Below are 72089 nucleotides of genomic sequence, written 5' to 3' on the forward strand. Positions count from 1 at the left end.
GAAAAAGATGATCATAATTATTAGTAGTTCAGAAAATACAAATCAAAACCATTTCATACACACTAGGATGGCCATACCAATAAAGCAAGTACCAGTGTTGTGAGGATTTGAAAATTGGAAGTTTCTTACATACTTGGGGGGAATTAAAATGATGCAAGATATTTTGAAGAATAGTCTGGCGTAAACATAGAGTTATGAAATAATCTAGCAATTCTACCTAGTGCTTAACCAAGAGAAATAAAAACATATAGGCACACAAAACCTATATACAAATATTCTTAGTAATATTATTCATAACAGCTAAGCTAAAAGTAGAAACAACTCAAATGTCCATCAACTGAGGAATGCATAAACAAAATATGTATATATATAGAATGGAATATTATTAGGCATAAAAAGGAGTGAAATTCTGATTTGCACATCTAAAATGAATTGTCCACTTACCAATGGTTAAAATGGTAAATCTTGTTCTGATAAATGCTACAACATGGGTGAATCTTGAAGCAAGCATTATGCTAAGAGAAAGAAGCCAGACAGAAAGCTAGAAGCCAGGCACAGATTGTACTGATTCCACTTTTATGAAATGTCTGGAATATTCAACCCATAGTGACAGAAAGTGTATTAGTGGTTATTCAGAGGTGGGAAGTGACTGCTAATGAGTATGGGGTTTCTTGCTGAGGTGATGAAATGTTCAGCAATTTCATAGTGGTGAGAGTTACACAACTTAATAAATATACTAAAATCCACTCAACTGTATACTTTAAAATGGAAAATTTGGGGTCCAGCATATGGTGGCATAGTGGTTAAATTCAGCATGCTCTGCTCTGCCAACCCAGGTTCTCGGGTTCAGATCCCGGGCACAGACCTACACCACGTGTCAGCCATGTTGTGGCAGCAACGCACATACAAAATAGAGGAACACTGGCAACAGACATTAGCTCAGGGTGAATCTTCCTCACAAAAAAGGAAAATTTTATATTATGTGAATTATATATCAGTAAAGCTGTTTTATAAAAAGCTATTGTAGAATTATGGGGAAAAAATAGACCTGATCATTTGAAAGATTAATATGGCTAATCTGGCAAATCTGATTTTATGAAAGGGAGAGATGTTGATAAAACTCTTCCAAGAGAAAACAGAAAATCAAAAAATGTAAAAGTGACATTTAAACAAAATATCTTTAACTTAGCATAATAAGCTAATGATGTTGAAAACCCAGATCAAGTGGATAAACTTCTGGAAAAAAGGAACTGTATACTTTAAATGGAAAAATAGTGTTAATGAGACAATATCCAGATAAGACCAACAAATCTTTAAGGATTATTTCCCAGTTCCCAGTTCCTCTCAAAAGGGGGCCTAACAGTTAATTTTTAACAGTAATTTTAAAAGGAACAAATTGATACTTCCTAAATTTTGCAAACTGTTCAGAAAGAGAGGAAGAAGACACCACAAAATGAATTTTACAAGAGCAAAATTGATTCTAACACAATTGGAGAACAGCAAATTATGGTAAATTTCACTTATTTACATGGATATAAAATATTGCAAATAAAATTAAAGACAGTTAAGTGTAACCGCTGGTTTTAAAATAAAACCTCAAGGGGCCGGCCTGGTGGCCCAAGCGATTAAGTGCACGCGCTCCGCTGTGGAGGCCTACGGTTCACTTCTTCAGATCCCGGGTGCACACCTAGGCACTGCTAGTCAAGCCATGCTGTGGTGGCCTCCCATATAAAAGTAGAGGAAGATGGGCACAGATGTTAACCCAGGGCCAGTCTTCCTCAGCAAAAAGAGGAGGATTGGCAGATGTTAGCTCAGGGCCAATCTTCATCACAGACACACACACACACACACACACACACACACACACACACACACTCACACAAAACCCACCTCATAATGAATTAGAGAAACAGCAAGGAGAGTTCTATATCAGAAACTTGACCATTGTGATTCCATTCATTGAAAGAATAATGTGAAAGTAACAAGGGACAAGTTGCAGTCTGAGTAGCCCCTCCAAACTAGGCTTTCCTAAGGGTTATGATCAGACCAGTTTACTCTGACTTCCTTACAAATATAATATTCCTCTGAGAAATGGGACAGGATATTTTATTTTATTTGATACTTTAGTATTTGTTAATAGTAAATTATGTATTCTAGTAATTCTAAAGTACTTAATAAGGTATTTTGATACTTTAATATTTTATCTGGTACTTGGCCAGTTTCTATGATTGTTCAAAAAGTCTGTCTGGTCTTAGAGAATGACCAGACTTTTTGTTTCTTACGTTAACATCAGACTGAATTTTTTGGCAATATGTTTCTTTTAGTTAGTTATATAGATTCTTAAAAGTGTTTCATTGACAGGGTAATGTCATTACAGGGCAATGTTATTTATCACCTGTCTAGGTCTTTGTAATTGTTTTTTACTTGTGTGTTTCTCAGTAATTTTTAGGGGATGGATATATTTTGCAATAGTTTTTATGAAAGATTTTACGCTTTTTTTTGGTGAAGAAATCCAATCGAATTTGTAAAAATGCAATATAAGAAATATGTGCATGGCGGGTGCTTTATAAGTGCAGTATTGTACATGAACATAAATAATGTATACTTTATCATGGTTCCAGGGTTGTAAAATTACTGTATAATGGGTTCCTTTCCCATAAAAGCAACTCTGAAACTGAGAACCCAGTAAGTGTGTAGAGACTGTTGCGAAGACTTTGGTATGCACACTCAGGTCGTCTCGCTTCTACTGGTGGAGAAAAGGAAAAGCATTTGGGTTGCACTTTCTGTTAACGTGGTATTTTACAAGAGCGAACAATGCCTCACCCCCACTGGTTCCTTTTAAGGTCTTCTCTAATGCGCAGGCGTAACATGCGCAGCAGACCCATTAAAAAAGATCCGGCCGTTCTATTTATAATTGTGCTCTTCCGTTTCCTTGAGCTATTTAATATCAGTCGAGCGGCTAGTTGGCTGTGTTTATTTTTTTCTGGTGAATTCGCATTCTGCATCTTCAGCCCTTATCTGGCATGCAGAACGTCGCTCAGGTTTGGAGATAGCTCGACTCTTTTAAAGAATCGATCTGCGGAGTGACACGACATGTAAAGAAGCCGGAAGAGCTCGAGCGTCAAGATGGTGGCTTTAATGCCGAAAGCCGTGAGATTAGTAAACAGCTACGGGAATTAAAATAATCCTGGAGTTTAGTAGAAAATGAAGGCTCTCTGGGATTCACTTTTTAGCTAGGAAGGATCCCATGCGCCATTGAAGAAAGACGAAGTTTTATGTTACAGATTAGCGTTTGAGCGAGACATGGAGGCGGGAGCGGATGACTTCTTACCGCCGCCGGAGTGCCCGGTATTCGAGCCTAGCTGGGCTGAGTTCAGAGATCCGCTTGGCTACATCGCGAAAATCAGGCCCATTGCGGAGAAGTCGGGTATTTGCAAGATCCGCCCACCAGCGGTAAGCCTCTGAAGCAAAATTTGGAGTGGGGATGGAATTTAGTTTGAGCGTACGGGCTCTGTACTACTGAACAAGGCCTTACATTTTTAGGGCCACAAACCCTCAGTAGTTAATTGAATCCCCAGCGTACCAGCTAATTTCTCATCTTTTAAGTCTGTCTAGAACACTCGCGTCAGCGAGCTTGTATCCGATCGCCAGACTCCGAGGAGTTAAAAAGATCTCGTTTTACGAACGAAAATAATTGATTCTAAACTGGTTTTACAGTGTGGCACTGTTACGCCCGTGTGTAATTAGGGATATTTATGTCTTTTATACTTTGAAGGAAATTTTAATGTATTTGTAAATATTTGCTATGCAACTGAAGCAACCAAAAGTTATATTAATTTCTGTTGTTATTAACCATTGGGTCTGGGATGTTTTCCTTTTCTTCTATGACCCGGGTCTCTGTAAGAAGCATAGATCGGAATGTGGACGAATGTGGAATGCTTGCCACTAGTTAAATTAGTAGTATTTCACCAGGAGCCTTCTCTTCTTGGTGTGGTATACTTTCAACTGCGAAATGAAACTGTTTGTTGTTTGCCTGAGTTAAGAATACAAACTGAAATGAGCCTAGGCCATCACTAATACGATCTCCACAGTACATGTGAACTTCTTGGACAGCATACTGTTCATTTGCAGATGCTCAACCTGACTACATCGTTTGTTTGCTTCTATTTGTATGATTACTCTGTTCTCGGTGTTGGTAAATACTTCTATTCAGCTTTTCAATACTGCAAGTAGTAGAAAGAGATAATGGTCTAGGTTTGAAAATCAAACAGTTTGTTATCCGTATTAGGTTTATCTTCGCTTCGGTAAGGACTTTCACCGTTAAATAGGCTGCTCCTAATTTAGGTGTGCTTCAGTTTTTTTTAAGTCACCTTTTAGGCCAGAGTTTGTGGAAATTTGACTTTTGTTTTGTTTTTAGACTTTTTTGGAGGAGACATGCTAAGGAGAGTTTTAGTTTAGTAGATTTTTTTATCCAGTTACTTGATGTTAAAGAGACAACCGGCACAAAAATAGCAACCAGAAGTCTGAAATGAGAGGGATATTAAGATAGGAACAAGTGATTCTAGTTCTCACCATCTTTTTGCTTTATTATGCCATAATAACCAAGATCTTTTACTTTCTTCTAGGACTGGCAGCCTCCCTTTGCAGTAGAAGTTGACAATTTCAAGTTTACTCCTCGCATCCAGAGGCTAAATGAACTAGAGGTAAAATAAGTCATCTTTTTATAGTGGAATCAGAGTTCTAATCTGGTTTTACTTATAGTTGTATAACAATGTGGTTAGGAACTTAGGTTTTGAAATCAAATATATTTTGATTCTAACCCCAACTCCATTATTTCCCAGAATATTGATTTTGGAGAAAGTCTTCTGCAAAATGCTAGGACATGAAGAAGGCTGTAAATTTCTGGAGGTGAATGACATATTCTTCTGCCATAGACTGGGCTAAAATTAAAATTCAAGAAGATAGATGCTGCCTTTCTCATTTTTTCACCCTGTACCTACTTATTGTATCATCTTGGATTTTCCCTGATTTCTTTAATAAAAACAAAGTTCAAGGCAGAAATATGGTCTCTTAAATTTCTAGCTTAAGGCTGGTATTACGTTTGCTCTTCTTGAGTAAAATGACCATACTTAGGAATCAGTCAGAGTAAATAGAAGCAGCAGAGCTTGTTTTTTTAAACCAATCAAGAGTCCCCATGTTTAGCTTAGTATTAAATATAGAGCTTAGTATTAAATATGGAGCAAATGAATGGTTTGGCATTTGCTTTTGCTATTAGAAGTTTTCACTATGATCAGTAGCTAGAAGCTCCAAAATGACTTAGAGAAGAATAATTCAGAAACTGGTTTCTTGTCCAAGTTTTTGACATTGAATGGAAAAATATTTTATTCCCTTCAGCTGTGTATTGATAAACTCTAGATGTGTATCTTAAGGCACGTAGTAGATTGAGCCCAAATAGTCTTTTTTCAGCATGCCATTAAGCCCAAGGATAATGCTTTAAATTTAGAGATGAAAGATTTTGACTCTGATGCATCACTTTCTGAGCCCCTTCTCAGTTTAAAGAATCAGCTTATTATATTCTTTAAAAATTTTTTGTTCTTTTGCTGGTGAAGATTAGCCATGAGCTAACTAACATCTGTGCCAGTCTTGTTCCACTTTATACATGGGTTGCCGCCACAGCATGGCTGATGAGTAGTGTAGGTCCATGCCTGGGAGCTAAACCCAGGAACATACAGGCTTTTTGTAGATACCAGTGGTGAGACAGGCTGTGAGGCTTAGGCTGTAGCGTAGTAGAGAACGGTAGATGATACAGAACAGTTCTTATTTGTCTCCTTCGCTCTGGACCGACGTCAGGTTAAGGAGTAAGCCAACCTCATAGGGTTCTCTCTTCGCCAGGCTCAGACCAGGGTGAAACTGAACTACTTGGACCAGATTGCAAAATTCTGGGAAATCCAAGGTTCTTCATTAAAAATTCCCAACGTGGAGCGGAGGATCTTGGACCTCTACAGCCTTAGTAAGGTAAGAGTACTTCTGTTTCAAAATGAAAACAAGCAAAACACCTCTGTGGTTGAATATTGTGTCTCTAGGTAGGAAGGAAGAGAATACAGCCTGCCAACATTTCTTGACACAGTCTTTGTGTCATGTAATGGTTGGCGTTGGTGGTGCGTGCCTAATCATCATATTTTAAGTCTCATTGTTATTTTTTTTGTGTGTGAGGAAGATCAGTCCTGAGCTAACTTCCAATGCCAGTCCTGCTCTTTTTTTGCTGAGGAAGATTGGCCCTGGGCTAACGTCCATGCCCATTTTCCTCTACTTTATATGGTACGCCGCCACAGCATGGCTTGACAGGCGGTGTATTGGTGCGCGCCCAGGATCCAAACCGGCGCACCCGGACTGCGCGCACTTAACCCCTTGCGCCACTGGGCTGGCCTCCATCATTGCTATTTTTTAGGTCTCTCCAATCTGCTCACTGTTAATCTGTGCCCTTTCTTATCCTTTCAGATTGTGATGGAGGAAGGTGGCTACGAAGCCATCTGCAAGGATCGTCGGTGGGCCCGAGTTGCCCAGCGCCTCAACTACCCACCAGGCAAAAACATTGGCTCCTTGCTAAGATCTCACTATGAACGTATCATTTACCCCTATGAGATGTTTCAGTCTGGAGCCAACCTTGTGGTGAGGGCCCTGACCTGGCTTGGGGCTTGTGTGCTTTTGCTCTTTTTGCCCTTATCTTCCCCTTTCTGGGTTGGGTTTTTTCCTCAGTATTCCATGTTTAGAGAGTCCTTAAGTTTATTGATAGAAGTTCCAGGAATTGGCCCTGGAAAAGATTTTGCAGCCTATATGAAGAAATTTAAACCTGCTAGGTTAGCTAGATGAGAACTGGAGTGTTCTTTCCCTCTATCTTAAAGGATCTTGTCTACTAGCATCTTTGTATGGACAAGATCTTAGAGTAGAAGCTAGACAAAAGCAGTTTGTATTTTAGGCCATGCTCCATGAAAAAGATGATTAATTATCTTTTATGAAATTACTAAACTTCCTGAGGGTAGTTCAGGTAAAGAGAGGTTAGGGATAAAACCTTGATGGTGCTTGGGTTAATTCAAGAAGGAGTGGGAACTGATTTAGCTGGGTATCTTAAATAATAATAACTTTTTAGGTTTTATTATATGTGAAGTGCTTTTTAAAGCTGCTTGTGTATATGTATGAGTCTAAATGCATAGTTTTTTTAATCTACATAATTCTATTAGACTTGATATTTTTATTATTCCTTTTCAGACAAGGACATTGGAACACAAGGAGAAGTCCAATGTATTTGCATATGAATACTAAGGGGAAAAGTCCAAGTTCAAACCTAGCAGTCTGGTTCCAAAGACACTGTTCTTCACTATGCTCTGCTGCTTATATGTAAGCGGAGGCATAGTGGAATATGTGTTATATCATTCCAAAGAACAAGAGGTATAGATTTGTATAATTTAGAAAGAAGTATAGCTTTTATTTCCAGAGATTTAGGACGAAGGAATTATTGGTTATTTGCTGATTGTGAATGTGACTCAATTCCTGATCCTGCCTCATTTCCTATCCCCAGCAGTGTAACACTCACCCATTTGACAGTGAGGAAAAAGACAAAGAATACAAACCCCACAGCATTCCCCTTAGACAGTCTGTGCAGCCTTCCAAGTTCAGCAGCTATAGTCGGCGGGCAAAAAGACTGCAGCCTGATGTGAGTGCCTTTTTGTTTACCATAAACTGCCAAAGTTCATCTGGGACTTGCTTTTGAGGATAATCCAATTCTGTAAGACATTCTTTTTTTACTGATAGCTGGTTCACGATTGAATTAATTGAAAATGAATGAGTTATTTTGTTTCATGTGATGATGGTTTCCAGTATTTTTGTTTTTGTATTTTGCCTTTACACATTTTAAAAGCAAACACATTCTTTCAATGTAGTTTTAGGGGTTAAATTTTGTGAATCTTGGGATGATTTTTACAAAGCTCACTGTACAGTGTTTAGTTGTTTTAACTGTTATTTTTTGTTCTGTGTTCTTTTATGAGATAGTCAGGTGCAGCCACAAAAGGTGACACAAGAGAAGAGAGGTGACATGAGATGCTTAGGAAAACAAAGTTTATTATACTTAGGAGATAAGGCTTGGCACACAGGACCACAGCAGACAGTACAGTGTGGGTCAGGAGGCACAGGGAGGAATGAGGGGAGAGCCTAGGCCACAGCCCTTATTGGGGTTTCTGAGGGAAGGGCAGAGGAACAGCGTAGGATTGGCTAGTTGGAACAGTTTTCAGGGGACTCTAACCTATAGATGATCCCTGGTTGCTTGGCACTTGGCTCTGGAGTGATTATGGCAGAGGAGTGTACAGGAGCTAGAGAGAGGAGGTATGGCTTTGGATTGGTTGGTTTGCGTATCAAAGGCGTACTCTCTACTGGGTCCTCTGCTATCTTGAAGAACTCACTAGCCCAAAAATGGCAGTCTCACCCCAGCCAGAAAGTTTTTCAAGATGTTAAACATCATAATATACAGAAAATAAAAAATATGAAACAATTCCATTCTTTTTTTTTTTTTTTTGTGAGGAAGATCGGCCCTGAGCTAACATCTGCCAATCCTCCTCTTTTTGCTGAGGAAGACTGGCCCTGGGCTAACATCCATGCCCATCTTAGAGTTTCTGATCTTACTAAGCCTGTTTTGTATGTCCATGTGCATTTTCATAGAATTTTGGATGTTTCTATTTCTGAAGTATCTTAAATTAGGATAAGATTATGCATCCTTAGGTATTTTGTGACTAATGCTAATATTAAATTTTAAAGTATTGCAATGTTAGAATGTAGAATGCAGAAATGAGAAGTAGCGATCTAGTTCATATTAATTGAATTACGTATAGATTCTGTGTTAGTGCTTTAGTTCTTTATAGCCGGAAGTGTCTGAAAATGAATTCAATAAGAAAAATGAGCATGTAATAATGTGGAAACCAGTAAAATTTGTTTGAAAGTTGTACATGCCCAGGTACATGGGCATGGATTTTTCAAAATCAGGTAATCTTTAGACACTTTTTTCCTTAAGAATGGAATTGTCGGGGCCAGCCTAGTGGCGCAAGAGGTTAAGTGCCTGGGCACCGCTGCGGCGGCCCAGGGTTTGCCGGTTGGGATCGGGCACTCACTCACGCACTACTGGGCAAGCTGTGCTGTGGTGGTGTCACATATAAAGTGGAGGAAGATGGGCATGGATGTTAGCCCAGGGCCAGTCTTCCTCAGCAAAAAGAGGAGGATTGGCAGATGTTAGCTCAGGGCCAATCTTCCTCACAAAAAAAAAAAAAAAAGAATGGAATTGTCTACCTTGCTGAAAAAGTTTTAAAAATTCTTGAAAACTGTAAGGTTACTAAAAAAAAATAAAGGGGTTGTACATCCAGTGCATTCAGAGGGAAAAAGTCTAAGTAAATTCTGCATAAAGCAATAAGGAAGAGAGATCCAGTAACAAAGAAATTATGAGCACTAACACATCATCTCTTCCATTTTATGCGTAAATGTATGTAGTGATGGGGGATGGTTACTAAAATATCTGAAAGGCTAAGAGTAGTAGTGTGTATTGCATATTTTAAAATAAGCAAGTATTAGCTTTTTAAAGTATTTGTTTTGCTAGAAACCAAGATTAATAAGATAATATATCATATAATATTTAATGTATAGGTATAATTAATATGATAATGTATAATATAAAATTATGAAATAGTATGCATGGCACCTAGGAGTCCCATGTCTACAAAGGTGATGGAGTCTTCATTCACAGCCTATTTTCAAGCATCCTCTTGCAACCAAACTGAATAATAAATCAGAAGTGTTCAACCTCACTTATAAATTGAAAACGTAAAATAACTACATATTTCTTTTTACATAAGTTACTGGCAAAAAATCAAAATGTGTCAAGAGTGTGAAGAGCTAGGTGTCTTCATGCACTGTTGGTAGTAGTCAAAGATGGTACTAAAATTGAAATTATAAATCATTAAAATTTTAAATGTGGGTACCCTCCTGTTTTAAATGTATTAATTAATCTTTCAGAATAGTGTGTAACAAATACATGGGTATTAATAATTTGTACCCAGCTCTTAATTTATAAAATGACTGAATGGCAACATGGACAGGTGTAACATTGAAACATTTGTTTCAGTGTTCTTTACAGTTCCCCTAGAAACAAGAGGCATGCTATGCTACACAGGCCCACAAGAGGAGGCATCAGTGTCTGAGAGAGCAGAGAAGAGCAAGGGGAAGGCATAGGCCACAGCCTTTATTGGAATTTCCTCAGGAAAGGAAAGGCAGAGTAGGATAAACATCTTTGGATCGGCTACCTTGAATAATTCCCACAGGCTTTGGGGCATAGAGAGTTTTCCTGGTTGTTTAGTACCTGGCTATGGGTTGCTGTAGGGCAGGGGAAATAATATATTGTTGTGTGAGAGTTAAATAAAGAAGTGGTTGGTGGTATGGACTTGGGATTGGTTGGTTTGTCTATGAAAGGCATACTCACCTACAACTCATTTATTGCCTTTAGGAATTAGCTAGCGCTGGGAGGAACAGTCTCCCTAGCTAGCAAGACCCCCCCAAAAGATGTCAAAACGTCTTAAAATACAGAAAATTAAAAAATGTGATTAGTACAGTTCATTATATCATTGTTCATAATACCCCAAAATTAAAAATAGCAACAATGTTGTATAATAAAAGAGTAGAGTAACTTATTTCTAAAACAGTGTTACAGTAAAATAACAAGCTGTGAGACAGATACATATGTTGGGGTCCAAGATATTTTATCCTTGAACAGACTTCTGTTTGAGCTGTAGACTCTTATGTTTCTCTTAATCATCTCCATGTGATCGTTGAGAGATTATCTTGACCACCATTTTGTCGCCAGTTGATCCTAGTGTTTCTCTTGGATATTATCATAACAATAAATATTATTGCCTGCATAAATTATTTTGGGAATAAAAGAGAACCACAACTTATGTTATCATGTGTGTTTGTATGTGTCTGTAGAGTAAAATGTATAAAAACAAACCTCGGGAGGCCAGCCCTGTGACCTGGTGATTAAGTTCAGCGTGCTCCGCTTTGGTGGCCCTGGATTCAGATCCCAGATGCAGAGCTACACCACTGCTCTCTGTCAGTGGCCATGCTGTGGCAGTGTCCCACATAAAAAATAGAGGAAGATGGGCACAGGTGTTAGCTCAAGGCAAATCTTCCTCAGCCAAAAGTGGAGGAGTGGCAACAGGTGTTAGCTCAGGGTGAATCTTCCTCAGCAAAACTAAAACAAACCTCAGGCTTTAAATGGAAAGGAGAATCGTAAAAGGGGTTTAATTTAAAAACTTTTGAAATGTGGAATGTATTTCATCGTGTCCACTAAAAAGAGATATGTGCTGAAAATGTCATATGGTATGTGTATTTTTTGACCCATAATTGGTTTCTCTTTTCCCAGTTCTCTGATTACATTATGAGGAGAAAGTAGTTAATTCTAATGATCTTAGTTCAAACAGAATAGGAGTCTTGTGTTCCCTTTTGCATCTTCAACTCCGGTTTGAACAGTTGCAGAAAGGGGCTTACTTACTTACATTAATTGAATTCTGTAGTATAAGTTGTATACTTTGTAATATTTAAGCTTAGCTAGCCTTCAAACACAGAGCATTCTGTCATTTCCTTTATAACATGAAAAAATTTGAGAAAAGGTGTTAAGTGCCAAGTTTCTCTATTCATTTGCTCCTGCTTTGCCACAGCTTACTCACAGGTAAAAATACATCACCAATAAACATTTAAAAATTTGTGCAAGTTGTTGATTTTAATCTTTGTGTCCTCTCGCGTTTATACGATACATGATATTTTGCAAATATGACAGTCTAGATGTTGTGTAAAATATTATATGTCTGTATTTAAAAAACTGACTTCCTTTTTTGAACCTTTTTTCAATAGCCAGAGCCCACAGAGGAGGACATTGAGAGGAATCCAGAGCTGAAGAAGCTACAGATCTATGGGGCAGGTCCCAAGATGATGGGCTTGGGCCTGGTGGCCAAGGATAAGACTTTACGGAAGAAAGGTATAGCCTAATAGGCTGAGTAACAGGCAGCGTGAAGAGTAAAGTACTAAAGTACCGTGAGAGAGGTGGTTTCTTAATCCTGATGGAGGATAGATTTGTTTTTTTTCAGATTTGTTTCTGACTCCCCTAGATAAAGAAGGGGTCATATGCACCTCCACTATGATGATGAAGGAGGAACCAAGTGGGGAGGGGAAAATGATGTCAACATCGCCGAAGGAGGACTTAAATCACAGCCTAGAGCCCTGCACCAAGATGACTATGCAGCTACGGAAGAATCACAGCAGTTCCCAGTTTGTAAGGACTCACCTATGATTTTCTAACAGTGTTTTTGAATTATCAGGACTAGAGGGAACCTAAAATTATTTTATCGCACCCTTCTCCTTCCTTCTGTTTACTTCTGAGCCCTTTATATATGAAGAGACTGATGGCCAGGAAGGGGAAGAAACATGTTCAAGGCATTATTGTCAGGAGCAAAATTCATAATCTCCTATTTTTAAGACTCAGCTTTCCACCAAATTGCTGTATCTTTTCAACTCCAGTAATAAGCATTTTCTTAATTTCTACATCTTAAATTGGTAGATAATGTGATCAAATAGAAATTAGGTGAAAGAGCTATTTGTTTCTGGCAAATGCTTCAGGACTCTCAAAGCATCACATTCATATGGTAGTGCCTCTCTTCTGTTCTCTTGTTTACTTATGTCTTTGATGTATATAAATCTTCTTTTCCCCTTTTGCTACCCCTTGTTGAAAGGTTTTTACAATCTCTTAAATATTCTAGAGTTTCTACATTTTTATAAAATGATAAATTCTCTTTTTTGGTTCTCCTCCTTCCTGTCTAGCTAATTTCACTTTTTCATAATTTTTGTTTGCCCTGCCCTACTCTGTAAGTGTTCCCATTTCCAGAAGTTTTATTCTTGAACAAACTTCTGTTTTGAGCTGCAGAGTCCTGTATTTCTGTTAATCGTCTCCACTTGATCGTTGAGAGATTATCTTTACTATCTCCATTGTGTCACCAGTTGATCCCATCTTACGGACTGTCACAAGATCTTGTCATCCAAGCTTGAAGTTTGGAAGTCATTTATTACTTTTCTCTCATGCTTACATCTAGTCACTTAGTTCTGGTGCCTTTTATTTTTATTATAGTATAGCATGCATACTCAAAAAATATATAGATTACTTTTGCTTGGTTTTGTATTTATAAGTAAGTAGTATCACAATACACGCTCTTGTATTGGCTTCTTTGTTCAATGTTAGGTTTGAGAGAGTCATTCATATTGTCTGAATTCAATGCTCAGTGACAATATTGTGTTTTATTAAGTACATTTTTATTAAATACAACTTCACTACAATTTCTTAATCTGCTTTACTGTTCATGGGTTTTTTGGTAGTTTCTGATTTGGGGCTACTGTCAGTAAATCTACTATTAAAGTATACACTTTGGGTAAGCTATGTAGGCTTTCCTATTGCGTGTATAAAAAGGATTGGAATTGCTGTGACTGAGCGTCACTGCTACACACGTGTATGTAAGTACATGCAAATGTACATATGTGTGTGCAAATACATTTATATGTGTGTATATATTTTATACGTTTACATATATTTATGTGTGTAAATACACAAATACATACATTTCCGTATGTGTGTATATCTGACAAATTAGAACATCTACAAATAAGAGGATTTACAAGTGTGTATGGCCGGGAGATAGGTGGCAGGTTTGCCTACACACACTCAGAAAATATTCTCTTCCAATCTGAGTGACCTCTTACATCTCTTTACTGATCATTTTACTTCAGGATTCTCCCAATGTAGGTTATCCTCACTGCAAGTAATTTTTCTAGTATGTCAGTATGTGAATCCATCCTGCTTAGAATCTGTTGGTGTATTTTCTGATTTAACTGGTACTTAATACTAGATAATTTAATAGTATCTAATAATCCAATTGTTGAGCCTTGTCTTAGTGTTTTTATTTTTATGACTTACGACTTGGGTGACTAATTATCTAAACTGAAGACCCTTTTTAGAATGAAACAGATACCTGTTGTTACCTGTTAAACTTTACACCAGAACAACAGGTATAACTGGATATTTGGTCACTTGACCTATTATGTTCAACTTGCGGTCTGTCCTAGTTATTATTTGGGGCTACTGTTTGGGGCTGTTATTTGCCACATGCAGTTCTTTCAGTGATCCATGGTGGTTTATACCTTCATGATTTGGATTTGTACCATTGAACCTTCTATAAGAAGTGTACTTTGTTGCTCCTAAAACACCTTAATCATGTTTTTTTTCTTAGTGTGTTACATTATTTGGTAATTATTTGTGTCTTGTCATATTTTCCATGAGTGAAGTAATGAATAGAATATTGCATAGTCGTCGACAGGTGGTAGATGTTCAGAATGAATGGTCTGGAAACCTAGGATAAAGTATTATGGAGCAAGCAGCTTTTTTTTTTTTTTTTTTTTTTGTGAGGAAGATTAGCTCTGAGCCAGTATCTGTTGCCAGTCCCCTCTTTTAGCTGAGGAGGACTGGCCCTGAGCTAACATCTGTGGCCATCTTCCTCTACTTTGTGTGGGGTACTGCCACCGCATGGCTTGATGAGTGGTGAGTAGGTCTATGCCCGGGGTCTGAACCTGCAAATTCTGGGCTGCTGAAGTGTAGTGCTTGAACTTTACCACTACACCACTGGGCCAGTCTCGTGCAGCTTATATTTTTATTTTATTTTTCATTGTAGATTGACTCATATGTTTGCCGAATGTGCTCCCGAGGGGATGAAGACGATAAACTTCTTCTTTGTGATGGCTGTGATGACAGTTACCACATCTTCTGCCTGTTGCCACCCCTTCCTGAAATCCCCAGAGGGGTCTGGAGGTGCCCAAAGTGTGTTATGGCGGTAAGGCCTGTCCAACATAGATGTTTTAAATTTAGTTCTTGGTAATTTTTTCTAATCCAGCTTCCTGCTTTTAGGGGAGTTTAGAGTAGGTGATAGTTCCTGCCCTTTTCTAAGTTAATACTTCTGTCACGTTTTGATTAGGTATCAGTGACATGATAAGCAAGAATGGATAGACATACTAGCTGTAGGGTGGTAGACGCTTAAGCAAGACAGAGGAAGGACTGCAGTCTGGATTCCAGATGACATGAACTGTAGGAACAAAGAAAGAAACATGTTTAGTAGATACTAAAGAAACTCTCATACCTGGAAACATCAGAAAAGGTGGAGGTATAGCATAAGCTATCTGTCTAGCTATTGATCCTGAGTTTTTTGCCTATTGTCTCTGTCTTGCTGAAATATTTTCTATTTCAGGAGTGTAAGAGGCCCCCTGAAGCCTTTGGCTTTGAGCAGGCTACCCAGGAGTATACTTTGCAGAGCTTTGGTGAAATGGCTGATTCCTTCAAGGCTGACTACTTCAACATGCCTGTACATGTATGTAATTGTGAAATGGGGACATAGGGATTAGTGTCTTACAGACTTAGTACTCATGGAGATATGAGGCCAAAGTACAGTGGGCTTTGATCATCTTTTGTACCTTTTATCACAGATGGTACCTACAGAAGTTGTGGAAAAGGAATTCTGGAGGCTAGTGAGCAGCATCGAGGAGGATGTGACGGTTGAGTATGGAGCAGACATTCATTCCAAAGAATTTGGCAGTGGTTTTCCTGTCAGTAACAGCAAAGGGAACCTGTCCCCTGAGGAGGAGGTAATATGGTTGGTAATTCATTTTAACAGTATGACTAGGGAAAGTCATTTTAGCATGTAAAAGCCTCTGTCCTCATGAGTCCTTCCTCATAGTGCTATTTTCACATATTAGGGTTAAAGATAAGGTTTAATGCCGTTGGATGATCTTCAGTGACCCAGAATTTGGACACCACTGTAGCTACTACTATTTCCTCCCTGCATTTCTGATGGGGATATGTACAAGGAACAGTGTAATACATTGGAATTATCAGGAGCCACGCTAGTCCTTCATCTTTCCGTAAATATAAATATTGGAAATTTACCACCTTTTGGTTATCTGTATGATGAGAAAAACAAGTGCTATGAGCAGTTTATTCGTGTTTATCCTTTGAAAAAATTAGGAGGGTGTCAAGAAATGCGCTTATTGAGCTTACCAATTTGCATACGTCGTGTACAACAGTTAAGAGTAATATAGCAATCACTAATTTCATCCTTTAATACAAGGTGATCTCTCATATGGTCAGAGACCCATTCAGTATCCTAAATTTTGACTAATCACAGAATAAATTTCTCCCTAGGTAGAGAGCCAAAAATTTGATAGATGAAGCAAGCTTATCTGGGGAGAGGAAGCTAAAACATAACCCATCTCATATTATTGAGGAATTATCCCTCTTATAGTTGTTGTTTCACTGTGATGGCCAGAAGCAAGAGAATTAGTGTTTGGCCTTCTGTAGATTGGCCTCCATGTAAGGCCTTGAGACACTTGATCCAGACAGCAAAAGTAGTGATTTAAGAAGGTAAAAATCTTCAGGAAGGCTCACTCACTTTTTATGTATATATGCTATTTTACTACATGTATGTATGTGTATGGATAATGTAAGTATGTATGGATAAAAGCACTTGAAGAGTCTGTTTTTACAATAAGTAATTTGCTTACTTTTTTTTAGTAAAAGTATTGTGTATCAATTGTGGAAAATTGAAAAATGTAAATGATGAAAAAGGGAAATCATAAGTAGCCTCCCTTATTAACATTTTGATATACTTGAAATGACTTTTTGGAAGATGGAAAAGATTTAATTATAAAATTTTGAAACCACAAAAGAGCGTACATAGTCCACTTATCAGTTATAAAGCATAGTATTAAATACCATCCTTGAACCTGCATTTGAACCTGAGGTTTTTTTCAATAATAGACCACATGTATGACAGTGGACCTGTAAGATTAGTACAATAAAACTTGTGTGTAGTGGGCTATACCATCTAGGCTTGTGTAAGAACATTTAATGTTTGCATAATGACGAAATCAACTAACGACCATCTCAGAAGGTAACTCTGTCATTAAGGGACACATGACTGTATTTTAAGTACCTGGGGGCTAGCAATAGTTTGCAGACAATATAAATTATCTTTTATATTTTAACTGGAGTCAATCAATTTTTATTTATTGTGATTACTGATGGTTTGTAGTCATTTCTACTATTTTAGAACTTGATTTTCCTTTCTTCTTTTTCTTTTTTCCTTCTCATTTCATTTTTAATCACTTCTTAGTTTCGCAATTATATGTATATAAGTATATAATGTAGTATATATGTGTACATGTATGTATGTTTATAGGTATATATGTTATTGTTAATACCTTGTTTTAAATGTAGCAACATTTAAATTTATTTGGTATTTTTCTGCCTCCTGAGCAATGTTAGTCTATTACTATTCTCTTCATCTCCCTTCTGAGGTGTAAAATTTTTGTGTGGTTTTAACTTTTCTGCTCAATAAAATGGATATTATTTTATTTTATATTTTCAGGTTTAATATAGATTTATCCATACGTATACATTTTTTTCTTCTTTTGCTTACCATTTTTCTTGAAGCTCAGATCTTTTCTCTGTGCTGTTTTTCTTTTTTCTGAAGTAAATTCTTTATAAATTTCTTAAATAGAGGTATTTATTAATTCTTTTTATTTTTTTTGAAATTTTTTTAATAAACACAAAAAATGTGTCTACTTTTATTCTTAAAAAGGTGTTTTTCTGGGATATGCAAATCTGATTTGGGAGTATTTTCTCTGAATACATTAAGAAGACTCTTTGGCTTCTGACTTTTCAGAAGTCAACTTTTAATTTATAAGTAATGTAATCTGTTTTTCCTCTCTGGCTGCTGTAAGATCTCTTTGTTTTAGCTTACTGCAATTTTTTGTGATGTGAGATGTGACTTTTTAATTTAACCTACTGGGGATTCATAGTACTTCTGAAATCTGAGAATTCCACTTTCATTAATTCTTGAAAATTCTTAGCCATTGACCCTTCTAATGTAACCTCTTCTCCAGTCTTTCTATCATAAAATCGTATAAGCAGGACCTACTTATTCTAACTTTATCTTTATGATTTCTTAACCTCTCATATTTTTTCTTTTTCTCTTGCTACTGTATTCTGGATCATTTACTTAAATAAAAATGTATTTAAGATTTTATAATTTATCAGTTTTTTAAATATTTAGTTACTATTAAACCACTCTGTGAATTTCAGATTTTTTAATATTATATTTAGTTTTGGTATTCTTCATTATTTTTCAATTTTTTCAAGTCTTTATTAAGGAAATTTTTTTATTCTTCTTTTACTGTTTTTTTTTTTTACATACTGATTTTATAGTCACTATCTGATAATTATACTATCTATAGTCATCAAATCTTGCTTCTGTAGTGTGATGTTTTCTTAACAAATTGTTACTCATTTCACTCTCACCCTTTCTATTTTGTGCCTTTTCTTAGTTGATGGTGAACTTGTGTTTCTTTGAACCATACATATGGGACTTTTTTCTGAAGCCTAAGTTAAAATATGTCCTGCTTAAGAATAGTTATACTATCTCTTTTAAATGCCTGAGGACACTGCAAATCCAAGACTCTAATACATTTTTAGGTTGGCATTTTCAAGTGTGAATTCTGGCACAAACTGCTGTGTTGATAGGCTATGGATAACAACTCTCAGGGGCATATGCTTTGTTTCCTTCTTTCATAAAGGCAGAGCTAAGGCATGGAAGTATAGTCACCATTTTTATCTTTAGGGATTTTTTTCAACATCTTTAATTTTACTGTGAAAAAGGTAATATTGGTGGGAAATGTTATAGCTTTATGTTGAAGTCTCTAATACCTCAAGATTTCTCTTCTGTTAAATTTAGCCACCAAAAGTTATAAATGACCCAAGTCAGTCATCAGTTTTAGAATTTTTATTTGTACGTGGGTTTTCTTTTTCTTAGGTTTGTCTTCTAAGAATTTCCTCTACTTTCTTAGAGAGCATCTTGAGGTGCTTTATGATTTCTCTCAGTATCCAACTAGAGTGTAGTAGAAAATTGAAGTTGTCCTATACTAAATTTTTAACCCAAAAGTATTTGAAGCTGTATTCTTCAGTCATACTTCTGATGAGTATAATTATGACTTGTCTAATTTGTAAATCAAGTAATTTTCTGACTTCTTTGGGTGATGCTTCTAAAACAACAGTAGATAATGAAAGTGTTGTAATGGGTCTATTAAGCAATGAGTATGATGAATATATTTTTATAATTTTAAAGAGTCATTCATCTAAATTATTTTAGAAATTTTTTTTTAAAAAATTAGGAATGGAGATGAAATTCGAATAGTCTTGACTATTCTTAACCTTTTATTCTCCTGTGTTGTGTTTTTGTTTATTTTGTTTGTCTGGTAATGAAGTTTAATTTATGTTTTAAAGCACATGGGATCCAATTAGTGTTGGTGCTTTTCCGTTCTGCTAATATTTTCTTTGTAGTCTTAAGTTATCATTGTTAAATTGCCATTTTCTTACATATCAAAAATAATAATTTAACAGAATAACCTAAAGAAATATATACTGGTTAAATCATGTATAAGTTTTGGTTATCTGAAATATTTACAGGTAAAGGCCATAGTCTCTCATAAAATAAAATCAGGAGTTATGAGACTGTAAAATCCTAATTCTCAAAGACAGTACAGTCATGCATTGCATAACAACAGGGATACATTCTAGAACTGCGTCAATAGGTGATTTCGTTCCTGTGTGAACATCACAGAATGTACTTACACAAACCTAGATGTTATATAGCCTGCTACACACCTAGGCTATATGGTACTAATCTTACGGGACCACCAGTGTATATGCAATCCATCGTTGACCTAAATGGTGTTATGCAGTGTGTGAATATATTGTGATATGATACAGACTAAGAATTTTCTATGTTACTACTAATCTGTAGGGGCTGTGGAAAACTAATATTAACAAGAAATAGCATGATATGTATTGATTTGTCTCTGTCTATCCAACTGTAAAATAAGTTGTCTCAAGTGGAATAATCAAGTTTTTATCTAGTGAAAATAGGATATAGTGTTTTTTGTTGTTTTTTTTAACTTTGACTGAGGAGATGGAATACATTGTCTGTCCCTAGAATTATCTCAAATGAAGGCTGAGGCTAATTGAAGTCAATTATGAAAATTTGTAAGTTCCAGGGTGCTTGAAAGGGTGTAAGAGGTAACAGGACAATCTGAATATTTTTTAAGTAAAATGCGAAATTAGAATGGGAGAGTACAATTTTTCATTTTGATTTTGCTGAGTTTGAGGAACCTGTTTGATACGTAGTGTGTATTTGAGGAAGCAGTTTAGATAAACCAGACCAGTTTTTAAAGGAAAACTCCATGCTAAAAATTGTAAATTTGGGAGTTATCAGCATATAAATGTATTGAAGCAGGGTGGCTAGATAATATCACCAAGAACTGATTGGAGCCAGAAAAATCAGGAGAATGAGTGATACTCTGCAAACCAAGAAAAGGGTTTTAAGAATGCAGGATTAGAGGTTGTTAGGTGTTAACTGGTGGGTCAAATGAGAACAAATTACCAACATGTTTATATGCTGATTTGAACCAGTAGTTGTTGGTTGTTTGATGTACCACAGTTTGTTTATCAGTTGACATACTGAATGACATTTGGGTTTCCAGTTTTTGACAGATTTCATAGGGCTAGTATATACATTCCTTTGCAGGTCTTTGTGTGATGTTTTCTTTTCCTTTGGATAAATGCCACGTCATATGCTTAAGTGTGTTTAACTTTATAAGAAATTGCCAAACCATTTTCAAGGGTGGCTTTTTTTTATGTTTTATATTATATTTTCCCATCAGCAGTGTATGGTAGTTCTAGTTGCTCTGCATTCTTTTTACCATACTTGGTATCTGTTATTTTAGTCATTCTGTTTCATTGTGGTTTTAATTTGTATTTCTCACACTACTATTGAAGTTGAACAAGTTTTCATGTGCTTGTGAATAGTGCTGCTGTGAACGTTCCTGTACACGTTTTTGTTTGAACACCATTTTTAAATTTTCTTGAACATGTATCTAGAAATGAAATTATTGGATCATATGGTTATCTATGTTTAACTTGTTAAAGAATCACCAAACTTTTCCACAACACCAATAATGAGTAATAATGAATTAGGGGTCCAATTCCCACATACTCACCAATCCTTGTTATCTTCTGTTTTTGTGGTTGTAGTCCTTATAGTAGCTGTAAAGTGCTCTCTTGTGGATTTGGTTTGCACTTCTCCAATGAGTAATGACATTGAGCATCTTGTCATGTGTTATATTGACCATTTGTGTAAGTTCTTTGGAGAAATATCTGGGTCTTTTGCATATTTTATTTGGGTTCTTTGTCTTTTGTAGTTGATTTTTTTCAAATTATGGTACGTTTTCCATGGTAATAATTTTTAAATGGTACAGTTGTCATTAAGTACATTCAGAATGTTATGTAACCATCACCACCATCCATTTACTGAATTTTTTTTTTTATCGTCTCCAAAATAAGCTTTGTCCCCATTAAATAACCCACTATTCTCCTCTCCCACCAGCCTCTAGTACTTACTATTCTACTTTCGTCTGTGAATTTGACTGCTCTAGATTGTCATATAAATTGAATCATACTCTTCTGTGTGGCTTAGTTCATTTAGTGTAATGTCTTAAGTCTTATCCACATTGTAGCGTATATCAGAATTTTATTACTTTCTAAAGCTGACTAATGTTCTGTTGTATGTATATAGCACATTTTATTAATCTGTTCCTCTGTTGATGGACATTTGGGTTGTTTCCACCTTTTTCACTATTGTGAATAATGCTGTTGTGAACATTGGTGTACATATATCTGAGTTTCTACTTTCGGTTCTTTTGGGCTTAGACTTGAATTGCTGGATTATGTGAAAATTCTTTAACTTTTTGAGAAACCAGCATAAGGTTGCCATAGCATGTCTCCCATTTTACATTCCAGCCAGCAATGCACCAGGTTTCCAGTTTCTCCACATATTGATCAAAACTTGTTATTTTCTGCTTTTGGTCTTTTAGTGGGGTTTTTTTTTTTTTTTTTTAATCCCATTACTCCTTTTTATTTTATTTTTTATTTTTTTAAATTTTTTGTTTAGGGTTTTTTGTTTTGATGACAGCAGTCCTAATGCATGAAGAGTAAAGTAGTATCTCATGTGTTTGGATTTGCATCTCCCTAAGTGACTAGGGACTTTGAACATCTAAGTACTTAGTGCCATCTTTGGAGATATGTCTTAAGAGTCTTATAGTTTTAGCTGTTAGGTGTAGGTCTTTGGTTCATTTGGAGTTAATTTTTGTATATGGTCCAGCCTCCTTCTTTTGTATGTGAATATCCTGTTTTCCCAACACCGTTTATTGAAAAGACCGTTCTTCCCCATTGAGTGATTGATTCATTGAGCATAATGTCTTAAAAGTTTATTCACGTTGTAGCATTTTTCAGAATCAATTGACTGTCTTTGTAAAAAGGCTCAGAAGCAGCCAGAAAAGAAGATGACTTCTGAGATGATAAAAAGCAGCACAATTAAAGTTAAGATGAAAGCTGGTAAAATAGTTCAAACTGTTTCTGTTTCTTGTGCATCTGTGGTACTTGTGTGGGTTAATTTAGTTGTTAATGGAGAATTTATTTCTGGGCTCTCTGTACTTTTCCATTGATCCATAATGTATTCTTATGCAAATACTGCACTGAGTACTGTAGCTTCCTATTTTTTGAAATCAGGAAGTGTGAGACTTGCAACATTGCTCTTTCTCAAGATTTATTTGGCTGCTTGGTGTCTTTGAGATTCCATATAAATTTTAGGATGGATCTTTCTATTTCTGCAGTGTTTTGGGGATTTTGATAGAGATTGCATTGAATCTGTAGAACACTTTGGTAGAATTGACGTCTTAAGTCTTCCAGTTTATGAACACTGTGTCTTTCCATTTATTTATGTTTTAATATTCTTTAGCAACATTTCATAGTTGTTAATACTTGTATACTTTCACCTTCCTGGTTAAGTTTATTCGTAAGTATTTGTTTTGATTCCGTTGTAAATAGAATTGTTTTCTTAATTTTCTTTTTGGGTTGTTCATTGTTAGTGTATAAAAATGCAACTAATTTTTGCATGTTGATTTTGTAGCCTGCAACTTTACCAAGTTTGTTTGTTCTACAGTTTTTGTAGAATATTTAGGGTTCTCTACATACAGATAATGTCATCTGCAAGCAGATGATTTTACTTCTTGCTTTCCAATTTTGATGGCTTTTATTTTTTTCTTGCCTAGTTGTTCTGACTAGAACTTCCAGTTCCGTGTTGAACAGAAATGGTGAAAGGGGGTATCTTTGTCTTGTTCTGGTCTTAGGGGCAAAGCTTTCGATCTTTCAACGTTGAGTATGATATCATCTATGGGTTTTTCATATGTAGTGTTTATCATCCTGAGGAATTTTCTTTCTATTTTCTTCTGTTTGTTTTTTGCAAGATTGGTCCTGAGCTAACATCTGTTGCCAGTCTTCCTCTTTTTGCTGAGGAAGATTGGCCCCGAGCTAACAACTGTGCCCATCTTCCTCTATTTTATATGTAGGATGCCTGCCACAGCATGGCCTGATGCGTGATGTGTTTGGATCCATGCCTGGGATCCAAACTCGAGAACCCAGGGCCACTGAAGTGGAGCACGTGAGCTTAACCACTGTGTCATTGCGCCAGCCCCCCCTGGACTTGATTTTTAAATTTCCGTTTGAGATTGTTTATTGCTAGTGTAAAGAAACACAACTGCATTTTGTGTGATTGTGTTTTCTGAAACTTTATTGAATTTTTTTGTTAGCTCCGTGTTTTTGTGTATAAATTCTTTAGGATATTTCAATGAAGTAGATCATGTGGTCAACAAATATAGTTATACTTCTACCTTTCCTATCCTTATTTATTATTTAAAAATTTTTCTGCCTAATTGCTCTGGCCAGAACTTAGAGAACAGTGTTGAATAGAAGCGTTGAAAGCAGTTACCCTACTGCTGTTCTTGATGTTAGAGAGAAAGCGTTCAGTCTTTCACTATTGAGTGTGATGTTAGCCATGGGTTTTTCAGAAGTGCCTTTATCAGATTAAGAAAGTTCTCTTGTAACCTGAGATTGTTGAGAATGTTTATCATGAAAGGGTGTTGATTATTGTTGAATGCATTTCTGTATCAATTAAGAAAATCGTGTGTTTTCCCCCCTTCTTTCTACTAACATGTGGTGCATTATATTGCTTGATTTTTGTATTTGAACCATCCTGCGTTCCTGGGACAGTTTTCACCTTTTCATGATGTATATAATCCTTTTACTAAGTGACTGGATTTGGTTTGCTAGTATTTTGCTGAAGTATTTTGCATCTATATTTATAATGCATAATGGTTTGTAGTTTTCTTGTGATATCTTTTTCTGGCTTGGGTATCAGGATAATGGTGACGTTGTGAAATAAACTAAGTAAAGGAGTAATAGGGGAACTGGGAAGAAAAAAGATGTGATGTAAGAAAAAAATACAGAATAGCAGAATTAAGTTAAAGCTTCAATTCTTTTGTAGTTTTTAGAAAATTTGAGACAGATTCAGTATAATTCTTGTATAAATGTTTGGTAGAAGTCACCAGTGAAACCATCTAATTCTGAGCATTTCTTTATTCAGAGGTTTAGATTACTGATTGAATCTCTTTACTCGTAATGAATCTTGAGATTATTTATTTCTTGGGTCATTTTTGGGAGGTTGTATATTTCTAGTAATTTGTCCATTTTATCTAGATTATAGATTTTTTCGTGTTCAGTTTTTATAGTTTTCTCTCATATAGTATTCTGTGAGGTCCAGAATGTACCCATTTTCAGTTTTTATTTTAGTCAGTCAACCTTTTCTTTTTCTCTTAGGCTAGTTCTTCTTTGACCCACAGTTTGTAAGGGTGTGTAGTTAATTTTAACATATTTGTAAATTTTCTGTTTTGGTTTTGTCATTGATATCTACTTTGATTTCATTGTGGTGGGAGATTTTATGATGTGAAATTTTGTACAATTTATTTAGACTTGTTTTATGACCTAACATATTTAATCCTGGGGAATGTTCTTTTTGTGCTTGTGAAGAATATGAATTCTCCTATTACTGAATGGAATAGTCTGTTTCCACCTGGTCTCGTTTGTTTATAGTATTCAAGTTCTGTATTTTCTTACTGATCTCTGCTCTGGTTGTTCTGTCTGTTGTAGATATTAATACTGTCAGTCTCCAATTATTATTACAGAACTGTCTGTTTCTCCCTTAAATTCTATCAGTTTTTGCTTCATTCATCTTGGGGCTAGTTTTTAGGTGTGTATGTAATTGTTTTATCTTCTTGATGGATTTACCATTTTTGTCAGTGTATAATGTAATCTTTGTCTTAAATAATTCTTTGTCTTTTCTGATATTGATATAATCCATCTCCTTTGGTTACTGTTTACATGAAATCCTTTTTTCACTTCTTTCCCATTTAACTTGGTTGTCTCTTTGGTATTAAAGTGTGTTGTGAAGAGTGGTTCATCTCTTTTTCTGTTTTCTGTCTATCTCTCTCTTTTAATTAGAGAGTTTAATCTATTTATGTTTAAGATATTTGCTGATAATGAAGAACTTAAATCTGCTATTTTATTTTTTATTCTTACATCAATTTTCTTCCTACTTCCCCCATTAATCCTTTGTTTTGTATTTAATTGACTCTTTTTTTCAGTATATTATTTCCTTTTTGTTTTTTTTTTAAGTTATTTTCTTAATAGTTACTTTGGGGATTACAACTAATATATTACACTAGGTTGAATTAATACCAGCTGTTCAATAATATACAAAAACTTTGTTCCTATGTAGGATCTTCTCGATCCTTTTGTTGTTATTGTGGCAAATTACATTTTTTAAATTGTGTGCCAATTAATATAGATTTATAATTATTTTCTACATTTATGTTTTATATCACAAGGGAAAAAAGAGTTCTAAATCAAAAATATAATAATAGTGGCTTTTACATTTACATATGTACTTATCTCTACCATATTCTTCATATAGCATTCAGTTACTGTCTAGGGATTTGTTAATTTCTGCCTAGATAACTCTCTTAACTATTTCTTGTAGTGTGGATCCACTAGTGACAAACACCCTCGGTTTTTGTCAGGAAATGGCACTTTGTCTTTTATTTTTGAAGGGTAGTTTTATCAATTATAGAATTCTTGATTTATCTTTTTTTTTCTGTTACGGCTTTCAATATATCATTTTGCTGGCTTGTGGTCTCTGTAGTTTCTGATGAGAAATACACTGTTAATCATATTGAGGATACCTTGTAGGAGAGATGTCACTTTTCTCTTGCTCCTTGTAAGATTCTGTGGCTTCCAGCAGTTTGGTTATGATATGTCTCAGTGTGGATCTCTTTATCATTTTTTGGAGCGCATTGGGCTTGTTTGATGTGTAGCTTGATGTCTTTTGTCTGATTTGGGAAGTTTTCAGCCATCATTTTTTTAAATGTTCTTTCTGCTCCTTTCTGTTCTCTCCTTAATAGGACTCCCATTATGTGTATTTGGTTTGCATAATTGTATCCCGTAGCTGTCTTTGGTTCTTTTTTCTTTTTCTTTCTCACTGTGAATAATCTCAGTTGACCTTCCTTCAAGTTTGCTCATATTTAGTTCTGCCTTTTCAAACCTGTTGAACCCCCATAGTGAATTTTTTGCTTCAGTTACGGCACTTTTCAGCTCCGGAATTTCTGTGTGACCTTTTTATACTTTCTTTCTCTTTATTTACACTCTTCTCCTGGTTTCCTGTAGTTTTTTGTCCATGGTTTCCTTTAGCTTTTTGAGCATATTTAAAATAATTAAAATCTTTTTCTAGAAAGTTCAGTGTCTCTCTGCTCTTTCAGTGAGTTTCTCTTTCTCTCTCTCTTTTTTTTAATTGAATGGACCATATTTTCTGGTTTCTTTGCATGCCTCATAATTTTTTGTTGATAACTGGACATTTTGAATATTTTAGTATAGTAACTCTGTAAATCACATTCTCCTCCCTTCGGGGTTTATTGTTGCTGCTTCTTGGGCTTATCTTTGTTTTAAGTGACTTTTCTAAACTATTTTTGAAAGGACTGTATTTTTTATCACTTGGTCTTTGAATACTCTTCCATTCTTTGCAGATTGAGTCTGTGAATGACCTTTCAATACTTAGGTAGGCTATTTATAACTCTTTCTACAATTCTTCACTTCCTACTTGCACAGAGTTGAAGGTCAGCGGGAGGTGAAACTCTAGGGACTCTTTTTCTCAGCTTGTTCCCTCATCTGGGTACCTCTGCCCTTCTATATTCCTTGGAATATATGGAAGCTTTTCAAAACCCTTAATATCCAAAGCATCTCAGTCCCAGCTTTTCCTCCCACGTTTTCTATCATCTCTATTGTTTGGCCCAATTGCTAGTCTTTCCTCTAGGAAGGATTAGTTGGTTCATTTGCCTTTCAGTATTTTTGAGAAATGTCCTTCATAGCTGCTTGCTAACTCAGAGATAGTTCTGAGGTAGGCTAAATAAAAATAAGTCTTTTTTAGTGTGTTCTGAGACAGGTCAAAACACACACTGTTCTTTCAGAGCAAAGTCTCTTTTGTTTCTCTTGGAACCAGGAACCCACATGAACAGTGCAGGCTGCTGTCTTCAGTTTTACCACTGAGATAATGGGGTAGGAGTAGCCCATAGGTGGGCAAGGGTAAGTTAAAATATCATGAAGCTTTTCTACTGTTAGTTGTTTTTTCGTGATTGACTTGTCTTTTGATTGTAGTAAACCTTTTAGTATTATCCAGAGTTCTGAGTTGAGTCTGATAATTTTTGCCAGTTTTTTTGGTGTTTCTATGGAGAGATGGGCTGTTAGAGGTTCCTATTGAGATTTCACTGATGTCCTCCTCTAGTCAACAACATTATTATTTTTTTTTGGCAAGTAAGATTGGCACTGAGCTAATATCTCTGCCGGTCTTTTTCTATTTTGTATATGGGATGCCACCATAGTGTTGCTAGATGAGAGGTCTGTAAGTCTGCACCTGGGATCTGAACCTGCAAAGCCCGGGCAGCTGAAGCGGAGCGTCTAGAGCCAACCACTGTGCCACTGGGTCAGCCCCTGACCAACTATTTTTTGATACTCACAAAAACTGCAGTAATAACTTATTAAAATTAAAAATGCAACAATGAAAAAAAATGAATGAGGGCTGGCCTGGTGGCACAGCGGTTTGGTGTGCACGCTGCGCTGTGGCGGTCTGGGGTTCGCAGGTTCAGATCCTGGGTCCGCGCCAACGCACTGCTTGTTGGGCCCTGCTGTGGCAGCATCCCATATAGGGTGGAAGAAGATGGGCACGGGTGTTAGCCCAGGGCTAATCTTCCTCAGCAAAAAGAGGCAGATTGGCATTGGATGTTAGCTCAGGGCTGGTCTTCCTCACAAAAAAAAAAAAAGATGATGAATGAGATGGTATAAATAGTATAATTAATAATTCAGTAGTTTGGGATTAAGGGAAAACCTGAAATAGTCTATGGAAAATAGTACAATAGTAAGATTTGGGCAAAATTTAGAGCATAACATATTGTTTTGTTTTGTTTGGATCAGAAATACAGAAGCATATAAAAGAAAAATACGATTATGATATTTAGATGATATAAGTTACTTGAGAAATAATATTATGTTGTCTATAAATTTTAATTAAATGCCTAGCAGAATGTCTGGAGCGTAGTAGGTAGCTAATAAATGGGATAAAGTGACTTTAAAAAACATTTACAAAGAATGCTTGTTAGTTTTAGGGGCAGATGAATCTTAATCTGGACTATATATAATTAATATTTTGAGTTACAGTGTTCTCTCTTAACCTAGGAAAAAGGTGTACATTCAGAAATCACACAGGGACCTCCTGAGAGACCATGAATACTAGGTCTTCATTCCCAAAGTAGAGCAAGCAACATGCCCTGAGGACACAGTTGTCTTCTTAGGTGATCCTGGTTCAGTTTGCCTTTCTTCACCCAAGCCTCCTTCATACCCACTGTGGCAAATCTCTGACCTGACAGGAGTATGCAACCAGTGGTTGGAACTTGAACGTGATGCCGGTGCTGGATCAGTCTGTTCTCTGCCACATCAATGCAGACATCTCAGGCATGAAGGTTCCCTGGCTCTATGTGGGCATGGTATTCTCAGCATTTTGTTGGCATATTGAGGATCACTGGAGTTATTCCATTAACTACCTGCACTGGTGAGCAGGGCCGAAATGGCTGGGATGGATATCAAGACTCCCTACGTATGCATGAGTATGTCCAGACTTTACATGTTTCCTCTTTAACTTGAGCAGGGGTGAGCCGAAGACCTGGTATGGGGTACCCTCACTGGCAGCAGAGCATTTGGAGGAGGTGATGAAGAGGCTGACACCCGAGTTGTTTGATAGCCAGCCTGACCTCTTACACCAACTTGTCACCCTCATGAATCCCAACACCCTGATGTCCCATGGTGTCCCAGTGAGTACCTGGAAATAAGATTTAATGCCTACACTAGGGTGGGGAGGGGATGAGGGAGGACTTAATTTTGGAGGAAATAAAGTTATATGCATTTTAATGTGGAAACTAGGTTTAGCATCACATCTCTCTTTCTCTTTCTGTGTTTCTATCAAGCTGTGAACCTATACAGACCACTAGGATATCCTTAAGAGCAAGAAAAAGGAGAGAGCAGATAATTACTTAACAACATAGAAGTAAAAACCAGGATTCTGGCCTTTTACTCTGCCTTCTGGTCTGGGATTGGTTTTTTGTTAACATTACTAAGAATAAATTCTAATTTTATAAATCCTAAATGGGGGAGTGGTTTCGTATTTGGGTATTTCCAGAATTGATTTATATCAGCCAGTTTTGCAGAAGAGAGTAAGCCAGTAATTTGTAGGAGATAAAGTAGTGCACTGTCTTTTGCAGCGCAGTACACCTTTTCTCATATGATTTTCTATAATATCTGGGTTAACCTCTACACAACTTTTTCATAACGTTTATGTCGATCTCCCTCAGTTTTTCCATCTGCAAAAGTGAACTTGGCATCCTCAAGGCTCCTTTCCAGTTCTGATATTTTATAAGTTGTTACTTGCACTTTTTTCTGTGTTTTCCTAATATCACTGTTGTTTCATAGGAAAAGATAAGCCTCAATATTGATGATAATGAAATCATACAGCTATGTAGTTATACCATTTGTCTTGACTCATGAGTCTTCTTACTGTTGTTTTTTTGCTGCCACATGTACTCAGCACGCACTCCCACCCATATTCAGGACTGCGCATTTCCTCTAGATTATCTAATTTTCTGTTTACAGTTATTGCTAGTATTCTCTTATCCTCCTTTTTATTTCTGTAAGATGAGTAATTGTCCTACTTTCATTCCTAATTTTAATAATTTGATTCTTCTCCCTTTTTGTCATAGTTCAGCTACAGATTTGTCAATTTTGTTATTCATTTCAAGGAACTAGCTTTTAGTTTTGTTGATGCTCTATTGTTTTTCTCTTCTCTATTTCATAAATCTTCTTGGTAAATCAACCCTTTCCTCAGTGTGTAATGTCCTTTATCTCATAATAATTTTTTACTTAAAGTCTATATTGTCTGATAGTATAGCCACTCCAGCTCTCTTTTGATCATTGTTTGCATGGAATATATTTTGCCATTCTTTTACTTTCAGACTATTTGTGTCTTTATAGCTAAATTAATTTTTTATAGACAAGATACAGTTGAATTAAATTATTTATTTGTTCTGCCAATCTTTGCTTTTTTGAGAGTTTAATTTTAAAGTTAATATAGTTACCAATAAGGAAAGATTCCTTCTGCCATTTTATTTGTTTTCTGCGTGTCATATCTTTTTTGTCCCTTAGTTCTTCTATTACTTTCTTTTTGTGATCAGTTGGTTTATTGTAGGGTATGGTTTAATGCCCTTTCCTTCTTTATTGTTTATTTTTAGTTATTTTCTTAATAGTTACTTTGGTGATTACAATTACTATTTTAATTTATAACAGTTTGTTTGGATTAATACCAACTTAGCTTCAATAGTAAGGTTCAAAAAACTTTCTTCCTGGGCCGGCCGTGTGGCGTACTGGTTAAGTGCACGCGCTCTGCTGCTGGCAGCCTGGGTTCGGATCTCAGGCGTGCATCGACGCACCGCTTGTCAGGCTGTGCTGTGGCGGCGTCCCATATAAAGTAGAGGAAGATGGGCATGGATGTTAGCCCAGGGCCAGTCTTCCTCAGCAAAAAGAGAGGAGGATAGGCATGGATGTTAGCTCAGGGCTGATCTTCCTCACAAAAAAAACAAAAAACTTTGTTCCTGTGTAGCTCTCTCTCTCTTTTCCTTTATATTATTATTATCGCAGATTATCTTTATGCATTGTTTGCTGATTAACATACTTTTATAATTGTTGTTTCATGCACTTTTCAGTTATAAAGAACAGAAGAGGCATAAGCAAAAAATACAATACTGATTCTTATATTTGCCTATACGGGTACCTTTACCAGTGTTCTTACTTTCTTTGTATAGTTGCTAGTTATACTCTAGTGTCCTTTCATTTGAGTCTGAAGGATCCCTATAGCATTTCTTACAGTGCATATCTGCTACAAACTCCCTCAGTTTTTGATTCTCTAGAAATGTCTTAATTTCTCCATTTTTTTTCTTTCATCACTTAAAATATGTTATCGCATGCCTTCTGACCTTCCTGATTTCTGATGAGAAGGCTGCTGATAATCTTATTGAAATCTATCATATGATGAATTGCTTCTTTCCTGCTACTCTCAAGATTCTCTGTCTTTAGCTTTTGACAGTTTGATTATATGTGTCTTTTGAGTGTATCCTACTTGGATTGCATTGAGCTTCTTGGATTCATTCTTTCCTAAAATTTGGGAATTATTCAGCTCTTATTTCTTCAAATATGCTTTCTGTCTCTTTGTCTTTCTCCTCGTCTTTTGGGACTCCCATTATACATATATTGGTGCTACTTGATGATGTTCTACAGGTTTTTTAGGCTCTTTTCATTTTTATTCATTTTTTTCCCTCTGCTTCTCAGACTGGATAAACTCAATCAACCTGTTTTACTTTCAGTCTTCTGTTGAAACCATCCACTGAATTTTTTACTTCACTCATACTTTTCAGCTTCACAGTTTCTTTGTGTTTCGTTTTTATAATTTTTATCTTTTCATTGAGATTCTCTATTTGAGGGGGCATCATTCTCTTGTTTTTTTCAGTTCTTTGAACATTATTTCTTTCAGCCCATTTAAGAGAGCTGAATTTCAGTTGTTGTCTATTAAGTACAGCGCCTCAGCTGTCTCAGGGATATTTTCATTTATTAGGTCATACTTTGTTATTTCTTCATGTGCCTCCTAATTTTTTCTTAAAAACTGGACATTTTGAATAATATATTGTGGCAGCTCTAGAAATCAGACTGTATCCCCATGATGCCCTTCCCGTATTTGTTGTTGCTGTTTTTTGTCTTAATAGTTGTTTGTTTAGTGACTTTTCTGAACTAATTCTTTTTGAGGTTAAATTCACATAACACGTAACCGTTTTCCAGTGAACAGTTCAGTGTTTTAGTACATTTACAGTGTTACATTTAGTATCATTTTAGTACATTTACAGTGTTGTGTCAACACCACCTTTATTTAGATCTAAAACATTTTCATCACCCCGAAAAGAAATCATGGACCCATCGAGGCAGTCCCCGTTTACCTCCTCAGCCTTGTCACTTAACTATAGATTTACTTTCTGTTTCTATGGATTTGCCTATTCTGGATATTTCCTATGAATAGGATCTTACAATATGTGGCCTTTTGTGTCTGGCTTCTTTCACTTGGTATAATTTCATCATGGTTCATCACGTTGTAGCATGTGTTTGTGCTTCATTGCTTTTTACGGCTGAATAATGTTTAATTGTTTTTTTATACTGCATTTTGTTTATTCATCTCTTCATGGACATTTAGGTTGTTTCCACCTTTTGGCTATCTTGAATAATGCTGCTATGAATATTTGTGTACAAATAGCTGTTTGAGTCCTTGCTTTCGATTCTCCAGGCTGTATAACCAGAAGTGGAAATGCTGGATCGTATGGTTTTATGTGTAACTTTTTGAGAAACCTCCACACTGTTTTTTATAGTGGTTGTACCAAATTACATTGGCATCAACAGTTACGAAGCTTCCAATTTCCAATTTTTCCACATCCTTGCCGACCTTATTTTTCTTTTTTTAAAATAAATTTTATTATAGCCATTATAGTGGTGAGAAGTAGTATCTCATGTGGTTTTAATGTGCATTTCCCTAGTGACTGATGATGTTGAGCATCTTTTTATGGGCTGAATCTTGTAAACTCTGAATTTTTTTTTCTCTGTTCTGTTAGCATGGTGATCATTTAATGTTAGGAAAGTTTTCCTTAAACCAAAAAGAAAGAGAAAAAAAATACTCTCCCAGTCTTTACAGATTGGCTCTGTTTTGGGACCCTTTTTCAGTGCTTGGTGAAGCTGTTGAAAATTCTCCTTTAGCCCTTACCTCCTGCTTGGGGGGTGGAGCCTGAAAGTCAGCCAAGGTGGGAGCTTAGTGTTTTCTCAGGTCTTTTTGTAGGATGCACATAGCCTTATCAATTCCTGGGAATAAATGGGAGCTTTTCAGGGCTCTTATTCCGCTACATATCTCTTTCTCTCTTTGTCCTGCCTTTTCCTTCCCAGGCATTTTAGAATTTCTGTTGTTTGTCTGGTCTCTTTTCTCTTACCACAAGTGGCTGTTGCTGATACATTTGCGTTTATGTACTTTGAACAAACAGAGCCTGGGAAGCCACTTCTGTTTTGGGGAAAACTCTCAGGCAGGTGAAATAAAAGCAGGTTCTTGAGCCAATCTTTTTTGGAGCCATCAGACAGGTCAAAACACACTACCTCAGTCCTTTGAAAACAGGATTCACGTTATGCTTCCTGGTACCGGTAAGCTGCACCAGGATCTTGGACTAGTGTGTCCAAGGTAGCTGCTGAGATTTGGTGGTGGAGTTGTAGGCAGGGAAGTTATGACACTACAGTGTGCTTTTACCAAAGTGTAGGGAAAAAAAATTTTTTAATGTCCTCCTTATATTTGTAGTTTGTGATTTTATTTTCCCAGCTTAATCATTGTATTAATAGAGGGATAAAATTTTGGAGTTTCTCCATCATCATTTGTGAAGACATCCATTTTCTGACTTTTTAAATTTACATTATTTATTGAAGAAGTTAAAAATCTTCTTCACAAGTTAATGGATCATCCATATTTCTTTCTTGAACTGCACATTGTTTATTTTTTTACTTTTCTCTGAATATCACTTTTAACCTTTACATTCTCGTTTTCTCTTTTAAGGGACATACATGAAGATAGAGCCTATGTCTCTTTCTACTCTTTCCCCACATTTATAACAAGATTGAAAGGCATTCTTATTCTAAAGTTCACATCCCATCGTTAGTCCTGAGCCACACCCCTTTCTCTGTTTTTTTTCAGGTTGTCCGCACAAACCAGTGTGCAGGAGAATTTGTCATCACTTTTCCTCGTGCTTACCACAGTGGCTTTAACCAAGGCTACAATTTTGCTGAGGCTGTCAACTTTTGCACTGCTGACTGGGTAGGTCTGGGATGTGGTGGCCTTGCAGATAGAAAAGCATAAAGAACATGGGTAGGGTCACTGTGGAGAAGCTAAGCACTTTGATCTCCAGATGACCACACAGTCTTGAACTACTTGCAGCTACCTGCTGGACGCCAGTGCATCGAGCACTACCGCCGCCTCCGGCGCTACTGTGTCTTCTCTCATGAGGAGCTCATCTGCAAGATGGCTGCCTTCCCAGAGAAGTTGGACCTGAAGCTGGCTGTGGCTGTGCACAAGGAGATGTTCATTATGGTGCAGGAGGAGCGACGTTTACGAAAGGCCCTGTTGGAGAAGGTGGGTGGTAAGGAGCAGGGCTTAGGGATTCAGTGAAGTAGTCTATGGAAGGGAGACAAAAACAGAAATAGAGTAAGTGCTCCGTGCCTCATCTCGAGGTCATACATTTTGAAGTGGAAAGATAGAGACTGTATGTGTTTATATTTTTTTCTTCCGATTTCTCTACAGCTGTCCTTACAAGGTTGAGCCCACAGCAGGGTTCAGTGTTGGCTGAGGTGGGGTGTTCACAACCCTGCTCCTAGTCTTTACAGTATATGTGGGTTGAACACCCCCAGGGCATCACGGAGGCTGAACGAGAGGCTTTCGAGCTGCTCCCAGATGATGAGCGCCAGTGCATCAAGTGCAAGACCACATGCTTCCTATCTGCCCTGGCCTGCTATGACTGCCCAGATGGCCTTGTCTGCCTTTCCCACATCAATGACCTCTGCAAGTGCTCAAGTAGCCGGCAGTACCTGCGGTGAGCTTGGGGCCTACTTGGAAGACACAGAAAAGGTTCTGGAGCTGGGCTAGATGTGGTTTTCCTTGCACCCTTCTTCCAGGTATCGGTACACCTTGGATGAGCTCCCCGCCATGCTGCATAAGCTGAAGGTTCGGGCCGAGTCCTTTGACACCTGGGCCAACAAAGTGCGAGTGGCTCTGGAGGTGGAGGACGGTCGGAAGCGCAGTAAGTGATGAGAAATGGAAGGACCCGTGGGCAAGCTCTATTTCTTTTTCTTCAGCACTCCCAGCCTTTCTCCTCCAGCTTTTTATAATGCTGCCTACGTCCTGCATCTTTTACTCTCTGTCCAGGCTTTGAAGAGCTAAGGGCCCTGGAGTCTGAGGCCCGTGAGAGGAGGTTTCCTAACAGTGAGCTGCTTCAGCGATTGAAGAACTGCTTGAATGAAGCAGAGGCTTGTGTCTCCCAAGTCCTAGGGCTAGTCCGTGGCCAAGAGGCCAGGTATGTTAGAGAAGAAGGCAAAAAAGGATGGCAATATGTGAAAATGGATAACAAAAATGATAGACCATAAACAAAGAATCCACATAGCAGAAATTAACGTTACCTATGGCCATATTGGTGACCATGTCTTACGTAGATAATCTGTTGTTGAAGAAGCATGGATCCAGCACTGGTTAAGTTATAGTGAGAATGGAGATATAAGACACGAAAACAATGTAATATGAACTATAAATCATTGAAAATAGACAATTTCAAATATGAGGTATTCCGTACTTTCACCATGAATGACAATGGTTATGAGATGCAATAGAAAAATTGCAGTACTGTCCTACTTTTAGCAAATTTCATAAACGTGTTAAGACATCAGAATTTCCACAAAATTTATTCTTGGCTGTGTAGGTAGATAAAATTTTAGACATTGGAAAAAACCCTCAAATTGAATTTATCCATTGTTTTCCAAATGTACATATTATATAAGTCTACATTTCTGATTGAAAAATCAAGTGAATTATTATTTATATACATATGATTTGTAAATTTCAGATAAAAGAAATACAAAAGCTGTTAATCACGTCAGTCATATTTTTTTAAATTTAGAGAATTTTTAAGAAATTTAGTAGTAGTAATGAATTCTATTTTCATAGACAGACTCTTTCCCTTTTCTACTTCAAAAGAAATAAACAGTTTCCCACCTTGACCTGGTGATACTCCTATCAGGTGGCGTGGGTTTTAATACTTATGATCTTAATCTATCTAAAGTTCTCATCTCTTAAACTTTCTGGCCTCTTCAGTTCTTCTTGTAGACTGATGTACCCTAAGAGTACATCCTAGTCCTTGTTACTTGGAACTGTTCTGCTTCTCACATGACGAATGCTCATTTCTTAATCTTATTCTATAGAGTATCCGTTATTATTTTGACCCTTGTATATCATCGCAAAACACTCCTTGCTTCTGAATCATTCCATTCTGTTTTGCTTAAAAATTCTGGTACTTATTTGAATTATAATTAATAGCTTTATTATCTTTAGCCTCACTGTGAAAGTTGCTATTCTTATATCCTGTTGGCTGATTACTTTTATGTGTCCATCGCATTCTTCATTTTGAGCACTGTATATCTAAGTGAATTACTGTAGAAAATAAAAGTTATCTAGGGACCACCTCACATTTTTGTTCTCTCGAAAAGAAATGTTTGTATTTATTTTCGTTCTTCTAACTACTGATACCCACCACAGACGTCATACTATTACATTTCTTCAGAAACTTGGATTCTCTCACTTTGTTATCTTCAGTGTCTTCTTTTGTACAAACAGTTTGTATCAACTGTAAAATGTCCCTAAATCTTATTTTATCTTAACTTATTGATTCAGAGTCCCTGAAGTTAGAAGACAACTTTGGAAGTATTACTGTAACATGGGGGAGAAATAAGAGTGTTGGATTTCTGAGAATGCATTAAGTATGCCTTACCAGGTTCACTGAGTGAGCCCTTTCTGTGTGACTTCTGTAGGATTGAAACCCCACAGCTGACCCTGACTGAGCTTCGGGTCCTTCTTGAGCAGATGGGCAGCCTGCCCTGTGCCATGCATCAGATTGAGGCTGTCAAGGTGAGGAGGGGCCTGGCAAGATTCAGTCCTTTTTAGGAACAGATATAAGGAAGGTCAGATACCACAGAAGGTTGAGAACCTGATTTTTCTAAGTAGCTCCTTATAATATATCTTTCTTGGAAGTTATCGAGATGGGTGGTCCAATACTGTCTGTACTCTAATAGCTTATAGTACAAGCAGATAATCCTGCCAAACAAAAGCAATTAAAGATACTAAACAGAGGGCTACATAAAAGTATAACTCTTGGGATCAGAGGATATGAAGGAGGTGGAGAGATTTTTTTCAAATTTTAGAGTCTCAGGAAGTTTTCTAGAAGGATAAGATGGTATTAAAGTGGGCCTGGAGAAGTAAATTTCAAATAATTAAAGGAGGATCTGTAGTAAATGAAAGACTTTTATTGATCTCAGGCAGATCACGTCTTAGGACGTGGTTGAAGATAAGTATACATAAACATGCCTGTGAGAAAAGATGGAGAACAGGTCAAGGCTAGGTGGTTCAGTATCTAGATGGCTAAGGAATCTATTCTTTATGCTGTATCTCCGCAGGATGTCCTGGAACAGGTGGAGGCCTACCAAGCTGAGGCCCGGGAGGCCTTGGCCTCATTGCCCCCAAGTCTAGGGCTACTGCGGTCCCTGTTGGAGAGGGGGCAGCAGCTGGGTGTGGAGGTGCCTGAAGCCCATCAGCTCCAGCAGCAAGTGGAGCAGGCACGATGGCTAGATGAGGTGAAGCGAGCACTGGCCCCTTCAGCACAAAGAGGCTCCCTAGTCATCATGCAAGGGCTGTTGGTTACAGGCGCCAAGGTAGCTTCCAGTCCTTCTGTGGACAAGGCCCGGGCTGAGCTTCAGGAGCTGCTGACCATTGCAGAACGCTGGGAAGAAAAAGCTCTTTTCTGCCTGGAGGCCAGGTGGGACCCAGCCCTTCCCCATATGTATCCTGAGTCTAGTCCTCAGAATTTGAGGATGATTCTAAGTATCGTTTCAGTGGATGGCCTTGGCACCACACTCCCAGTTTAGGCATGTGGTAAAACCATGAAAGATTGGTTTGATGTTTTATCCAGTCCCATATATGCCCTTTCTGTTTGAAGGCAATAATTGAGGAAATGTTCTTGGGTTGAGTTAGTTCTCAGATTATAGATACCAAACCTGACTTAAAAGAGAGTCACATGTCTGCTTCAGTGTTCAGACAGTTCTTCAGACTTAGGGGATTGTTGCTCACTTATTCTGTTGAACTTTTTGTTGCTTATGCTTTTGGCAAGGAAACCTAGGACAAAAAAAATGTATATATACTTGTAACATTTAAGGATGGATTCCTCTTTTCCCAAACATTTTTAGGCAGAAGCATCCACCAGCTACATTGGAAGCCATAATTCGTGAGGCAGAACACATCCCTGTTCACCTGCCTAAAATCCAGGCACTCAAAGAGGCTCTGACTAAGGCACAGGCTTGGATTGCTGATGTGAATGAGATCCAAGTGAGGACCTTGTTTTCTGCTTTCCTACTGCAGGCTGGAAGAAAGGCAGTTCTACTTTAGACTTTTAAACTCAGTTGGCATGTGCTTGAAAGTGAAGGTGGCAGGTTGGAGAGAGGCCTGAAGGAGCTGAGGATATCAGGATAAGAACAACGAAAGGGAAAGCATTATGTATGGGCCTAGAACTGAGCAGAAATTATCAACATGGAGGGGGTGAGACAAAGCAAACCAGAACAGAATAACTGGCCTTTTAGTGGGTGTTTTTTCCTGAGCTGGTAAATGTAGGAGTTCTGGGAGAAGAGTAGTTGCTGTCCCATTTTTTCCTTCAGAATAGTTTATAGATTTTACTTATGACTATGCATCATGATACTTTGCATTGCTCAGCACAATTGTAGAGTTAATCGTTGTTGACATAATTTAACTGAGGTTTCTCTTGCCCCTGTTTCAGAATGGTGACCACTACCCCTGCTTGGATGACTTGGAGGGCCTGGTAGCTGTGGGTCGAGATCTACCTGTGGGGCTGGAGGAGCTGAGACAGCTAGAGCTGCAGGTACTGACAGCACACTCCTGGAGGGAGAAGGCTTCCAAGACTTTCCTGAAGAAGAATTCATGCTACACACTATTGGAGGTGAGACCTGGGACCCTGACCCACACCCTCTCCTGTCCCTGGCTTGGCTGTTGTGAGATAACGCATAGGGATATGGGTGCTCTGGAGGGGAGGAGAGCAGTTAGGAGGTAGGGGAATCCTGGCCATTCCTTCTCTGTCTGCCTGTCTCAGGTGCTCTGCCCATGTGCAGACGCTGGCTCAAACAGCACCAAGCGCAGCCGGTGGAGGGAGAAGGAGCTGGGATTATACAAATCTGACACAGAGCTGCTGGGACTATCTGCACAAGACCTCAGGGACCCAGGCTCTGTGGTAAGGGGCTTGGGCACGGATGGAAGAACCTGGAGATAATAGTGTCTGAGCTGGGAGACCATGGGGAGACCACTTTCTCCCTGAGCCTCAGTTCTCCTGGTTTGGCAGTGGGATGTTAATGGCACCAGAGAAAGAGAGGGGATAGCCTGGTGACGTACTCTCCCCCTGTCCTGGGCACGGCAGATCGTGGCCTTCAAGGAGGGGGAACAGAAGGAGAAAGAGGGTATCCAGCAGCTACGTCGCACCAACTCTGTCAAGCCCAGTCCACTGGCATCATCGACCCCAGTCTCCTCTGCAACTTCCATCTGTGTGTGTGGTCAGGTGCCGGCCGGGGTGGGAGCTCTGCGGTGTGACCTGTGTCAGGACTGGTTCCACGGGCGATGTGTGTCGGTACCCCGCCTCCTTAGCTCTCCAAGACCTAGTTCTGCCTCATCCCCACTGCTGGCCTGGTGGGAGTGGGACACCAAATTCTTGTGTCCACTGTGCATGCGCTCCCGGCGCCCACGCCTGGAGACCATCCTAGCACTGCTGGTTGCCCTACAGAGACTGCCTGTGCGGCTGCCTGAGGGTGAGGCCCTACAGTGCCTCACCGAGAGGGCCATTGGCTGGCAAGGCCGTGCCAGACAGGCTCTGGCCTCTGAGGATGTGACTGCTCTGTTGGGACAGCTGGCCGAGCTTCGCCAGCGGCTGCAGGCTGAACCCAGGCCCCAGGATCCCCCTACCTACCCTTCAGCTCCTGTCTCTGACCCTCTCAGAGAATGCAGTGGCAAGGATATGCATCAGGTTAGCTGCCCAGCCCGGCTCTTGTCCTTAAATTTCTGTTTCCTAGCTCTAGCCCTATTTAGGCTCCAGCCCTATCCCTGTTCTGTAATAATTAGATTCCTTTGGTCCAGCCTGCCTTTCCTGTTCTGCATCCTCCCCAGATCCCTAGATTGTTCCCTGCTGTCAGCTTGTATCTGCCTTTCTCCTCCAGGAGTTGGAGGGTCCCAAGTTTGGAGCTGAGGGAGGAAGAGTAGGGGCTGGTTCTTCTGTATTCCTTCTTATTCTTAACTCTCCTTGGCAGGTTCAAGGGTTGCTGAAGAATGGAGACAATATGACCAGTCCTGAGAAGGTAGTTCTGGGGCAGGGCTCAGGTAAGAGAGGTAGGTCTAAGTGTGGGTAACCTGTTGATAACCACCAGAATGACCCATGTGGTCCTCAGGTCTGTTGAGGTATTGGGGATAAGACCAGGGACAGCCTGTAACTCTGCCTCCCCCCAACTCCCCAGACCAGGAGCTGCTGTCCTCGTTGTTACCACAGTTGACTGGTCCTGTGTTAGAGCTGCCTGAGGCAACCCGGGCCCCTCTGGAGGAGCTCATGTTGGAGGGAGACCTGCTTGAGGTGACTTTGGATGAGAACCATAGCATTTGGAAGCTGCTGCAGGCTGGGCAGCCTCCAGACCTGGAGCGGATCCGTACACTTCTGGAGGTGAGGAGAGGAGCTTGGGTGGGGCTAGGAAGGGCCAAGCAGGCAGGGAATCCAGGCCTGACCACTGCCCCACAACTCTTTTCTGCTTGTCTATGTGTAATTATAGCTGGAGAAGCCCGAGCATCAAAGAAGTCGGACAAGGGGCCGGGTACTGCAGAAGCGACAGCGGCAGCAGCGCAAAGTACATCAGGATGGAAAGAATGAGGATCTTGTTCAAGAAGAGGTGGAGTCAAAAAAGGCCCGGAGCTCAGGGATTAAGCCTGAGGAGGGCCAAGAAGATGAAGACTTTGAGGAGACAGATCGTGAAAATATATTCCTGATACCCCCTACAGACCATAGCCCCATCCTGAAAGGGAACCCAAACAGCTTACAACAGGATTCAGGTCCTACAACCTCTTTTCCTTCTTTAACCCCTTTGCTACACCTGTCCTATCCTCAGCAGCAAGAGTTGTGACAGCAGCTCAAAAGGTTTTTTTTAATCCCACTGACCTGGGTCCTGGTGGACCTTGTTTCCTGTCTAGTATTTGTCACTTCAGAGTTTTGATATCCTAACTCCTAAAGGAAATGTTTTAAGCTCGAGTCCTAAGGACAAGGACCTGTATGCCATTTCCCAGAAGTCTCTTGTCAGCAACATTACTGGCACTAGTATACAATGAAAGATTTCCTAAGCCAGTTTCATGCTAGACTGGGGCAAATAAAACTTGATAAAGGCAAATGAATGACTTCCTTTTTTTTTCCTCCCATTTGTTCTTCTATTGCATTTTCTTCTTTCCTTATATCTTTAAAGTATTTTGGTGCTTCACGGCTTCTTCCACCTTCATTCTGCCTCCTTTTCATTTCTCACTTTGCCTTACCTTTTAAGAAAAGACATTGTATGAGGTAATTACTTGTTAAGGCCACAAAGAATAGAGCAAAGCAAGAAGTTCTTGGTTCAAGCTGTCATCTATTTTTAATTTGATTCTTTTTGTTAAAAATAAAAGAATAATGGGTGTGTTTTAAAACTATAGATCTGATTTGCACTTCTTGGAATATAGAAGTCAAGGACTAAAGTTGGGAAAGTTAAAAACATAGTTTTAAAATCCATCCTTTTTTTGGTGGAGTTCAGCGAGTGTTCATTTTCATATGAGGTACCATACTTAGCTCAGGGTTCATTCTTTCCTGTATGGATTCCAGTTGTTCCAGCACCATTTACTGAAAAGTTAATTCTCTCTGCCTTGAATCCCTTTATTATTCCTTTGTCAAAAATGTGTTGGTTCTACTTGTGTGTATCTATATCTTGTTCTGTTCCATCGTTGATCTGTATGTCTCTCCCTTCGGCAATACTCCATTGTCTTTGTTACTGTAGCTTTTAGTAAGTGTTAGAATAGAGTAGAGTGATCCCTCCTACTTTCTTCTTTTTCAAATAGTTTTAGCTAGCCTAGTACCAAACTCTCTTTCTATAAGCAGTTGGCTTTGAGTCCTAAATCTGATAAAATTGAGCAAGTTATTATACTTCTCAAATTATACTTCTCATCATTTCTTCTTTCAGATGGTAAATACAATATCTGATATAATACATTTGTTGTAAAAAGTCAGTGAGATCAAGATGTATTTCAAGCAGAACCAGTACAAAATCATTAATCAGTTTAGATTTCCTTTGTCTCTGGGTTATCCTATTACGCAAACAGTATTGTACTTCTCTCAGTCTCTTTCAGTAATCTCTGTCAAATGATGACTCTTTTTCGGTCAGTGCTTTCCCCTCTATTCCTGTTGACCCCAGTCAGTGTTGACCTCACTACTTTTCTGTATAAAATTCTATGCCTGTAATTATTGCCAGACTTTTTGATGTCGTCCGTTTCTCCTCCTCGCTTTTCCACTCTGGCAGGTCATTCTAAAACATGTTACTGAGAATCCTAATCTTAGTCCTTTACCCTAGTTTTAGCTTCTTTTTCTCAAAACAACCATGATGTCTTACTGCAACATAGGAATCAGGTAAAATAAATAGAAAATCATGATGATATGTTATGCTAACTATAAGAAGTATTTCTTAGACATTTTTGTCTTTTTTCCTTCTCTCCTACAGATGTGGCAAAAGGGCCTGTGATTCTCATTGGGCCCTCTGAGAATTTGTGTTAATTGTCCAAGGGAGTATTTTTTAAATACAGCATTTATTCCCTGTATTTTTGTTCCTCAGAGTTTATATGTGCTCTTCACCATTTGAGAATCACTTTGTGACTGAAAGTACTGATGATGTATTGAAAGAATTGAGAGCTTTTGCCTACAGTAATCTCACTAAGTGGTCAGCCACAAGTTAATGACCTCGTCCCCAGGAAGGAGGCAACCCAAAGTCACACAGTTCTGTATCTTTTCGTAGGTTGCCTTTGCTAGTTGTGCTATATTCGTTTTACTTGATGAGCAAGTTTTAACACAATTGAGATCAAACAAAGATGCAGCATTAACTTTTGCATGTAATTGCTGATTTGCCTTGTGATTATAGGTTGAATTAATTAAGAAACATATATCTGCAGCAAACAAATTCTTCAAGCTATTTAATGTTCTGTAACAGTGACTGAGGGTTAATTATTCTGTTTTAGGAAATTTTTAATTTTGGTATCTTGGACTCAAAAAATTGCAATAAAACTTTACCACTGCTAAGCCATCAAATTACTATGTAGAGGACAAGTAGGCTGTTGCGCTTCTGTTTGTGACAAAGATGCGTGAAACTGATGATGTTTAAATTCATGAGAATGTGTAAAGTTCACTATTGACATTGTTGGTACAGCAACATATGATACATGCAAATATTTTCTGCAGAGTGCCTGCAGATGAGAAATACAATGAATAACCATAGCCTTTAAAGACCTATGTTTTCAAGGGCTTTGTAAATTTGTCTATCTTATCCACAGATTTTTATCACCTTTAGTTCTAGAATATCTTGGCAGGTTCTACTTTAGGTTTCCCTGTATTTGTGTTTTCTCAATTACTCTAAAAGTATTCTTATGTATATCTGTTCCATACAGACTATTAATAAAGGCTCATTCTTTAGTTACCACCAACTTGATGGTGGCTTCTCAAAAAAAGCAAAAACAAGTAATAGTGGTAATGTCTGTTACCTTAATATTCAAAGAAATCCACTCGAAATAATTCCCCTTGTTTTAATTGACTGTTGTTTCTCCAAGGGTCCTCAACCTTTGGCTCTTCTCTCTGAAAGGCTAGTTATCTTAAGTTTATTTTCTCTGGACACATTATTTCAACTGCTGCTATCAAACACAATTTAATGAACTCAACAACAGTAAATGCGTTCCTTAACTGGCTATCACATGAGATATTTGAAACTTACTTTGGTCTCACTGTGATATTTGTTATTTTTATGAAGAAATTCTGCTATTCACATTCTATTTTAAATTTTCTACTTTTTCAGACGTTGTTTTCCTATGGGTTGGACATATGAGCGCTTAATCTGGTAATTGTCAACATGTTGTATTCTAATAGGTATTCATGTCATTGCATAATGAACAGCACTTTGCCATCTAATTCAGTAACATGCATTTAGATGTGTGTACCATATCTGAATGCAACATCCACTTTTTGTGAGGGGGTTTGCACTAACTAGTAATAAGCAAAAAGTAAAATGAAGCCTTATAACAATAGGTATGGCACTTGAAATACTATTGAAAGTTACTACTCAGTTACTGTGATTTGTAGTGTGCCAAGCAGCAGTGCAAAAGAATGAGAGCTCCGTACACTAGATTTTAGCTCCTCAGCCCTCCACATGTAAATAAATGGGCATGGCTTTATTCCAGTATAATTTTCTTTCTGACCACAAATTTGAATTTCATGAAATTTTCACATAACGTGAAATATTTTTATTTTTTCCCCAACCATTTAAAAAAGTAAAAATAGCTGACAGGCTGACTGGCTGTGGGCCATAGTTTGTTGATCCCTGGACTAAGAGACCAGTTAAAATAAGTATGTCATTAAATCTGACTAAACTTTGTCTCAAGCATCCAGATTTCTTAAGCCTTTCCACTTTGTGCTCTGGTTGACAAAGTTCTTTTTAAGTAGAACTAAGGGGTTTTTATTTTGTTTTATTATGGGACTTTTCTTTTCACTGTTTTTTCCTTATTAACTAGCCACTGTTTCCCCTGCAGCTTTCTTAGATAGTGATTATTACGTGCAGTTGAAATACGTTTCCTTTCCCTTTCACAGTTCCCTCCCAAATGTAATTTTTGCCTCCTTCCTAAAAATTCCCATGTCTGGTTAGCGTATGCCTTAAAATCTGCCTCTCGCTCCTTCCAATTATACACGTAAGTAAAATCCCAACTCGGTCTCTGCATCCTCGGTCCTGGCCCTTACCACTCTTGGATGTTTTTACTCCATCGTAACTTACCACTGTTTGTTTATCCTACTCATAGGCTAATCACTGTGCCTGTATCCTCCATCCCAGCCCTGACCATTCTAATATGTTTCCTCCATCACGTCCAAGATCACACTGTTTTATAAATAAGCCAAAAATGGTCTTTCTGTTTTGACCCCTGGTTTATTTCTTCACTAAGGTAGCTCCAAATCCATTGGCAACAGAATCAAATTTTTGTATATCTAATTATTTTAAAAATAGCTCAAACAAGCAGAATTTATGCGTTTAGATTTTTCTGATTTGTAAATACTATAAATCTTCACCCAGCCATTTGGAGCTATCTGACCCAGTGAATCCCTGCAGTGTTGCTGAGCAACATCACTCAGACATGCCTTCTCTGGAATTCCTTAGCGTCTGCATGGCAGCCCCTCTGCCTTAATTCTCATGCAGTGAGAATCTTCCCTCCTCATAAAACGCTCTCTAAGTACCACCCAATAAAGTATCTTGTGTGTTACTGCCTGTCATGGTCATATCTTTTTCCTTGTCCAGCCCCCCAAACCCTTCAGTCCCCTACAACCAGCCTGCCAGTGTTACCTCCATCACAGCCCTGATCACTTCTGTGTATCCTCAGTTTCAGCTTGACCAATGAGTCTGCATCTCTTCTTTCACTGCCAATAGCAGTTACATAAATGAGCCAGTATTGGCTCTGTTGTATGATCCCTCTTTATTTCTCGTTGTGTGCTGAGACCTGGCATCTCAAATGTTAGTCAGTGCCAAACTTGTTTTTGTACATTCAGTTATTTTTTTAAAAAGCCAAATAGCAGCTTTTTAACGATGTAGATTTTTCCTTCCTTACATACAATGTCAACTCGGCCTCTGCATCTCCGAACATATCCCTCAAACCTCACCCTGCATCTGTATGGAAAGCCAAGGCCGCCTTATGAGACCTCAAGCTGACATTGCCCCCTAAAGCACAAGTTGAAGTCCTCAGCCCCATAAAGTACATGCAGGAAGCAAAATCCCAGCCTTTTTGTCTGAGTCCAGTCCAAGCACAAGCTTCCTTCAACGGGGAGCTGTTTTCTTCATCAGAGCCTCGATCAGGGGTTGACTTCTTTTCTCCATGCCCAGAGGAGTCCAAGAGCAGGGTTTGGTGAGGTAAGTGGCCTGAGGGGTACTGAGGAAGAGTATTTGGACTGGTTGGCTGCCCTCTGCTGATGCTTGCTACTCCTGGTAAGTGTGTCAAATAGAGCCCTGGAAAGAGAGGTGGGCAGGGACTGGCCTGGGGCACAGGGTTGGAGAGGGCTCCAAGGGATGTGAGCTCAGATCTCTGAGGCCTGTGGCCCTAGTCTTTGAGCATTTCTGAAACCACAGGATTTCAGAAGCCAAGCCTGGTGAGAGTAAATGGGAGACTGCCTGGAACTGGGGATGGCAGATGTCTTTTGTCTCTGGGGTGGGCAGCAGAGTTCTGCTAGGGCTGACTTGCCATATGCCTTCCTGTTAATGTAGCCAGAGGGGAGCAAGGCAGGAGGAGGAGGGCAGCCGGCTCTGCTCAGATAGCCCCTAGTGGGGGGAGTTGGAGGAATGTCAGTGTGGTGGTATGGCCTTGTTGGTTGCGCAGAGCCAAGAGACCAGGAGTGCAGTGTTGGGTGAACGGTCAGGCTAGAGAGGCCTTCAGGAATCCTGCAATTTGTGTTGGTGAGAAGTAGATTCTTCCTTGGAGCTGACAAGCCTGGCATCGAAGCCAGCCTCTTGAGGCCCCCAGAGGAGCCTGTGGATGTTTATGGCCTTACCATCCTAAATGCATCCTATCACTTGTGTCTTTTTATCTGCAAAGCTAAGAAGGATCAGGACACCTAGAAGTTCTGGGTGCTTAAGATTTTGCCTTCTTGCCAGCTGTGGAATCTGCTGCCCGCAGAATGTGGCTCCTTCCAAAACCTTCCTGCTCTGTTTCCCCCTTCCACTACTCTACTGAGGTGTGAGAGACTCTTGCTCCACAGGCAAAGACTCTTTAGTCTTTGTCATCATCCTACACACCAGACTCCAGCAATTCATGCCAGCATTCATGCTTTTAATCAGGGGGTGTTGTCCCCAACTTCCTCCGGCGTAGTCTGTCTCCACATGCCTTAAGCTGCTTTCTCAAGCAATGACTTTCCTGTCCATCACTGGCAGGATTTCTGAGAACAACTCTCTCTTTGCTTCTGGTTCCCCATTATATAAACTGCAGGTGCACTGAAGTCCCCAGGAAAATAGATGGGCCCTCTCCCCATTGATATGCTTGTTGCTGGGGCTCTCAGGAAAGGACAAGTCACTTTCAGTAAGTGCAGGGTCCCCTCGCAAAGAAAAGGAAAACAAAAAAATAAAACAAAACATCCCAGGAGACATTCTTTTGTCCCACACCCAGTTGGCAAGAATCAGATCTGAAAAGACTTCAAGAGATCTTCATTTAAATTCCTGGGCAGAGTCCCAGGGCAATGTCTTCATATTTTGGTGGAGCTCCAATCACAACCACCCATGCCTTGGGAGCCAGCCTTGGAATTTCACCTGAGCCTCTCCCTTAGAAGCTCTCTTCTTTTTCCACCAGGTGCTGCCCATGAGCAGGATCCCGGTCTGGGTTAAGGGTGAGAGCTGGGGAGGCAGGCCAACAGGTTCTGAGGAAGCACGGCTGGTGCTGGACTGGTGGCTGGCATCTGCTAGTGAGTGGGGGAAGGTGGGAGCTGGGCAGGAGGAGAGGCCAGGGCAATGGACTAGCTGTGTGGGATGGATGGACGAGGTACAAACTCCTGAGCTTGCCAGATCTCATGGAATCTTGGAAGCCAAGCAGAGATGACCTGAAAGTCTTGGGATGGGAGAGGGCCGCAACTGGGCGTCTATAGTGCTCTTTACTGTGGGAGGAGTAGCAAGGCACTGTGTGGACTGGCTCACTGTGTGCTTTCCTGCTCCCACTGACAACAGGGTTGTAGGACCGAGAGAGAAGGAACAACATGTAGACTTGCCACCATGGGCAAGGAAATGGTGAGCAGGCAATGCTTTGGTCTGGACACTGCGCTGATGCAGCTGGAAATGGACGTGAAGAGCTGTGCAGCAATGGTTCTAGAGGCTCCAGGCCAGAAAAACCAACTACCATCAGTCGTCTTACATTTTCTGATCTGGAAGCTAAGCCAAGTTGTGTCTGTTTAGTACTTGAATGAGAGTTCACTTGGATACTGTACACCATTGCCTTTGGCAACCTGTCAGTCAACCGTCTCTTTGACTTTTAACGTGGCAACCTCCCCCACCACTGTGAGAATACAGCAAACACCTCTTGCTGCTCTGCCCTCTTGCTCCACAGTCCTGGAACTGTTGCCTTCTCTAGTCCACTGCCGCACAGGCACACAGTATGGTTCTACCCCTTCATCCTCACAACCCCAAATATACTGCACAGTTCCAACTAGGTGTGAGCAAAAAATATCCTAGTACTAGGTCTCTTCTTGCATATTACCTCCCGGTAGTTTACGTGCATGCCCCAAACAGCAAAACAGGAGGGTTTTTTTTTTTTAGAGCTAAGATGTGTTTCCTGGAGGCAGCATATTGTTGGTCTTGTTTTTCAATCCATCCTTCTCTCTGTCCTTTGATTGGAAAATATAATCCATTTACATTTAGAATGATTATTGATATATGAGGGCTTGATACTGCCATTTTATCTCTGGCTTTCTGGTTGCTGTATTTCCATTGTTTCTTTTTCCTTGTATTTCTGTATGCCATTTCAGTTTGGTGGTTTTCTGTGATTTTTTTCCTCCATTTTCTTTTTATTTATAGTTTGTGATTCTGCTCTGAATTTTTGTTTTCTGGTTACCATGAAGTTTGTATAAAAGATCTTCTAGATGAGATAGCCCATTTTCTAATAGCCTGTTATTGCGATTAGCTTATACAAGTTCCATCCCTTTCCTCTTCCCCTTCTTTATTTTTGTTGTTACAAATTATTCTTTTTTGTATAGTGGGTTTTTGACCAAACTGAAGTAGTTATAGTTACTTTTGATGCTTTCTTTCCCTTTTTCTTTTATGTCATAATTAAGTGTTTGCTAACTTGTTTTGATACAGAGCTGCAATTTTCTGATTTTGTCTATCTCCTTGCTCAAAGCTTTGTAAACCTTTGCCTTGTGTTTCAGGTAGAAGGTCTCCCTTCATCATTTCTTATAAGGCAGGTCTAGTGGTGCAGAACTCCCTCAGGTCTAGTTTACCTGGGAAAGCTTTTACTTCTCCATCGTATCTGAAGGATAATATTGCCAGATAGAGTATTCTTGGCTGAAAGTTTTTGTCTTTCAGTATTTTTGAATATATCATTCTATTCTCTCCTACCTGTAAGGTTTCTGCTGATAAATCCACTGGAAGCCTGAGAGGGCTTGCTTAGTGGATTTTCCTCTGTCTTGCTACCCTTAATATTTTTTCTTTGTCATTGACTTTTGGTAGTTTTGATACAATGTACCTTGGAGAAGGTCTTTTTACATGTAGATAATTAGGAGTTCTGCTGGCTTCAGGTACTTGTATATCCAGTTCCTTCCGCAGGTTTGGGAAGTTCTCAACTATTATTTCTTTGAAGAAGCTCCTTACTCCTTTCTCCCACTTTTCTCCCTCTGGGATACCTACAATCCTTATGTTGCTTTTCCTGAGTTGGATATTTTTCAAAGGATTCTTTCATTTTTTAAAATCTTAGTTCTCTCTCCTCCTCCACAGGAACCATTTCTAGGTTTCTATTTTCCAGCCTTCTAATTCTCTCCTCCATAAGGTCTGCTCTATTTTTACTGCTTTCTGCATTTTTTTTTTTTAAATCTCATTGTGTTCTTCATATCCAGAATTTCTATTTGGTTTTTTTAGAGCTTCAATAGCTTTGGTGAAGTATTCCTTCTGTTCATTAATTTCATTCTTGAGGTCATTGAACTGTCTTTCTGGGTTTTCTTGTAAGTTGTTGAGTTTCTTTATGACAGCTATTTTAAATTCTCTGTCATTTAGATTGTAATCTTCTGTGACTTCAGGTTTGGTTTCTGGAGACTTGTCATTTTCTTTCTGCTGTGCAGTATTACTGTAGTTCTTCATGGTGTTTGATGATTTGATCCTCTGTGGGTACATTGGTGGTGCTAATCACCTTTCCTTATTTGGGTATGGCTTTGGGTATTTGGCTCTGGTCACCTGGGTCTTGTGTTCCTCCACAGGCTTTCCAGGGGCTCAGATGCTGTTGTTCCGTACACCACCTTGCTGCTGTTCCCCAGTTGTCTGGGGATGCTGGTTGCACCGCTGCCAGGGGTGATGGGTTTGTGGGTGTTGTTATTGCTGATGGGTGCCCAGGGACCTGGGCACTTGTATACAGCCTCTGCTGCTGGTGGAGCTGGTGTCAGGGGTGTGGCTACTGGGGGCTGGTGCTCCTGCCCTGTCAGCTTGCAGTTGTGCTAGTTGGGCCACTGCCTCAGCCACTGCTCCACTGGTCATCGTGGGGTACGGCTGATGCCCCTCTGCTGCCACTGCCCTGGTGGTGTTTGCATGCACGTGCATATATAAGGCTGCCACTAACTGCTGCCACTGCTCCAGGGGAATTTACACATGCACAAGGCCACCAATGGCCACCACCACTCCTCTGCCAACACCCTTTGTGTTTTCATGTGCACACAGGGCCACTGGCCACTGTTGCCACCTCCCAGGTATTCACAGGAGGTTTGTTCAGGTGCATGGGGCCGGGCTGCCATCACCTTCACTTGCAGTCATGTAGGCTGCTGTATGAAGATATGCACTCTGAGTCACTGTCCCCGAGGGTTAGTGAGGGGACTGCTCCCCTAGTTCCACTGCTTTCTGGTGGTCCAGTTCACTCACCTTCAGATGTATAGCTGCCTGGAGCTCTCAGGCATCCTGTTGTGCTGTGTAGGGACTCCCCCGTTGGTCAATGGATGTCTGTCTGGTTGTAATTTAGAAGGGAAAGACCATGATGCTCCATCATGATGCTGACGTCACTCTCTCTTTAGCATTCTTGTAGGTCTGTATGCTAAAATCATCTATATACTATACTAATCATCACCCTCAGCTTTTGTCTCTCAGTTAGTTTTTTTCTTGTAGTTGATTTCTAGTTTCATACCATTGTGGTCAGAAAAAATGCTTGATATGATTTGAATCTTCTTGAATTTATTCAGACTTGTTTTGTGGTTTAATATGTGATTTATCCTGGAGAATGTTCCATGTGCATTCAAAAAGAATGTGTATTCTGCTCTTTTTGGGTGGAATATTCTGTATATATCTACTAAATCCATTGGGTCTATTGTGTCATTTAAAGCCAATGTTTCCCTATTGATCTTCTGTCTGGATGATCTATCTATTGATATAACTGGAGTGTTAAAATCTCCTGCTATTATTGTTTCACCATTACTCATTTTATGTCTGTTAATAATTGCTTTATGTATTTAGGTGTCCCTTTGTTGGGTACATAGATATTTACAATGTTATATCCTCTTGTTGGATTGTTCCCTTTTTAATGCCCTTCTTGTCTCTTATACTTTTTCTTTTAAAGTCTATTTTGTCTTATATAATTATTGCTACCCCAGATTTCTTTTCATTTACATTTGCATGGAATATCTTTTTCCATCCCTTCACTTTCAGTCTGTGAGTGTCTTTAGATCTGAAGTGTGTCTCTTATTGACAGTGTATGTATGGGTCTTGTTTATTGTCCAATTAGCCACCCTATGTCTTTTGGTGTGAACATTTGGTCCTTTTACATTTAAAGTAATTATTGCTAGGTATGTACTTATTGACATGTTGTTACTTGTTTTCTGGATGTTTTTGTAGTTATTTTGTGTTCTTTTCTTCTCCTCTGGCTCTCTTCCCTTATCATTTGATGACTTTCTTCAGTGTTATGTTTGAGTTCCTTTCTCTTTATTTTTTGGTTTATTATAGGTTTTTGGTTTTTGGTTGTCTTGAGGTTCATATATAATAACCCATGTAAATAGCAATCTGTATTAAGTTGATGGTCACCTAAGTTCAACCTCATACTAAACGCTACACTTTTACTCTACACCTTCTACGTTTTATGTTTTTGACATCATATTTCCCTACTTTGATTTTGTGTATCGCTTACACTTTTGTTGTAGATATAGATGATTTTAGTACTTTTGTCTTTTGATCTTCATACTAACTGTATAGGTGGTTGATCCACTACTTTTACTGTGTATTTGCCTTTATCAGTGATGTTTTTTCTTTGATAATTTTCTTACACCTATTTATAGCCTTTTCTTTTCCACTTAAAGACGTCCCTTTAACATTTCTTGTAAGGCCAGTTTAGTGGCGATAAACTCCTTAGTTTTTGCTTGTCTGGAAAACGCTTTATGTCTCTTTCCATTCTGAATGATAACCTTGCCAGGTAAAGCATTCTTGGCTGTAGGTTTTTTCCTTTTAGGATTTTGAGGTATGTTGTGTCACTCCCTTCTTGCCTGAAGTTTCTGGTGGAAAGTCAGCCGATAGCCTTACATAGTTTCCCTTGCACATAACTTGTTGCTTTTCTCTTGCAGCTTTTAGGATTCTCTCGTTATCTTTAATTCTTGACATTTTAATTATAAGACATCTCGGTATGGGCCTCTTTGGGTTCATCTTGTTTGGTGATCTCTGTGCTTCCTGTACATGGATGTCTGTTTTCTTCCACAGATTAGGGAAATTTTCAGCTATTACTTCTGCAAATAGGTTCACCATCCTTTTATCTCTCTCTTCTCCTTCTGGGATACCTATAATATGGATATTATTGCACTTGATGTTGTCCCAGAGGTCCCTTAGACTGTCCTCATTCTTTTACATTTTTTTCTTTTTTCTGTTCAGCTTGAGTGATTCCTCCACTCGTTTGTCCAGATTGCTGATCCATTCCTTTGTGTCATCTACTCTGCTGTTGATTCTCTCTAGTGAATTTTTTATTCCCATTATTGTATTCTTGACTCTGATTCATTCTTTCTTATATTTTCTAATTCTTTTTTGAAGCCTTCACTGTGTTCATCTGTTCTTCTCCTACGTTAAGTGAGCATCCTTATGACTGTTATTTTGTCATCTTTATCAGGTGGAGTTTATCTATCTGTTTATCTCTGTTTTATTTAGTTCTTTTTCTGGTTATTTGTCCTGTTCTTCTATTTGGAACATATTGCTTTGTCATGTCACTTTGCCTACTTCTCTGTGCTTATTTCTGTGTATTGGGTAGATCAGCTACATCTCCCAGTCTTGGAAATGTGGCCTTTTGCAGAAGATGTCTTATTACGCCCAGCAGCACACACCCCTCTTGTCACCCAAGCCAAATGCTCCATGGGTATCCCATGTGTGGGCTGTATGTGCCCTTTTGTTGTGGCTGGGCTGCTATTGCTGCAGGCCTATGGTTGGCTGCCCTGGCTCCCAGGCTGGCTGGTTGCAAGGCCCAGACATGTGGCTTGTTGACAGGTCTAGCTGTGCATGACTGCTTTGAGCTCACTGGTGGGTGGAGCAGCCCCTGGTGTGGCTGGTTGCCAAACTTGGGGGCATGTAACTTCTGTAGGCCTACTGATGTGGCTGGCTACACTGCACCTGGATGTTGCTAGCTCACTCTTCTGTGGGGCAGGCCTCCAGCTCAGGCAGGTTATGCAGCCCAGGGACATGTAACTGCCTCAGGTGCTCTGTTGGGTGGGGGCAGACCCCTGTGCTAACAGGCTATAGGAAGGTTTCCAATGGGGCCTGCTGGCAGAGCTAGTCAGCATGACTGAACTAGGTCACCAAGATGTCTGTCACTGGTGTCTCAGTCACTGTGGAGTAGGAGTAGCCTCCTCCTGCTTCTCAAGGATGCACTCTGAGCTTAGTAAGTGAGTCTCTAATACCAATGGATTATGAACTTTTCTATTTGGTGTTTTTATCCTGGTTTCCAGGTCAAGGGAGTCTGCATGTGTGCCCTTTAAGAGCATATTTTCCTTTTGATACTGAAACTCTTAATCTCAAGTTTGTCTCACTGAGGCACAATAAACCAATCACTGAGATCCCACTGCTTGGGGATGGAGAAAGGTTTATTCAAATTTGCCAAAATGAAGGCAGGAGGATAGGTACTCTCAAATCTGCCTTAACAACAGAAGAAAGCAGAGGGTCTTTATAGCACTAAGGGGCTTGAGAGGAGTTTTGGAGAAACAAAGGGGATTTCTGTGTTTCTTTCTCTCCAGATAAGCCTTTGGGCAACCAGACTTCTGGGCATCAGCAGCAGCTGTGGGCTGGTTATCTGGTGATTGTAACTTCCTTAAAAGCATTCTCATTCTTCTGCAAAACAAGCTCATAAATCCTTGTGACCCTTGAGTCACCCCTCAGGTTAATTAAGAATACAGTAAATTAACAACCTTATAATGATGCATGGATTAAGTTCTTTTCATCTGTGTCTGTGTTGGGAATGAAGTCAAAGGGTAACCATGTTCTTATCAAATATTTACAGTGACTCTCACATACCCAGCCTCACTTTCCCTGTAGTTTTATAGTTTTCCTGAGTGTATTCCTCACTGGTTTTCAAAGCCAGTTGTTTTGAGGTTTTGTCTCTCTTGTGCTAGATCTAAGGGCTGGGGTACATAAAGCAGAGCTTGACTCCCCTACTCCTCCAGGAAAAGCTCCGTACCTATGAGATTGCTCCCAGCTATGAATCATTGCACCTAGGGAGTGTTTTTTCCCTCAGCAGGACTGTGTTGGTGTCTCTTCTACCCCTCTGTATATTGTCCCTTGTTGTGGAGGTCCTTTTTATCCAGTTTTCAGATCTCTCTCAGACGCAACTGCTCCACAGGTAGATGTAGGTTCGTTGTGTCCATAGGAGGAGGTGAGCTCAGGATCCTACACTACCATCTTCCAAATTCCACCCATTTGTTTTTCAGTGTTTTGGAGATCACCCTGTGTAGGCACTCTTTGACCCTGAAAGAGTCTGGAGTTAGGCACAACAAAGGCTAGACCCTGGTGTTGGTGCTTCAGAGAGATTCCAGGAAGTGCTAAACAAATAAACACATTTCCTTCACAACAAGGTCCACTGTGTTCTCTCCTGAGCCAGGAATATGGGCTATCATCTTCAATATCCTTGCCATATTGGGGAGGGAGGTGGGACAGGGGTAATTTAAAATGCCACAAAACTCTCCTAATATGTTTCAGTGGCTCTTCTTCTAATTCACCATTTGCTTAATTGCTATACACTGACTGTCTTCCAGACTTCTGATAAAACTGATTCTGTCAATTTGCCAGTTTTGGGGGTGTTTTTGTGATGGTCCTTGAAATTCCATGCTTCTCCACTTTAATTGATGTGTTTTGGGGCTTTTTGTTTTCTTTTGAGGTGTTCTTTATACAAATTCTTACTTTATGCTCCAGAACGTAGAAATGAGCTTCCTAGATGTACAAACTAGACACTTTCTCTTTAATATAGCTGTGAACTTCCTGGCTGCATCAGGAATCTTCCTGATACAATCAGGAAGATTGTATATAGTATGCATTCTTGTATATAGTATGAGCTATAGGAATTCATAAACTCGGGCCCTTTTTACCTCGTATGGCTGGGAACTTCCCTTATGTATAATTCATAGCCAACCTCTTTCTAGAATACAGGTATGGGATACTGGCTATATCAACCATGGAGTTCTACCTGGAAATATATGCCCTTCTGCTTGTATATTCCTAGAGCTTCCTGTTTTTGTTATGGTTTTGAGCACTTGTGTGTATTAACATTGACCTATTCCTTCTTGGATGTGGACAGAAGTTTCTTTGCTGTACAAAACTGGAAACCTTCTCTCTGAAAAGGATATGTACTTTCTAATAGTATAAAACTATTATCTAATAGTATAATAGTATAAACCCATTTTTTTGGGAGGGTGGTGCTAACTGCTCTTATGCATAATCCATGGGCTACCTTTTTCTAGAATAAGGGATTACATACTGGATGTAAAAAACCTTGCAATTTTTCTTTGTGGCTATAGATTAGACTTTCTGCTTATATAAACCTGGACTTCCTCTCCTTGTTGTGGTTGTGCACAGTTTGTATAACCAATCTCCTTCTTCTTGGAGATGTAATGACTTACTAACTGTGGAAACACTGTCCCCTTCTCATGGATATTGATGTGGGCTTCCTGGTTCTATAAGCCCTGGCCATTTTATTCTAATATATGGTGTGAGTTCCTTATGTGTAAACTCTGATGTTTCTTGCTCTGGCCTTTATTACTGTGCCTGTGAACTTCCCCGCTTTTTTTTTTTTTAATTGATGTTTTAATGGTTTCTAACATTGTGAAATTTTGGGTTGTAGATTTTTGTTTGTCCATCACCATATATATGACTCCCTTCAACCCTTGTGCCCATCCCCCACCCCCACTGTCCCTGGTAACCACAGCCCAGTTTTCTCTGTCCATGTGTTAGTTTATACTCCACATATGAGTGAGATCATAGTGTTTGTCTTTCTCTTTCTGGCTTATTTCACTTAACATAATACGCTCCAGGCCCATCCATGTTGTTGCAAATGGGACAATTTTCTTTTTTTATGGCTGAGTAGTATTCCATTGTATATATATACCACATTTTCTTAATCCAGTCGTCAGTCGAGGGACACTTAGGTTGCTTCCACTTCTTGTCTATGGTGAATAATGCTTCAGTGAACATAGGGGTGCATAAGCCACTTTGGATTGTTGATTTCAGGGTCATTGGATAGATTCCCAGTAGTGGGATGGCTGGATCATAGGGCATCTCTATTTTTAATTCTTTGAGCAATCTCCATACCGTTTTCCATAGAGGCTGCACCCATTTGCATTCCCACCAGCTGTGTATGAGGGTCCTTGTTTCTCCACATCCTCTCCAACATTTGTTGTTTTTTGTCTTGGTGATTATAGCCATTCTAACAGGCGTGAGGTGGTATCTTAGGGTTGTTTTGATTTGCATTTCCCTGATGATTAGTGATGTTGAGCATCTTTTCATGTGCCTATTGGCCATCTGTATATCTTCCTTGGAGAAGTGTCTGTTCATTTCCTCTGCCCATTTTTTGATCGGGTTGTTTGTTTTGTTGTTGTTCAGTTGTGTGAGTTCTTTATATATTATGGAGATCAACCCCTTGTCAGATGTATGTTTTGCAAATATTCTCTCCCAGCTGGTTGGTTGTCTGTTCATCTTGATTCTGGTTTCATTTGTCTTATAAAAACTCTTTAATCTGATAAAGTCCCACTTGTTTATTTTTTCTTTAGTTTCCCTAGTCTGGGTAGGCATGTCATCCGAAAAGATTCCTTTAAAACCAATGTCAAATAGTGTGTTGCCTATATTCTCTTCTATGAGTTTTATAGTTTCAGGTCTCACCTTCAGGTCTTTGATCCATTTTGAGTTAATTTTTGTGAATGGCGATAGCACATGGTCCACTTTCATTCTTTTGCATGTGGCTGTCCAGTTTTCCCAACACCATTTATTGAAGAGACTTTCCTTTCTCCGTTGCACGTTCTTAGCACCTTTGTCAAAAATTAGCTGTCCGTATATGTGTGGTTTTATTTCTGGGCTTTCAATTCTGTTCTATTGATCTGTGTGTCTGTTTTCGTACCAGTACCATGCTGTTTTGATTACTATTGCTTTGTAGTATGTTTTGAAGTCAGGGATTGTGATGCCTCCTGCTTTGTTCTTTTTTCTTAGGATTTCTTTAGCTATTTGGGGTCTTTTGTTGCCCCGTATAAATTTTAGTATTCTTTTTTCTATTTCTGTGAAGAATGTCATTGGGATTCTGATTGGGATTGCATTGAATCTGTAGATTGCTTTAGGTAATATAGACATTTTAACTATGTTTATTCTTCCAATCCACGTGCATGGGATATCTTTCCATTTCTTTATGTCATCATGGATTTCTTTCAATAATGTCTTGTAGTTCTCATTGTATAGGTCCTTTACCTCCTTGGTAAGATTTATTCCTAGGTATTTTATTCTTTTTGATGCAATTGTAAATGGTAATATCTTTTTGAGCTCTCTTTCTGTTAGTTCATTATTAGCATATAGAAATGCAACTGATTTTTGTAGATTGATTTTGTACCCTGCAACTTTGCTGTAGTTGTTGATTGTTTCTAATAGTGTTCCAACAGATTCTTTAGGGTTTTCTGTATATACAATCATGTCATCTGCAAATAGTGAGAGTTTCACTTCTTCGTTACCTATTTGGATTCCTTTTATTCCTTTTTCTTGTCTAATTGCTCTGGCCAAAGCCTCCAGTACTATGTTGAACAGGAGTGGTGAGAGTGGGCAGCCCTGCCTCATTCCTGTTCTCAGAGGAATGGTTTTCAGTCTTTCCCCATTGAGTATGATGTTGGCTGTGAGTTTGTCATATATGGCCTTTATTATGTTGAGGTACTGTCCTTCTATTCCCATTTTATTGAGAGTTTTTATCATAAATGGATGTTGTATCTTCTCAAATGCCTTCTCTGCGTCTATTGAGATGATCATGTGGTTTTTATTCTTTGTTTTGTTGATGAGATGTATCACGTTGATTGATTTGCGGATGTTGAACCATCCCTGCGTCCCTGGTATAAATCCCACTTGATCATGGTGTATGATCTTTTTAATGTATTGTTGTATTCGGTTTGCCAATATTTTGTTGAGGATTTTTGCATCAATGTTCATCAGCGATATTGGCCTGTAATTTTCTTTCTTTGTATTGTTTTTGTCTGGTTTTGGTATCAGGGTGATGTTGGCCTCGTAGAATGATTTAGGAAGTGTTCCATCTTCCTCTATTTTTTGGAATAGTTTGAGGAGGATGGGTATTAAATCTTCTTTGAATGTTTGGTAAAATTCACTGGAGAAGCCATCTGGTCCTGGACTTTTATTTTTTGGGAGGTTTTTGATTACTATTTCAATCTCTTTACTTGTTATTGGTCTATTCAGATTCTCCATTTCTTCTTGGTTCAATTTTGGGAGGTTGTATAAGTCTAAGAATTTATCCATTTCTTCTAGATTGTCCAATTTGTTGGCATATATTTTCTCATAGTATCTCTTATAATCCTCTGTATTTCCATGGTATCCATTGTAATTTCTCCTCTTTCATTCCTAATTTTATTTACTTGAGCCTTTTCTGTTTTTTTCTTAGTAAGCCTGGCTAAGGGTTTGTCGATTTTGTTTATCTTCTCAAAGAACCAACTCTTTGTTTCATTAATCCTTTCTACTGTTTTTTTGGTCTCAATTTCATTTATTTCTGCTCTGATTTTTATTACTTCTCTCCTTCTGCTGGCTTTGGACTTTGTTTGTTCTTCTTTTTCTAGTTCTGTTAGGTGTAATTTAAGGTTGCCTATTTGGGTTTTTTCTTGTTTGTTAAGGTGGGCTTGTATCCCTATGAGTTTCCCTCTCAGGACTGCTTTTACTGCATCCCATATGCTTTGATATGGCATATTATCATTTTCGTTTGTTTCCAGATAGTTTTTGATTTCTCCTTTAATTTCATCAATGATCCATTGGTTGTTCAGTAGCATGTTGTTTAATCTCCACATTTTTGTCACTTTCCCAGTTTTTTTTTCATGGTTCATTTCCAGTTTCACAGCCTTATGTTCTGAAAAGATGCTTGTTATGATTTCAATCTTCCTAAATTTATTGAGGCTTGCTTTGTTTCCCAACATATGGTCTATCCTAGAGAATGTTCCATGCGCGCTTGAGAAGAATGTGTAGTCAGCTGTTTTTGGATGGAGTGCTCTGTATATGTCTACTAGGTCCATCTCGTCCAGTTTTTCATTTAAGTCTACTATTTCTTTATTGACTTTTTGTCTGGATGATCTATCCATTGTTGTAAGTGGGGTGTTAAGATCCCCTACTATTATTGTGTTGTTGTTGATTTCTCCTTTTAGGTTTGTTAATAGTTGCATTATGTACATTGGTGCTCCTATGTTGGGTGCATATATATTTATAAGTGATATGTCTTCTTGATGGAGTGTCCCTTTTATCATTATATATTTCCCTTCTTCGTCTTTCTTAATCTGTTTTATCTTGAAGTCTACTTTGTCTGATATGAGTATGGCAATACCTGCTTTCTTTTGTTTGCCATTAGCTTGGAGTATTGTCTTCCATCCTTTCACTCTGAGCCTGTGCTTGTCTTTAGTGCTAAGATGTGTTTCCTGAAGGCAGCATATTGTTGGGTCTTGCTTTTTAATCCATCCTACCACTCTGTATCTTTTGATTGGAGAGTTCAATCCATCTACATTTAGGGTAATTATTGATATATGAGGGCTTAATGTTGCTGTTTTGTCACTTATTTTCTGGTTCTTTTTAATTTCCTTTGTTTCTTGTTCCATTTGTTTCGGACTTCTAATTCAGTTTGGTTGTTCTGTCTTATGACTCTTCTAGTTTTCTCTTTGTTTATCACGTGGTTTTGTTTTGATTATTTGTTTAGTGGTTACCTTGATGTTTGGGCAAAAAATCTTGTGTATGAGATAGTCCATTATCTGATGGCCTCCTATTTCCTTATACTAAGTCAATTCAATCACTTTCCTCTTCCCCTTGTAAGTTGTTCTTGTTATACCTTATTCTATCTTGTGTTGTGGCTGTGTGTTTACAGTGATGAGGTTAAATTTATTTTTGGTGAGTTTCTTCCTTTGATCTTTGAATTTAGTATTTAAGTGGTTGCTAACCTATTCCGGTAAAGATCTACTATTTTTCTGAGTTTGTCTACCTACTTTTCTCCTTGCTCCAAACTTTGTGTTCCCTTTCTCTTCTTTTTTTCAGGCCTGAGTGCCTTGTTGAGTATTTCTTGTAGTGGGGGTCTTGTGGCCATGAACTCCCTTAGCTTTTGTTTATCTGGGAGAGTTACTATTTCTCCATCATATTTGAAGGATATTTTTGCTGGAAAGAGTATTCTTGGCTGATAGTTTTTGTCTAAAAATATGGAACACTTCACCAATTTGCGTGTCATCCTTGCGCAGGGGCCATGCTAATCTTCTCTGTATCGTTCCAATTTTAGTATATGTGCTGCCGAAGTGAGCACGAACTTCCCTTTTTTATAATCCCTGGACTCTTCCTTTCTAGAATACAGATGTGAAATACTTGCTATATAAACCCTGGTTTCCATTAACATAGATACGGATATGAATTGTGCCTGTATAAACGCTAGACTTCTTCATCTATAATAACTCTGACCTCTTTCTCTTTGAATGTATATGAGACTTTTCTGGCCAAGGAAATTCTGGCCTTTCCCCCTTAGTTATTGCTATCAACTTACCTTATGCATAATCCCTGGTCGTCTTTTTAAAAATATATAAATGAGAACCTGTTGATTTGTAAGCAGTGTAATCCTTTTTTTAAACTTGTGGGAAAAATAAAGTACAAAATTTAACATTTTAATTTTTTAAAGTGTACAATCAAGTGGCATTTAGTATATTTTTAATCTTCTCAACCATCACCACTTTACAGTTCGAGAAGTCTTCATTATCCCAAATAGAAACCTCATATCCATTAAGTAGTCACTTCTCTTCTGTCATCTTCCCAACCCCTACCAAACATGGGTTCTCTATGGATTTGCCTATTCTAGACATTGCACATAAATGGAATCATACAATATGTAGTACTATGTGTCTGGCTTGTTTTATTAACATAATATTTTCAAGTTTCATATATTTGCAGCATGTATCACTACTTCATTGTGAACAGTGCTTCTGTGAGCATTTGTGTACAATGCAATTCAACAAGATAAACTTAGAATAACCATACATCCAGGAAATTCCACTCATAGGTATATAATCAAAGAATTGAAAGCAGAAGTTAAAACCTAAACTTGTACACAAATGCTCACAGAAGCACGCTAGCTAACAAGACAATGACTCACCTCCCTTTGTTCCTCCCCTAACTCTGATTTCTGTTTCTGTAGCCAGGACCCCCAAAGCGGGTATTTGGGGGAAATTTGATATGCTGGGTATTGGAAGGGGGCTGGTGAGAAAGAAGTAGGGCATGGTTCCATGATATGACATACTGGGTCAGGGGTTTAAAGAAAAGAGATATCCTGAAGTATTCTGGGCGTGGAACTCAGAAGGAGGGGATAGCATTTTTCTAAAAGGAGTAGAGCTTTAAATAGATTTGGTAGAGCCTGTAGTGGAGGTAAGCTTCCAAAGAAGAGTTACAGCTTTGATATTCTGAGAGAATGTCTTGAAATGGGCTGGGACTCAGGGTTCTAGGCAGGAATACTTAGCTGAATGTCTTCATAAAACAGTCAGACTGCCAATAAAATTTTGAGTCTGCTTTAAAAGTGGGCAGCGATTGGGTTGGCTACAAAATGGGTGTTTTAGACACGAGCTGCAGCTTGAGTTTTGGAGGACTACTTCTAGCAGGGACTGGCTAGGGCCAGAGTAATTTGAGAAAAGTAGAGAGAAATGATAGGAATGGTGAATGGTGAGAAGCACAAAGAGACAGGACTACTGGTAACCAGAAAACAGAGTCTTTAGCAATGTGGGACCAGCCCCTCTCCCTTCTTCCTCTGGGGGCCCACTCCTCTATCCTAAGATGGTTGCACACTCAGTGTGAAAGCCCTCTCCCTCTGGCACCTTTTGATGTGAGTGTGATATAAGTAGTGCCTGTCATTTTGTCCAGGGTTGGCACCAATCCTTCATATCCAGATCTCTACCCCTTGCTCTCATATGAATACCATGTGCCGCAGGAAGACAAATGTGAATTATTCTTGCCCTCAAATAAACTCCTCATGCATCTAGTCAGCCAGATCTCCAATTCCTCAGCTCTTTCTGGGGAGGTATAAGGGATCTGAGGACCTGCCTTCCTTTCACCTTCCGGTTGCAACTTTCTGCTGTACACCCCATTCTTTTGCTGCACACATTCTAACCACCTACCCCTCCAACTCAACTTCAAAGTGTTACCCATTGTTTATGACTTCCTATTACCAACTTGTCTTTCCATGGCTTATTTCTAAGCACAAGTTACTAGGGATTCAGAGTGAGTAGCACCTTACTGGGAAGCAAGGCATTTGTAATTTCAGGTATTCCTGCTCGGGACTTAACTGAACACACACATTTTCCACCCTTCAAAAGCCTTGGACTTGGCAACAAGATCATTACTGTTACCATCTATTTCAGCTTCAGTGACACCCTGATCCAACACCAAATGCACACTGTTTTTGGGTGGAGCCACAGGGTTTGCACCATTTGGATGACCTGCACTTAACTCATACCACGGGCACCTTCTTTATGGGATCCATCTTTACATGCAGCATATATTAACGCTTGTCATGAAAACATCACTTAGTCTTTCACTGTTTTTAGTATCAGGGCTAAGGCAGTTTTCCATAGTCTGCCTTCATTTTCATAAAGGTGGTGGGGCTGACAGCAAGAATTTAACTAGAGCCCATTGAGTTAATTTCTCACATTCTAAAGGATCTCCAATACTAATGTTATAGCCCCTTTCCAGGACAGCAAGATGCTACCACGGTGGAAGATGCAAGATTCTCACAAGAGCTTCACCTAAGTTTCCCACAGGACTTTGTCTCAAGGAGGTATCTCCCAGAGGCCAGAGCTCCCTTATAGCCACCAAATGTGCAACAAGACAAAAACTCTGAGGTACTTTACTGTTGTCCCTGAAGGATCTGTAGTTGGCACAATAAACTGAACTGCGGGATCTGTGACTCACCTCAGCTGCTGCCTTTGCTTCTTAAGAAGCATTGTGCACCAACTTTATCATCCCCCAAGCAAACCAGAAACAGCTCCAGTGCTTCCCTTTTTATCTGCATGTAATGTTCACACATCTCATTTCTTTCACAATTATTGATTTCTTCACCGGTGGCCTGAAGTGGATATAGCTTTCTTTTTAACCTGCAGGTTCAAAGTGTTAAAGATTTAAGTGCTAGTTGTTATTGTTGGGCGGACATGAGACTGGTGAACAGATTGGTGTCAATGTCCTTTTCCTTGAAGAGAGATGGAGATCATTAATGAAGGTACTGAATGTATAGCATTTTGTGACCCTACCTCTTACCCTTGACCTATAACTGTATCCCAAATTCCCCCTCCTTATTTGGCAACAGAGTGGAGGAATAGTTCTTGTATAATTGGCCACAGACCTTGTTCAAAATTTCTGCAATTGACTCCCCAGGACTTTAGTCAAATCTTTGTTAACCAATCCACAGGGCCATCCACTCACCTCTATAGAATGCCATGTGTCTGGGAGTATATCCCATCCTCATTCCCAATTTACAAAAAACTATAAAGGATCTGAGAAGTTATCACATATGCACAGTTATGTACTGTAATTGAATACTGAAGAAATCCAAAGAGATCAACATTATAATTAAACTCAAAAGACAAAGACAAAAAAAAAGTGTGGAAGGCAGCAAGAAAGAGTGATTTATCACATGTAAGGGATCTAAATTAAGATAAACAAGGAGAACAGAAGGCATTGCAATGACGTGTTTAATGTGATGAAGGAAAAACAGCTGTTAACCAAAACCTCTATATCTAGCAAAAGTATCCTTCAAAAAGTGAAGAAGAAATTGCTGAGAGAGTTTATAACTAATAGACTAGCCTTACAAGAAATGCTAAAAGGGCCCTTCAGGCTGAAATGAAAGAACACTAGACACTAACTCAAAGCCATATGAAAACGAAGAACACTGGTACAGTAATAAAATAGATAAATATAAAACCAGTATTATTGAATTTTTTATTTGTAACTCATTTTTCCTCTCTATGTATAAAGTACAGGTGTGTAAAACAATAATGATGTTAATGCATACAGAATGTTTAAAGAACATAATTTATGTCAATAATAAAACAAAGGGGGAGGGGTAGAAAAGTATAAGAGCAGAGATTTGGTGTTCTATTGAAAGTATGTTGATATTAAGTGAAATGGATTGTTATAACTTTAAGATGTTAATTGTAATCCCCTGGGTAACCACTAAGGATACAATTCAAGAATGTACAGAGATCTACATATTCATTTCAATCCCTATCAATATTATGATAGCCTTTTTTGCAGAAGTAGAAAAGCTGTTCCTAAAATTCATGTGGAACTGTAGAAACACAATAATCAAAATAACCTTGAAACAGTAAAACAAAGTTAAGTATCTCAAAATTCTCAATTTTGAACTTGCTATAAAGTTATAGTAATGAAAATAGAGCATCACTGGCACAAGGATAGACACATAGATCAATGAAATAGGGTTGAGAGTTCAGAAATAAACTCAAACACACAGGGTCAATTGACTTTTGATGAGACTGCCAAGATCTATTCTATTAGGAAAGAATATTTTTTTTTAACAAATGATGCTGGGACAACTGGACATATACAGGAAAAAATGAAATTGACCCATCCTTCACAACATATACAAAAACTACTTCAAATGGTTCAAAGACCTAAGTATATAAGCTAAAACTGTGAAACTCTTAAAAGAAAACTTATGAGTGAACATTCATGACTTTGAATTTGGCAATAGTTTCTAAGATGTGACACTAAAACCACAAGAAACAAAAGAAAAATAGTTAAATTGGACATGATCAAGTTAAAAAAAAATCCCCAACTTTTGTACATCAAAGGCTGCTGTTGAAAGAGTGAAAAGATAAGCCACAAAAGGGGAGAAAATATTTGCAAATCATGTATCTGATAAGAGCCTAGCTACAAAATATATAACAAACTTCTACAACTCAAAAAAAAAGTACAAACATCCCAGTTTTTTAAAAAAGGAAAAACCCCAATAGACATTTCTCCAGAGAACATATTCCAATGGTCAACAAATACTTGAAACTATACTCATTGTCATTACTCATTAGGCAAATGTAAATCATAATAAGATAGCACTTCACACAAACATATGGAGAAATTGGAGTCCTCATGTATCACTGATGGGAATGTATAATGGCATAGCAGCTGAAGAAAAGTTCAATTATTCCTCAAAGTTTTAAACATAGAATTACAATGTGACCCAGCAATTCTACTTCCAGGTATGTACCTAAAAGACTTTTAAAAGGTGTTCAGACATAAACTTATGCAGGGATTTTATATCACTGTTTACAATAATTAAAAGGTAGAAACAACACAAATGTCTATCAAAGGGTGAATGGATGAAGATATGGTATATCCATAAAATGGAATAGTATTCAGTCATAAAGAAGAAATTAAGCGCCAAGACATACTAAAACACGGATGAACCTCAAAAACATTACACTAAGCAAAAGAAGTTAGACACAAAAGGCTACCTATTGCATGATTCTGTTTCATGAAATTAATAGAATTGTCAAATTCATAGAGCCTGAGAGCAGCTTAGTGGTTTCCAGGGGCTAGGGGTAGGGTGTAATGAATGATTGTTTAATTGGTATAGGATTTCTGTTTTGGGTGTTGTGAAAATTCTGGAACTAGAAAGTGGTGATATTTGCACACATTATGAATGTATTTAATGTCACTGAGTTAAACACCTTCAAATGACTGAAGTGGTAAAATTTATGTTTGGATCCTATAGGTAAATCAAAGCACACACCCTTAAGATCTTGGAAAAAAGCCCTGCCATCCTCTGTGGATAACTACTTTCCCTTTGAGAAACAGTTTTTGGCCTGCTGATGGGCCTTCGTAGAGACTGATTACTTAACTATGGGCCACCAAGAGTTAGGGTTAGGGTAAGGAAGAGTATGTCTGGGATACAGGAAATCCCTTAGTGTGTCTCTTAGTATTAGGATGCCCTGTGGTTAAGGTCGGTGGAAAACCACAACAACTCAATTCAATCAGGCCTTCTAAGGGGCCCTTCAGGAACGAATATTTAGGATACCCCACAAAGTAAAGAACCGTGACCAGCTGAGGTGCATGTTGAGGACAAAGGGAACACAAAATGGGTAATGGAAGAAGGTAGTTATTAATGCCAGCTATGACCAGTTAACTAATTACAGTAATGAGGACTCTAATTGCCATGAGTGTCTCCTCCTCATTTTGTTATGAATGCTTCTGTGTATCTTTCTTTTCTTTCCTCTATCACCTTATGTTATCATAAACATAAGTATTAACTTTACATGATAGTATTTAAGGATTGTTAACTTTAAATCATAATATTTAAGGTACAAGATCTCAAGGAGAAGAGTGAACATTACCAACGGACTTTGCATTCTCTTCTGGGGAAGCAGTTAGTGCATTTCCAATTGTATGCCCAATAGTTGTAAAATATTAGGTAGAAGAATGACCGTATTATTGTCTTTATTTGGAGATTAAGCATGGTTTAAGGAAATGTGTGTGGGTGCCAAGTTTACATGGTTTGACTATAAGGATTAACTTTATATGTCCATTGGCTAGGCTATTATGCTCTGGTGTTTGCTCAAACACCAGTGTTGGTCAAACACTAGATATTGATGTGAAGATATTTTTAGGATGTGATTATCATTCATGGCAGGGGAGGGCCATGAGGCAGGTGTCAGCCAGGTGGGCCAGCAACAGCTCAGAGAGGTGTCTGTTGGTGTGTGTTGGTCCCGGTGCACCATGTCTGGCTGCCCAGTGCTGTCCACATGCTGAAACTGGAAATGTAAGTCCACCACGTGGAAGCTACACCTGCTGGCCTCAGCACTGCTGTAGAAGTCAGCCCCCATCACATCCTTCAACAGGAGGTCAACCATGGCTAGCTCTTCATAGGGGGAGAGGCAGCACTCATAGATGGTCTTGGCCACTGGCATGGCAGTGTTCCATGTAAGGTGGCAGAACTCAGGCAACACCTGGTCCAGGCACCAAACAGGTGCTCCCTGTTCTCCCAGTAGCTCCTCGAGGAGTCCTGCTGTACCTGGAGAGGTCCCAGAGACAGAAGTCCATGATGAGCACATATGGGGGCATGCTTGCACTTCTGCAGGACTTGCAGGACATACTGGAAACACTGGGACTACACATGTGTAAAGAAGCAGAAGCTACCAAGTGGTAGCTTTTGCACAACTGGTGGAGTTCATAGGCAGTGGACACCCCTGTGCCTGTAGCCTCACCTGCCACCCTCCAGCACCTTGCACTGGAAGCCTTCTCGTTGGCCTTAAGCTGACTAAGCTGACTGGAAGAGAGCAGGCAGTTCTTCTGCAGCAGGAGAACCTGGCCCTTGTACATGGCTGTCTGGACCACTGCCCCCAGACTATCAACAACTTGTGCAGCATTGCAGGTCTTTGCAGGACCACAGGTGCATCTTGGTGGCTAAGTGCATGTCCCAGGAGAAACCAGCAGGAGTGTGGAATGGCTTTGGAAAAAGAGGGTGGCAGTGTCCACATGTGCGCCAGTGGGTGAGTGTCCTATCTGCCCTCTGCAGGCTCCTGGGCAGTGAGGAGAAGGGAAGACACCCTGAATCCTTCATCAGCTGAAGCCTCCCCAGACCCATGAGTGTGACTTCTGACCATGAAGGGGTCTGTGCAGACCAGGCTCCACATGGCAGAGGGGAGGTGCAGAACTCTAGTGGACACCTGCCCCACTCAACCTCAGCTGTGGGGTAAGGGTCATGATTCTGGATGGCTTCCTGCATGCCATTGTTCCCCGTTAGAAATACGTCTCTTTGCTGCTGCTAGCTCCTGCTTTCTGTAGGCCTTCCCACCTTTGGCTGAGAATTTCCTTATTCCCAGATTGGTTCTTCTTCTGAGCCAAGTCTTGTGCTCCAGTTTTAGGGAATGTGCCCATGGAGGAAGAAAACCATTCCATTGGAGACAGTTTAGCCTGTGGACTGACCTATCACAGAGATTTCTGAGCAGTGATAGGCAGAATACTCAGGTCTGTGCAAATACTGAGTGTTCAACTCTATCTCTTTTAACTAAATTTTTTATAGTAACTTCATTGTGGATTCACATTCGTAGGAAATAACACAGACAGATCCATGTGTACCCTTGACCCACTTTCCCCCATGGGTGAAGTCTTGGAAAACTAAAGTGCAGTATAACAACCAGGATGGAGACCTCCATACATAAATACCATACATACATAAATGCCATTTCCTTACCACCAGGAGCCTTCCTGTCGATCTTTTATCTCCACACCATCTCCCTCTCACCTCTTCTTGTAATGCCTGATACCCATTAACCTTTTCCCCATTTCCAAATTTTTCCATTTTGAGAATACTTTATAAATGAAATCAGACAGTATGTAACCTTGCATGATCGGCTTTTTTTCCTTGGCCTCTTTCCTTGGAGATTCATCCAGTGTCTCCACTTTACAAGCCCTGACCACTGGTTTTCTCCATTAGGAAATGAGCTTCTGAGTGGTGTAAATACTTTGTTCCCTTTTTATTGATACTATGGATATACCACTGTTGGTTTAACTACTCACTCATTGAAAGTATCTTGGAGTTCTTCCTGGTTTGGGCCTATCACCGTTCATGCTGTTTTTTGAACGTTCTTCTACATGTTTTTTTTGTAAATCTAGTTTTATTTTTCTAGGATGTACCGAAGACTGTGACCACTGGCTCATACGTGGTTGAAACTTTAGTGCTTTAAGAAACACCCAGACTCTGTTTTCCATAGTGGCTGTCCATTTCACATTGTCACCAACAATGTACGGGTGGCTTTTCTTTCTTTCTTTCTAGAACACGGATGTGAATATCTTGCAAATAAAAACCCTAGAATCCTTCTACATGGATATAAAATTGACCTTCCTTGTTGTATTAACCCTGATATCCTTCCTTAAATGTGGATCTAATATGCATGTATATATATAATGTAGGCCTCCTTCATCTTTAGGTACGGATGTGAACTTCCTAGCCCATTTGCCTTGGTTAGGGTGAGCTTCTTGCTGAATAAAATCTGACTTCTGTCTCTCTATCTTTGATCCTAAATATAAACTTCCTGGTAAAATAAATCATGGTCTTTTTGCCTTTGGAACAGATTTGAATTACTTAGATGTATAAACCCTAGCCTCCTTCTTCTTTGGATATGGATGCCATTTACCCAGCTGCATACAACCTGACATTCCTCAAAATCCTTGTGTAGAAATGTTAACTCCCTGGCTGAATAAATCATTACCCTTTCATGCTTGGATAAGATTGTGATTTTTCTTACTCAGCACTATTAGCCTCATTTTACCACAGAAGAATTTTTTTTTGCTTTATTGATGTATAATTTACAAATAAAATTGTAAAGTATTTAAAGGGTACAACATGATGATTTGGTATGGCATACATAGTGAAAGGATTCCCACCATTTTGTTAATTAACACATTAATTACCTCACCTATTTACCTTTTTTTCTTTTCTTGGCAAGAATATTTAAATTCTACTTTCTTAGTAAATTTCAATTATATAATACAGTGTTATCAATTATAGTCACCATGTTACATATTAGATACTCAGAATTTATCTTACAACTAAAAGTTTTTACAATTTTACCAAACTCTCCCTTTTCCCCCTGCCCCACAAACCTGTAGAAATCACTTTTCTACTCTTTGTTTCTATGAACTCGACTTAAAATTATTATTTCCTGTACGTGATATATGCAGTATTTGTCTTTATCTATCTGGTATATTTCACTTAGCATAATGCACTCCAGGTTCATCCATGTTGTTGTAAATGACGGAATTTTCTTCTTTTTTTAAGGCTGCATAATATTCTATTTTAAATAATATATGCCACATTTTCTTGATCTGCTAATCTGGTGATAGACCCTTATGTTGTATGCATACCTTGGCTAGTGTAACTAATGCTGCAATGAACATGGGAGTATAGACATCTGTTCAAGATAATGGTTTCATTTTCTTCAGATACATAATGAGAAATGAGATTGTTGGATCACATGACAGTTCTATTTTTAACTTTGGGGGGAACCTCCATACTGTTTTCCATAATGGCTGTACCAGTTTAATTCCCACCAACAGAGCACAAGGGTTCCCTTTTCTCCACATCCTCTCCAGCATTAGTTATCTTTTGTTTTCTTGACGATAGCTGTTCTAACAGGCGTGAGGTGATATCTCACTGGGGTTTTAATTTGCATTTCCCTGATGATTAGTGATGCTGAGCACCTTTTCATGTACTTAATGGCCATTTGGATATCTTCTTTGGAAAAATGTCTATTCAGGTCCTCTGCCTATTTTTTAACCATATTGTTTAGGTTTTTTGCTATCTGTTTTTCTAGTTTGTTGAGGTCTAAAATAAGATTTTGTCATTTGAAATCTTTCTTTTTTCCCTAATGTAAACCTTCCTCTTAGAACTCCTTTTCCTGTATCTTGTAAGTTTTGGTATATTGTTTCCATTTTCATTTGTCTCATAATTTTTTTAGTTTCTTTTGATATCTTCTTTGACCTTTTGGTCATTGAAGAGCATGTTGTTTAATCTCCATATATTAGTGAATTTTTCAGTTTTCTTCTCGTAATTGATTTCTAGTTTCATGACACTGTGATGAGAAAAGACACTTGATTAAATCTTCTTAAATTTATTAGGACTAGTTTTGCAGTCTGTCATGTGATCTGTCCTGGAGCATGTCCCGTGTTCACTTGAGAAAAATGTGTATTCTTTTGCTGTTTAATGGAATGTTCT

At 38.8% G+C, this 72089-nt stretch overlaps 1 protein-coding gene and 1 non-coding gene across 6 annotated transcripts; one reads left to right on the forward strand and one right to left on the reverse strand.

The window, feature by feature from the left end:
* Positions 1-3303: 3303 nt before the first annotated feature.
* LOC147911671 (lysine-specific demethylase 5D) lies at positions 3304-41809 on the forward strand. Of its 5 annotated transcripts, none has more exons than XM_087427844.1 (26): positions 3304-3453; positions 4626-4703; positions 5893-6015; positions 6499-6669; positions 7577-7711; positions 11941-12064; positions 12195-12358; positions 14799-14957; positions 15369-15488; positions 15604-15762; positions 29092-29273; positions 29370-29532; positions 34533-34652; positions 34773-34967; positions 35243-35424; positions 35507-35631; positions 35757-35904; positions 37409-37505; positions 38051-38409; positions 38837-38975; positions 39421-39600; positions 39751-39888; positions 40072-40671; positions 40952-41021; positions 41156-41355; positions 41462-41809. In XM_087427844.1, exons 1-26 carry the CDS (start codon positions 3304-3306, stop codon positions 41807-41809), a joined length of 4629 nt encoding a protein of 1542 aa, XP_087283970.1. The 5 variants fall into 5 exon arrangements, with proteins under 5 accessions (XP_087283970.1, XP_087283969.1, XP_087283971.1 ...); XM_087427843.1 differs by having other exon boundaries at positions 40072-40662; positions 40940-41021; XM_087427845.1 differs by having other exon boundaries at positions 12204-12358.
* A 19715-nt stretch (positions 41810-61524) lies between these two features.
* On the reverse strand, positions 61525-61631 carry LOC147911672 (U6 spliceosomal RNA). Its single transcript, XR_015550823.1, has one exon. It is a non-coding gene; the product is annotated as a U6 spliceosomal RNA (small nuclear RNA).
* Between the last annotated feature and the right edge of the window lie 10458 nt (positions 61632-72089).

This window comes from Ceratotherium simum, chromosome Y (genome assembly GCF_057802395.1).
Source record: "Ceratotherium simum simum isolate JZ-2026a chromosome Y, ASM5780239v1, whole genome shotgun sequence".
Classification (NCBI taxonomy): Eukaryota; Metazoa; Chordata; class Mammalia; order Perissodactyla; family Rhinocerotidae; genus Ceratotherium; species Ceratotherium simum.

Coding starts and splice junctions, on each gene's coding strand:
- LOC147911671 (XM_087427843.1), top strand. CDS start 3,304: ATGGAGGCGGGAGCGGATGACTTCTTACCGCCGCCGGAGTGCCCGGTA. Junction 15,763..29,091: donor ACCTGTCCCCTGAGGAGGAG/GTAATATGGTTG, acceptor CTGACCTGACAG/GAGTATGCAACCAGTGGTTG. Junction 41,356..41,461: donor GGATCCGTACACTTCTGGAG/GTGAGGAGAGGA, acceptor GTGTAATTATAG/CTGGAGAAGCCCGAGCATCA.